The sequence below is a fragment of the Venturia canescens genome, chromosome 3 (assembly GCF_019457755.1).
Source record: "Venturia canescens isolate UGA chromosome 3, ASM1945775v1, whole genome shotgun sequence".
Classification (NCBI taxonomy): domain Eukaryota; kingdom Metazoa; phylum Arthropoda; class Insecta; order Hymenoptera; family Ichneumonidae; genus Venturia; species Venturia canescens.
The window spans coordinates 15,947,529-16,019,617 of record NC_057423.1 but is presented as its reverse complement, the minus strand read 5'-3'; the positions used below and the strand labels follow the sequence as shown (position 1 = coordinate 16,019,617).

Here is a 72,089-nt window from a genome sequence, read left to right as displayed (position 1 = left end):
TTACTCTAAGAGATCTATCGATTAACTGAGCGTTGCAGTGGTCGAAAAAGTGACTCTGACTCTAACGACAAAGGGCCTCGTGTCGACCTCTTTCTTTATCTGTATATTCGTTATATATACAAACTTCTAGGACTGCGAGCACGCTCTCATGTGTATTGTTTAATATCAAGTTTTATTACTATGCTGATGGATTATTTTTGCTCATATTCCAATACTCCCACTCAAAAATAGTCCATCATGATATATATCAAATTTTGCTCTTTTGCTTTTAATCTTATTCAATTTTATTTTACTTAGGGGAATATATAGACATGGTCCAACATTTGTTGCATGGATTGGGAAAAACCCCTCGTTAATAAAAACCCAATCAGACCAGTAATGATTAACATTATTGTATAACATGTATGCTAAGATTAGATTTCTTCCAGGCCTATTTGTTTCCGGATTTTCATGAACTGCACTGCTGGTAGTGGTTTCGTAAATACATCCGCTAGTTGTTGACCTGTTGGAATATATTTCAGAGTTATTACCTTCTGTTCAACCTTTTCTCTTGAAAAGTGATATTTTACATCGATATGCTTTGATCGTTTATGATCCGTGGGGTTGTTGGCTATTGCAATACACCCATTATTGTCTTCATAAATGACGATTGGAGAGGGCATATCTAAATGAATACTATTTAATAAAAAATTTTAACCAGCACGCTTCTTTCACTCCTTCATAGAGAGCCATGTATTCGGCTTCTGTAGAGGATGTAGCAACTGAATTTTGTCTTCTCGTATTCCAAGATATAGTATTTTGATCAAATAATTTAAATAAAAATCCAGATGTACTTTTACGATCAAGTTCATTGCCTGCCCAATCGGAATCGACAAACCCAGTCAGCATATCTTTGTAATCATTTCTTTTATAAATCAATTTCAGTTTCAGCGATCCTTTAACATATCTTAAAACTCTTTTCAAACATTGCCATAATTCCTGATTATTTTTGTTTTGGAATCTTGATAGCAAATTGAGAGCTAAGCTTAAATCAGGTCGCGTACACAACATTGCATACATCAAACATCCTATGAGATTTTTACATGGCGCTTCGTAAGTCACCTCTGAATTCAATGCAGTGTAATCTAACTTTACTGGTAAAGGAGTACTAACTGCATTGCAATCATTCATGTTGAATTTTTTGAGAACTCTTTCGAGATATGCACTTTGATCTAGAGTTATTATATTGTTCTTTCTTTCAATATTTATTCCCAAGAAAAACTTTGCTTCGTTCATGTCTACCATTGAGAATTGATTCATTAAATATCGTTTGAAATTTTTCATTCTGTTTTCTTCGAATGTAATTATCAAAATGTCATCAACGTACAAAATGACATAAATGTTTTTGTTTATATGACCTCTGTCAAGAAAATACAAACAATAGTCTACTGAGGAATTCTTGAATCCTTGTTCTTTGAGAATTTTATCGAAATGTTGAAACCAGCACCGAGCTGATTGCTTCAAACCATATATGGCTTTATTTAGTTTACAAACACAATTTTTATCGGTTTTCATTCCTTCTGGTACTTGCATGTATATTTCCTCTTTTAATAGACCATTCAAAAAGGCTGTTTTTACATCCATCTGATGAATTAATAAATTGTTTTGATTTGCAAAAGCTAAGAGAACTCGAAACGTCGTGATTCGAGCTACAGGTGCAAACGTCTCATTGTAGTCTGATAAATATTGTTGACTAAAACCTTTGGCTACAAGTCTTGCTTTATATTTTGTTAAGTTTCCATAAATATCATTTTTTATTACAAATACCCATTTGCAACCTACAATATTCTTATTAGTCGGACGGGTCACTATATCCCAAGTTTTATTTTTTATAAGGGAAGCAATTTCATCTTTCATTGCTTTCTCCCACTCAAGTCTATCACCCCGATTTTTAATTTCTTCAAATGTTTTGGGAATGTCAGAGACGGTCGACTGTGCACTTATATAGGAACAATGCTCTTCATTATAAGAAATAATAGGCATGTTTTTAAGACGTACACTTCGTCGTAGTTCGTTTCTTTTCGAACTTTCTTGAGAGATAGTTTCGTCTTCGAATGACGCTTTATTAACTTTATCTGTTTGATAATCAGATTTGTTAATTTCACTCTCTTCCCTTTCATTTGTTTCAGAATTTTGGCCAATTTCTAGTTTTTGCCTTTTAATGGCACTAGAATTTTCGTTAAGATCGGATTCTTTGACTTGTTTTTCAATATTGGAATTTTCTTTTTCAATCCCTTTACTTTGTACGAGAGGACGCGAATTTTTGAAATCTATTTCATCAAAAATAACATCGCGAGCAATGATAAATTTATTTGTTTCTGTGTTCAGTACTTTATAGCCATTTGTCTCATAGCCTATAAATATTCCTTTGAATGAACTTTTATCGAATTTACTCTTTCGATTTTTATCATGAACATACACGGTACTACCGAAAATCTTTAAATGATTGACGCTTGGCCTTTTATTGTGCCACAGTTCGTACGGGATCTTGTTTGCTGGAAGAGCTTTCGTCGGGGATAAGTTTAGTAAATAAGCTGCGGTTAAAATCGCTTCTCCCCAAAATTCTTTGCTCAACTCTGCCCCGTGTATCATAGCACGTGCTTTCTCAGTCAATGACTTGTTCATACGTTCTGCTACGGAATTTTGTTGAGGCGTATACGGTACTGTTAAGTGGTATTGTATTCCCTTCTCCGTACAGAAAGATTTAAATTCATTTGAGAGATACTCTTTTCCATTATCACAATACAAGTGAGCTACTTTTAAATTGAAATGTGCTTCACTTTTAGCAACATAGTCTTGAAACCGTTTTAAAACATCGGATTTATGACTCAATAAATAAACAACAGTGTAATGAGTAAATTCATCTATGAAAGTTACAAAGTATCTTCTCTCGTCAATTGTAGGAGGTGTGATTGGTCCACACACATCTGAATGAATGACAAATAATGGTCTTGTTACATGCGATCTGTCCTTTTCTTTTGAAAAACTGAGACGTGCTTGTTTTCCGTAAACACAAGCTTCACAAATGTCATTCGTGGGATTTATAGCTTCTAATTCTTTGCGATCGAAAAGCAAATTATTCCTTTTCATTTCTAGGAATTTTGACTTGCCCATATGACCTAAACGCTCATGCCAAAGTTTATATGTGCTTGAATTTGCATTTGCATTATTACACATTTTCTTGTGAATGATTAAGTCAACACATATCAAATTATAAACTGACTTACCATTTGCGATGATTTTGTCACCTCTTTCAATGGATGTTTTGCCATTTTTATGAAAAATAACTGTCATACCAGAGTTTTGAATTTGTCGTACTGATAATAAGTTATACGGAATTTCCGGAGCGTATAGCACGTTCTCAAGGATTCCTGATACTCCCTGATCTGTTGTCACTTCTATGGTTCCTCTCTTCGTCGCCATGATAACTTCGTTCTTCTTCGCCACTGTTATCTCCACTGGTACTGGCAAATCCCATACCTTTGAAAAGGCATCATCTCGATTAGTCAAATGATGAGTTGCTCCAGAATCAAGAATAAAAGTCAACTTATCTTCTGTGTCAATCGGCTTATTAGATGACACTCGAACTCCAGTCATGAAACCGAAACCTTCAGTATCTTGAAATTGCACTGTCTGGATTGTTCGTTGACGGTCCTCCGAGTTTTGCTTTCTTTGCTTATAATAGCAATCTTTTTCCTCGTGGTTTCTTCGTCCGCAGAAATCACACCTTTTATTATTATCATTTTTTAAGTTGTGATTATTTTTCTTGTATTTCGTGTTTTGCTGATATTGTTGAAAGTTGGATCCCCGGGCAAATTTATTGATTGATTTTTGTTTAAAATTCTGTCGACGGTTGTTGAATTTTTTTCCATTTCTGTTTTGTTTTTGTGATTTATCTTGATGTTGAACTTCTGTTTGCAACACTTTACCACTTGTGTCGTTTCTCTCATTTTGTATTTTTATCTCGTAGTCTAGGAGTCTTGTTTTTACAAACGTAAGATTCACTTTATCATCGGCCATCGTTTGAATTGCTGTTGTCACTGGATCGTAGCTTGTCGGCATAGTTAGAAGGAGTCTAGCAATTTTACTTGTTTCTTGTAGTTTTACTCCGGCGGCTTCAAGTTCGACAATCGTTTCATCAAATAGAATAAAATGTTTTGTCAAGGAAGTATCTTCTTTAAATTTGAGAGTAATCAATTTCTTCTCCATAGTCAGCTGAGATGCCAAACTCTGTCTTGCATATAGAGAATCTAATTTTCTGAATATTTCACGCGCGGTATCATCGTCTTTCGCGAGTCCAAGTGCGGAATCACTCAAATGTTCAATTATGGCACCTTTCGCAAATCTTTCCTTACTTTCCCAATCTTCTGTCATTTTTTCTGGTGGATCACTTTTAAGTACACATGACGCATTTCCTTCCGCGATCAAAGCAAACATTCGCATTTTCCATATACTGTATTTTTCACCGTTAAACGGCGTAATGTTTCTTTTTGTCTTTTTATCAATATCGTCACTCATGATCACTATTTGAACTTCACTATAGTTTCAATTACCACGACCGATATTTCACCATCAATAAATGTAGATTATTTTATCGTAAATCAATATTCATTATTTTCAAGTAAAACTTTTAAATGTATCTTATTATGTGCCTGGGCCCATAACCTATTGGATTATGGAAGCAGGTTTTGAAATAAATGGCACAAAGTTTAAGCAGAGCAATTATATATTTTATTCAATGAACTTTACTCTAAGAGATCTATCGATTAACTGAGCGTTGCAGTGGTCGAAAAAGTGACTCTGACTCTAACGACAAAGGGCCTCGTGTCGACCTCTTTCTTTATCTGTATATTCGTTATATATACAAACTTCTAGGACTGCGAGCACGCTCTCATGTGTATTGTTTAATATCAAGTTTTATTACTATGCTGATGGATTATTTTTGCTCATATTCCAATAATCCCGGTCAAATTGCGTGATTAATTTTGGATTTAAACCTGCATAAATTTTGTCTAATTGATATTTGATCGCTACTTTTTCGTGTAATTTGTTGTACATTTCGCTGACTAATATCACGTAATCGATCGCGGATTCTTTCGGTTTTTGAACGCGTTTTTGAATTTGGAAATTTAATTGTTGATCGTCTTTGATTTCTCCGAAGGTTTTGCGAAATTTTGTGGTAAAATCGTTTCAAGTGACCCAGTCTCTGTGGAAAACTTTGTACCACGCGTATGCGGTACCTGTGAGAATTTCTGGCAGGACGTTTAGCGCATCGGGTGGGCGTATGTTTGACGCGGAAATTTTGCGCTCGACTTCGTCTATGAAGTCATCGGCGTTTAGTTTGCCAGGGAACTTTAGGTCCCACGATCTGAAAATTTTGTTAACATCACGAGGAATGTGATCAGATCTGCGCCTTTCGCTGTTCGAACTATTATTTATCGCGTTGTCGTCGTTTGAATTTGTGCGTTCGCGTGCTTGTATTCTATCGTCGAATTGTAATTGACGCGGTTGACACGAGGCTGATACCGCTGGGGTTGAATGAGTTTGGGTTGTTATTAATCCGGTTGCTCTATTCAATAGCGAAAATGTATTCGTAACTGTGCTCGTTGTTGTCGTCGCGGTTTGAGTGCTGGGCGGCAAGTTGAGCGTTTTTGCGTGTATATTTCCTAACTTTCTACGCGCGCTACGAATCGGATCTTCTTCGTATTCCCATTGTGTATCGTCAACGGACGACGCTGGTATTTTGTTTTCGATCTCTGCTAATTTCGCTTGAAATTCTTCTGCTAGATCTTTTGTTCGTTCTTCGAGTAATCTGACTATATTTGTTTGTGAATTATCTATCGCTCGCGTGATTATATTATTTTTCTCGCGTAATAATTCCAATTCACGGCGATTATTTTCTGCGTTTACGTAAATTGATTCTTTTATTGTTAATTCGAATGCTGCGAACATTTGTTGAACTTGTTCGATAATTTGCGATTCTTTAGTTGGACTTTTTCTCGTTTCTAGTTGTTTCGTACGTTTAACATTTTGTTTTTGGATTGCTCCCGTATTTGTTTTACTAGCCATTTCTTTTGTTAATAACTTCGCGGGTTCTTCGATAACTGTCGTATTTTTTTCGTCTGTTGAGGAAGTCTCTCTTCCTGATGACGGAGGCGAACGTGTTAAAGTTTTTCCCGGTGGAATATTATTATTCGATCTTAAGGAACGGTGTGATTTATTTGAATCAGCTGAATCGCCCATGTTATTCTCGATAACGGTACGAAATACTATTCAAAAATTTTCGTTCTGTTTCGATACGTGAGTCCAGCCTTGGACGCTGTCGTTTGTTTACGTTTACGGTCGCGCGTGCTAAGACTGTGTGCGTAGCGTGATCGCGCTGCGGACCCTCGAGTTTTATGGCTCTCGGCTTTGTTTACGCTTTCTCTCGCTCTGCTCAAGACTTTGTACCGATGATCGAAATGAATAGTATATTACACACCTAGGGAGGGAAAATAGACTACTTCAAACCGCGGGCAGAATTGTCACCCGAGCCGAAGGCGAGGGTGATAAGCACGCGGTTTGAGGTGGTCTAATTTCACTCCCGTGGAGTGTATACGATTTTTCTGTCCGACGCAGGCGGAATGCGGCAACTTCGGCCCGCGCAGCGGGCCGAAAGTTGCCACTTTCCGCCCGGAGGGCTGAAAAAGAATTTTTGGTGGCTTTGTAAGACTGTGTCTCTGTATAAATTTTGTTACGTTACGATATAAATTTTTACTCAATTTGCTGTTACTTATTTTTATTCGTTTTTCAAAAGGACGATACTTGAAAATTCTCACTTTTATTTGATTTTTATTTACTAAATTTGTAAATGTGTGGGTTGTATTTTTGAAAACGTTGGGCGCTATTGTATGCGGCCAATCGAATTTTAATACGTGGGTTTTTTATAAAACGTTGGGCGCCATTGTATGCGACCAATCGATTTTTAATGCGTGGGTTTTTTTTTTTTTTTTTTTTTTTATATACCACGTTGGGCGCCATTGTATGCGACCAATCGATTTTTATAAAACGTTGGGCGCCATTGTAACCAACGTCCACTCGCTGCTTAACCTAGGCTAGCTCGAACGCGAGGGATGGTCAAATTATACGCGGCTTAGAACGCTTTTTCAAAATCTGCGTTTGCGCGCGCTCGAGGGAAAGTCAGTGACCGTGAGTCCCATGTACCACACATGCAGGCACAATCACACTTATTGCTCGAATTTTTAATTGTTTAAAGCTTCCAAACTTACCCCTTTTTTTCGCTGTCGGAACGGCGGGAGCCCCTGCGCTCAGATTCAACTATCAAAATCGCGTCTGGTCGGGACCGGGATTCCAGGTGAAAGAATGGTACTCTGGATGTAAAAACTCTTCTTCGGTTTTACTATGGTGGCGTGTAAAGTACGCTAGACTGTACAACGTAGTAAGCGCTCGCTGCGCTGCTGAATCCTTTGACAATGGTTTAATGGACTATCGTCTAACCGACGTTCTGCGCTAATATACTTCTCGTCTGACCGACGCTCAAAAGAAAAATCTCTTATATACAAAACTGTGCCTAACCGGCATCTCTAAACTTCTGCGTAAAGTAATACAATATGTACGTCTTCCCGACGTCTTTGCAAAATCTCTCCTATCTTAGAAAATAATACGTCTTCCCGACGTCCCTCCGAATTCTATTTTATGCAAGAAAAGTAATGCGTCTACCCGACGTCTCGTCAAAAAATCTTCTGTGTGTCTGTGCTCCGCTTCCGCATAGATCGCGTATCAGGAGAAATATCCCGGATCGATGGGTGGGGTCGAAGTGCGCGAACTCGTGCGCCCTGCGCTTAAAATCAATACGCTCAGTCGCTTCGCCCGGAGCGCTGCATGATCGCTGGCGCGACGTTCGATAGAGGTGCGTTTCTCGAGCGTATATGAAAAATATTGCAAAGAAAAATGATTAGACATTGCCATTCTTTTCGACGATTGTCTAACCATGACCATACTTTTCTAGTGCGCTAGCGGCGCAGCAGCACGTTGTAGCAAAAAGAGTGACGGTTCGTCACATTCCCCCCTCCTAAACTGCTGCTGGGCTGTGCCTTTTTCGCATAAGTTTGAAAGCTTTTCACATATGGCCCTATTTTGTGCCTGCACGTCTCGATATGGTCATGGTGAGACATTGTGTCTGTGAAAGGAGGAATAGACTTCTCCTCAAAGTTTCTTGTCAACAGTTACTCACTTGTCCCTTCACCGATATGGATCCCCGTAACACCATTTCCAACGGTCACAACGTTAGTAAGGATAGTTAGTGTAACAACAAAAAAAGGACTTGGTTAATCGTATCAAAAGTGTTGTGGAAATTCATTTTCTCATGAAAAACATCGCGCGTAGGTCGCGGTAATACAAAAGTGTCTCGTAACACAAAAAAAATCCTTCTTTCTTGCGCGCTTTCGTCGCTAAATAAAATATACTTTTTCTGGTAGAAGATAAACTCAAAAAAAAATTTCAATTGTTCTCAGGCGTTCGTAACGCACTTCTCTTATAATAACTAACTTGGAAAAATAGAATAGTAATCGGCTCGCCTTCCCGACGGCATAAAGTGGAAATGAAATAACTTTCTCGTCAAAAAAATGAAACAATATATGCGCTCAATACAAAAATAATTTGCCGAGTATCGGGATCGCTGTGGCGAAGTCGAAGGTTAACGTCCGCTAACGCGTAAGGAAAATTCGAAATCGCGCGGAGTAAGTCCGCGTCGTTTTTCTTCGAGTTCGTTGCATTCTTTTCGACGATTGTCTAACCATGACCATACTTTTCTAGTGCGCTAGCGGCGCAGCAGCACGTTGTAGCAAAAAGAGTGACGGTTCGTCACAAGGACTTTCATCACGAAAATTATAACTGCTATATTTCTTCATGTTTAAGAAACTGTGATATTTCTTCTCCTAATTACAACGGCTCTGATCTTATCGATTATTTAGTTAACAATATTACAAACGTTTTATCTGATGCGCGTGATTTGTATGCACCTTCATGAGATCATAGCCACTATTTAAAAATCTGCAGAAAAATCTGCTTTTTTTACACAGCATAGAAAAATGTTCGAAAATGACGGTAAAAAAAATTGAGGGGAGGTTACCGAACATTTAAGCAAGAAAATAAGTATTAAAAATTATACATCGTAGTGGCAATAAATGGATCGTGATTTTTCAATTAAATTTAAGGGATCGTAAATGCTGGAAAAAAAAAATTAAATCATATACGTATTCGTTGAACATTTATCTTGTTAATGGCGTTATAAAAATATCAGGTCACCGAAACTTTAAGAATGAAATCATAAATTAACTACGATTATCGCTCACGATGAATCGTTGAATACTAGGTTCGGTACGACATCGGCAACACCGCTCTATCAGCTGTTTATATATATGTATATCGACGTATATCGTGTTTAGTTGTGACGTGTTTACATTAGAGTATCGGTACTGTACAGGCGTGTATACTTTCTCGGTATAATTAATAGAAAAATGTTTTTTGTTCATATTTATACAAATATTGTGATAACAAAAATATTTGTAATCACAAATAATGACGTAACCTCAAATTCAAATAAATTGTTGGTTATGTGTATCAAATCATATGTGAGTGACAAACCATCAGTTTACCGTTGGCAAGGTAGATATATCTCTCCACCAACAACAAAGTTGCCAAATCAAAAAGTTAACTAGTCAAATTTTTACTAATAATGATATTTTTTTTATATAATTGATAATTACAACGGACTAATTGATTAGTTATGTTAATTTTTAAATCTATAAATTTTGAGAGAACATAATAGCACCAATCCCTTATCATGACAAAAAATTCAGTTGTTCAACGCTCGTGTGGTGGGCATGATCTCATTAAATACATTTGTAAGCTCAAAAATATCAATGCCATGGATAACAAATGAACTAAAAGATCTAATTAGACAAAAAAACAGATGATATAATGAAAGCAAAAATAAGAGAATCCGAAATTCGGTTATTTGCAGATGATACACTGATATATGTGATAGGAAATAGTATAGAGGAAATGGAAAAAGGATTGCAAAGAGCGTTATGGAAAGCGGAAAAGTGGCTAAACATAAATAAGTTAAAAATGAATGAGAATAAAACAAAATACACGGTGGTAAGAAGCACGAAAAAAGAGATGGTCAGAGAAATGAGGCTAACAACAAAAGGAGGAAAAAATTAACATGATGAAATATCTGGGCGTGTTAATAGATGATAAGTTAATGTTTAAGCAACACTGTGATTATATGCTTAAGAAAATCGGTAAAAAAACAAGTTACCTAAACCGCATAGGGAACGAAGTATCGGTATATACTAGAAATATTATTTATAAAACCACAATAGCTCCACATTTTGAGTACTGTTCTACACCATTAATTAATATTGCTATGATATGTATAGCTCTCATTGCCAAAACCGTACAATGAGAGCTATACTTCATGTAAATAAATATACCCGCATTCGGGATATGTTAGAGACGCTATGCTTTATGTCAATAAAAGAACGAATGAAATATAATATTAATATTTTTATATATAAAGCTCTCCATAACTTAATGCCAAAAGAAATAAGTGATAGATTTCAAATAAAAGAGGAAAGAAATATAAGAACATGACAAACAGGAGAAATAGCACTAACAATGAGGAAAACAAAAAATGCGCAGAACAGCCTGTTCTATGAAGGAGTTAAAATGTATAATGAACTACCTATAGAATTAAAAAATTGTAAATAATTTAACAGTTTTAAGTCCCTACTAAAAGTATACATACTAAAGGAAAGAACATTAAATGTATTACTTATTGTAACTCAATTGTAACTGAATAGCTGAGAAAGCTAAATATATATGAATCAATCAATCTCTCTCTCTCTCTCTCTCTCTCTCACTCTCTCTCTCTCTCTCTCTCTCTCTCGATTTCGACTGCTGGTTCATCGTTTCCGTCTTCTCTTTTGCGAAAATCGTCGTCTGATTCGGTTTCCGCGCTGGGTCGCCAAATTTTTAACTGACTTGCGTAAGCCGTAATGCTGTAGCGCTTACCTCCTCGATCAGTGCGTAGCTCGATTACACGATACATATCGCATGGGAGGACTTCCGTAATCGCTAAGGCTCCTCGGAAACGAACCTGAAATTTGTTGCTCTCTCCGGTTTTAACAGATGTTGTAGTCATTGCCACGAGGTCTCCGACATGGAATTGGGCGTGAATTGCTCGGTTGCGATGGTACCGTGATTTATATTTTTTCTGCTGATCGGCAATTCTTTCGCGGGCTTGCTCTTGTAGGATCGTTGGGGGAACGTAGTTTGCGAGTCCTTCGTCTAGGAGAGCTCGAATTGGTCCTTCGTCGTATTTTGGGTAAAAAACGTAAAGTTACTTGACAGGGCTTTTACCGGTCGTTTGATTTTCGCAGAAGTTGAGGTCTCGTTGTACGTACTTCAAGCGCATGTCCCAATTACGACCGTTACTTTCACGTATAGAGGCTTGCATCGCGGGCAAAAGAGTTCCGTTTAATCTCTCGACCATTACGTCGGCTTGAGCGTGTCAAGGTGAGTTGAGTACGTGACGGATTCCGTGTTGTTGAGAAATCTCGGCGAACTGTTTCGTCCCTCTGTCCGTAATGACGTGAATCGGTGGTCCAAAGTTTAGGATGAACTCGTTGAGCGTGCGTATAATTCCAGACGTCTTCGTATTTTTCGTAACTCGGAGCATCACAAAGCGTGTTAAGAGGATGGATCACTCACTTGGCCGGTATCGAATTTTCGATCGCGGAATTCGTCCATACCGTTCAACCGATTGTGATAAAAATTGAACTGCACACACAATTATATGGCACAAATCGTCTGACAGAGCGATTTTGAGAAATTCGATAAAAATTTTTTTTTTCCTATTACCGTGGGAGTAATCTTACAATTACTTTGAAAATAATCAACCAATCAAAATTTCGGCTAGTCAGTCGACGCGCTAAAATGAAACAAACAATTTGAGCCTTGTTGCATGTAAATCGGTGACAAATTGACGAGGAATTTCTATTTTGAAATTTTTGCCAAAAAAATGCTATGCACAGATACCGATCTCACGAAACTTTAGTTCCTTGAAATTCCATAGTGCAGCGAGATCATCAATTTCTTTACAATTGATTTTTTGTTCCCATTACAATGTATACGCTCGCTTCGCTTACGCGCGTATGCGAGTGTGAGTAGTCACATACGCGAGTAAGCGTAGCGTGCGTATATCAGTGTAAATCAGAAAGCTTCTCCCGACTCGGTTGCAGGTGTGCTGTATGCAAAGACGAACGGCGGCCGCGGGGAAGGCGCTCAGCACACTTGTATTGCTATATCCCTGCCTTAGGCACGCTACACACGGTCAATAATATTGCACAGAAATATTGCACAATAAGTTTGAATGGTGTGTAGTGCGCCATAAATTTAAGATAGCTCAAACTTCTGTTCAATGATTGCGCAATGTTTTAATACTACATCTACACGTTCAATAATATTGTGCAATCACCTATATTGCGCAATATTATTGACCGTGTGTAGCAGGCCTTAGAGCCACTACACATGGGCAATAATATCATATTGCACAATATTATCAATAATATTGAATACTCTCTTTTGAATCGACAAGTTCAACAATGTTGACTCAATTACATTGACGGCAATTCAAATCAATATTTTTGTCCGAGCAACGGCAACATGTTCGACGACGAAGATTTGAGAGCGGCCACGCCGGTGATTTTGCTCGATTTTGGTGTGTTTTGTTAAAACGATGAAATAGTATGGCAATTCAAAATGTCAGCTGCAAATGGGGTCAAATATTATTATTTTTTAGAAACTGGATACAAATAATTCCTGAAATACTTGCCATTTTCCTGTCATACATAAAAACTCGCAAGTAAAAAATCTGCAAATTTCACACCCAACCCTTATTTTTTACCTCTTTGCCGGTAGCGAGTTTTGTTTTATTTCGATAAAAAAAAGCGATGCTCTAAAAAACGTATAATTTTTACGTAAAATGACATAAAAACTTTCCATTGAAAAATCAAAAATGTTAATCTTGAACCCTTATTTTTCACCTCTTTGAGGGTAGTGAATTTTGTGTTTTTTCGATAAAGAAGTCTAGTCTCTCAGAAAACCTACAGTTATTATAGCATAAAAATTTCCTGTCGAAAAATTTTACAACTTCACCCGGAACTCTCGATTTTTACCTGTTTCGAAGGTAGTAAGATCATATATCAATTTATGTACACATATGATACATTATCAGATTGGTACCGACTTTTTTTTGCTCATATATGATACAATACTAATCAACCGGTTAAAAAAAACGAAAAGAAAATGCTAAGGTCGAGTATAAAGCTAGGCATCAGGGAACCCTCTCGGGTGTTATGGCACTCGCCATTACTGGGAGATTTTTTCCCAAAACTAATGCCCCGTTTTCTGGTTTTTGGTATATATAGCATAGGTATAATATAGGTATAACGTATCGACCTATAAACGATAAACACATATTGTATAACATTGTATAGCCAATGTCAATCAGAGTGCTTCATAGGTGTCCTTTCGGTCGGGCGCGGTATTCGCGCCGACATGGTTTTGTTCATCTATCTTGCTTCAGCATGAAAAACAAATGCAAACGCATAAACAACACCTGATCAGTAGACGTAGCTCGCGTTCGCGGGAACTTAGTGTACAGTGATAACGTGTTTTTTGTGAAAATAGTGTGGTTGCAATAACATGGGCAACAAAACGAATAAGAAGAGGAAGGGATTACGAAGACATCCATATTTATACCGGTAAGTAAAAACATTTGTGTCAATTGAAAATTTGTAGTGTTGAAGATTCGTATCGATGGTCAAAGTACATAACACATATACACAAAAAAGCGGTTCATACCAACACGTCAACCTCTATGTATTTTGACGGGCTGGATAATTCAGCGATGGATTTCCTTATATACCCGCAAAACTTTAGGTGAAATATAAACTCGAAGTACATAACACAGGCACGCAAAAAAGCGGTCTGTATCAACACGTCAACCTCTATGTATTTTGACGGGCTGGATAATTCAGCGATGAATTTCCTCATATACCCTCAAAGTGAAATATAAGTGTTGGAAATGTGGAAAATGGCGGTTATGAATTGGGTGAAAATTTTTTTTGCTAATACCTTGTTTAGCGGTTATAAAATCAGAAAAAAATCGTGGAAGCCATATCTTTATTTTTGTGTATGTATTTTGCGGTACTAAATCGAAATCCCAACTAAGGCTCCCCATTTCAAGCCCACAACTCTCCGTGAGCTTCGAAAAACCGCCAAAAATGCGTAAAAACTACGATAAGAAGCGGTTATAAAATCGAAAAAAAATTGTGGAAGATATCTTAATTTTCGTGTATGTATTTCGAAGTGCTAAATAGAAATCCCGACTAAGGCTCCCTATTTCAAGCTGACACCTCCCAGTGAATTTCAGAAACCGCTCAAAATGCGTAAAAATTTCGGTAAATAGCGGTTGTAAAATCAAAAAAAAATCGTGGAACCCATATCTCAATTTTCTCGCATGTATTTTGAGGTGCTTAATCGGAATCCCGACTCAGGCTCTCTATGACACGCTCATAACTCGTACTTAGTTTCCATAAACAGCCAAAAATGCGTGAAAACGGCAATAAATAGCGGTTATAAAATCGAAAAAAAACCGTGGAACCCATATCTTAATTTTCTCGCATGTATTTTGAGGCGCTGAATCGGAATCTCGATTCAGGTCGCCTGTTTGAAGCTCACAACTCTCAGTGAATTTCGGAAAACCCCCCAAAATCCGTAAAAACTTCGCTAAATAGCAGTTGTAAAATCGGAAAAAAATCGTGGAACCTATATCTTAATTTTCTTGTGTGTAATGTTAGGCGCTTTATCGAAATCTCGACTCAGGCTCCATATTTTAAGCTCACAAGTCTCTGTAAATTTCGGTAAACCCCCAAAAATGCCTAAAAATTGCGCTAATCAGCGGTTATAAAATCGAAAAAAATCGTGGAACCCATATCTCAATTTTCTCGCATGTATTTTGAAGCGCTGAATCGGAATCCCGATTCAGGTCACCTGTTTCAAGCTCACATCTCTCAGTGAATTTCAGAAAACCCCCCAAAATCCGTAAAAACTTCGCTAAATAGCAGTTGTAAAATCGGAAAAAAATCGTGGAACCTATATCTTAATTTTCTTTTGTGTAATGTTAGGCGCTTTATCGAAATCTCGACTCAGGCTCCATATTTCAAGCTCACAAGTCTCTGTAAATTTCGGTAAACCCCCAAAAATGCCTAAAAATTGCGCTAATCAGCGGTTATAAAATCGAAAAAAAATCGTGGAACCCATATCTCAATTATCTCGCATGTATTTTGAAGCGCTGAATCGGAATCCCGATTCAGGTCGCCTGTTTCAAGCTCACAAGTCTCTGTAAATTTCGGTAAACCCCCAAAAATGCCTAAAAATTGCGCTAATCAGCGGTTGTAAAATCGGAAAAAAATCGTGGAACCCATATCTCAATTTTCTCGCATGTATTTTGAAGCACTGAATCGGAATCCCGATTCAGGTCGCCTGTTTCAAGCTCACAACTCTCAGTGAATTTCGGAAAACCCCCCAAAATCCGTAAAAACTTCGCTAAATAGCAGTTGTAAAATCGGAAAAAAATCTTGGAACCTATATCTTAATTTTCTTGTATGTAATTTTAGGCGCTTTATCGAAATCTCGACTCAGGCTCCATATTTCAAGCTCACATGTCTCTGTAAATTTCGGTAATCCCCCAAAAATGCCTAAAAATTGCGCTAATCAGTCGTTATAAAATCGAAAAAAAAATCGTGGAACCTATATCTCAATTTTCTCGCATGTATTTTGAGGCGCTGAATCGGAATCCCGACTCAGGCTCTCTATGACACGCTCATAACTCGTACTTAATTTCCATAAACAGCCAAAAATGCGTGAAAACGGCAATAAATAGCGGTTATAAAATCGAACAAAAATCATGGAACCCATATCTCAATTTTCTCGTATGTATTTTGCGGCGCTGATTCGGAATCCCGACTCAGGTTGCCTGTTTCAAGCTCACAACTCTCAGTGGATTTCAGAAAACCCCCAAAATCCGTAAAAACTGCGCTAATCGGCGGTTGTAAAATCGGAACAAAATCGTGGAACCCATATTTCAATTTTCTCGCATGTATTTTGAGGTGCTGAATCGGAATCCCGAAACGAAATCCTCATATCGTTGTATTCCATAACGTTACAACTTATATCGAGAATGTCCCTTCTGTATTTCCAGACACTTGACGCTTCTCAATTATAGCAAGAACCGAGCACAGTGCAGCACTGTGCACAGTTTCAAGTGTCTCAATAACATGCTGCGTGCCAAGGGCACCAAATATTCGATCTGGAAACTTCGCATACAGTACGTTCTGAGCGCACTATAACTCAGCGATAACCCACTACTATTGGACGGAAATCGCTAACAATCACCGATTTTCAGCGATTTTCTGCCAACATTTTCATCAGTTTACGAGCCAATGAGATGTCAGATTCCGATTCAGCATATCAGATTATATGAATTTAGGTCAATTACTCGATTGAGGTCAATGACGGTTTCCGTGTTGTATAAATGGAATTGTTGACAACTTCCGCAATCTTAATGTTCATTGATTCTCGAGGTTTCTTACAATATAACTCACTTTTGGCGTTATATTGCTTAATTTGACCCTGGATATGGAGCGCGTAAAAATATATAGAGATAGACAACATACAGTTTTTTTTATTATCCTGCAATTTGTGAAGATCTTTAGTTTTTCCAATGGATCTAATATTTTTCTCGACATGTTCCTCGTTATTTTGCATTTATGGCCCACCAATGTCTTTATTTTTTTTTCCTATCTAGCCACTGTTCTGGTCTGAAGAAGATAAGTGCGGAGGACAACGTAGGGAAAGGTAATGTAAGTTTTAATGATGCCGAATCGAACGATTCGCATTTTACCGGCAACGCGCAAGAGTTAGCCGAGACCCCTGGGAATTTATTCATCTGGGAGCACTTGGAAATGAGTGGTGGTTTGAACCACGACCGACTAGATAAAAAACGAGTCGAGAATATTAATAAGTGTGAATCATTGCACTTGATCTATACCGGTGGTACTCAAGTACCGGCCGAGAACCGCGAAAGTTCAAATAATCGCGAACCTTGGGAAACGAGCGATGGCTTTCGCTACGATCCGCTGATCAATGGATTGGTCGAAAGGCGAATGTTATTGGGATTTCCCGAGAACGTGGCAAGATCCACGATGTACGTTAAGTACAGTCGAGAAGATACACGTAATTTGCAGGTTCTCATCGACAAAAATGGAAATCGCCTTGTCCGTGATTTGCTTACGAGACCCGTCTCTCCTACACTTGTTGAGAGATATTCAGAAATATCTGATCCGTGTGAGTATTCTTTTTGCGAACCTCGTGTTTCAGACGAACACCGACCTCCAAATGCAAAACTCCACAAATGCTACGAAAAGTTGAGTCTGTGCGCTGATGAACAAATTTCTGTTGCGCATGGAAAGGGTGTTACGTGCAACCAACAGGTTGAAGAATTTAATCCGGAACCAATGGATGCAATGATTCTTCTACCATCAATAGTAGTCCTATTGAAAATAACGACATGGCTAAAGTTCATGTTGAAGGTCGACGTATTGTCGATATCAATTTTTTTCTGCAGCAATTGTACGAAAAATTTGAGTATCATAGCGATATATTGGAGTGCTCCTTCATGGATTTGAAGTTAATTAAAGTTCGGGACCAAGGGTTGCGCACGCAATTATTTTTTGAGTGCCAAATATGCTGTTACCAGTTTAATATCTGGACTGACCCCGGAACAGACAAAATTATGGGTATTAATGAAAGTGCCGTGTGCGCTACAATAACTGCTGGCATTGGTCACAGCACGTTGCAAGAAGCTCTTGCTGGGATGGCTATTAGGCCAATGACAATTAATACGTACATCAAATATCGGAACAAGCTTTTTGATGACTTTGACAGTGCTTTGGAAGCACAGATGCAGAACGCAGCAGCTGTGGAGAGAAATATTGCTGCTAGAAAAGGCCATGTAATAAATGGTGTTGCTTATATTCGAGTAGTGGCAGACGGGTGCTGGTCGAAGCGATCCTATCCAAATGGAAAGCACGATGCACTATCAGGTGCAGCAATGATTTTTGGTCTTGAGACCAAGGCAGTGTTATTCGTCGGTGTGCGTAACAAGTATTGTGCTACTTGCGATAGAGCAGAAAAGATGGATATAGAGCCCTCCTCTCACAGATGCTTCAAAAATTGGGGCCGAGATCAAAGCTCAACTGCTATGGAAACAGATATTGTTGTAGAAGGTTTTAAAACTAGCATTCAGCATTCCGGACTCATTTTTAAAACGCTGATAGCTGATGGTGACAGTAGTGTGTACCAAGCTATTCGAGATGCTGACCCTTACCGAGAGTACGGAGTTATTGTTGACAAAATTGAATGCAATAATCACTTGATGAGAAATTTTTGCCGAAAAATTCGCACGGCTTCTCAAATGACAGTGACAGTCGATATCGCTAAGAAAAGGGGGAACATCACTGCGTTCCGCCAGTTTGTGAAATCTAGCGGCTTAAAAATGCGTAGAGTTATTGAGCGCGCAAGAGATCTTCGCTTCGCGGAAGAAGTATCCGAAGAAGAAAAAACTAAACTGTTGTGCATAGACATTCTTGCTATTTTCAGTCATGTTTATGGCGAACACGTAAATTGCACAACTCTCCCATTCGATTGCGAAAAACAAACGAATGAAAAAAATTTCATGACTGAACTTCACTCTACCGGAATTTACCCAGCCGTTTACGAAGCAGTGCGGTATTTGAGCAGCCACGCCAAGAGTTTGCTGAAGAAGGTAACGAATAACTTGGCAGAAGAATGCAATTCAATAGTGAACAAATTGAATGCAGGAAAACGAATTAATTTTTGTTTTGCTAACTCTTATCAGATAAGAGTCATAGGTGCGGTGTTACAATACAATACACAAGCGGTATTGTCACTACTGCATGGAGAAAAAGGTTACGAAGTGTCGAATACTGTTCTAAGGTTGGAAGAATGGAGGCGTCGGAAAAACGAATGCAACCGCATTCGTAGATCCAGACGTCCCAGTAAAATTCGAAAATTTCAAGGGACGGATAAAGACTACGGTCCATCAGCTCAAAAACCTGATCTCGAAAAAGATGTTTTCGATGTTCTCACTGAACAACATTTCAAGCAACTGCAACTTTACCAAAAAAATTGGAAGCAGATTGAGCGAGAAACAGTGCTGCAAAGCTCTTCAGAGCTTTGGCATCATTTGCGCACTAGAATTCTTACGGCATCACGATTCGGACCTATATGCCGAATGTTGCCGACCACATCATGCTCTAAAATGGTGTGCAGTATCCTTTTCCCGAAGGTTTTCAATACTGCAGCGATCAAACACGGTCGCGACCACGAGCACGTGGCCAGGGAAGATGTCGAACGACAATTAGGTAAAAAAGTAGTTCCCTGTGGTCTTTTCATTGATCAAGAGTTCTCTTATTTGGGAGCATCTCCAGATGGTTTGATCGACGATGATGGAATCGTCGAAATAAAAGGTCCATTCTTGGCCGAAGGATCAGATTTATCACAGGCCATACAACAAAAGCCGAACTTGAGAAACATTTTTGATAAGAATAATGTGAATCTTCTCAGCAAGACTCATGTTTACTTTTATCAAGTACAAGGGCAGCTACATGTAACTAAGCGCAGTAACTGCGAGTTTGTACTTTGGAGTAAAACAGGCATGAAAATAATCACCGTGCAACGAGATGATGCATTCTGGGATTCTAAAATGAAACCCTTACTCTGCAAATTTTATATGCTCTGTTTGCTTCCTGAGATCATAGACAGTCGACGTCGCAGGTGTATGCCGATTCGAGATCCAGAGTACATTCTAGATGCTCGTCGAACAGCAGAAAAAAAAAATTACTAAACAAAATTCGACAGTTGGATCGGTTTCTAAAACATGCATAAACAATGCTATTGACAAGGTCAAGCCGGTAGCTAGTGAAGATAGCAAGTTACTTTATCCCAATATCGACAACATCCTTCCGGTTGACGGTTGTGTTTTAATCTCGAGTGATGAAGATATGGATGTTCTCAATCAGAACATACAATTGTTGGATGGACTCCGGGGAAACATTTCGACTGACCAAGTAATATCACTGGTTCTTTTCCCTACCAGTTTACTAGACGACACTAGTATAGACTTTTTCCAAAACGTGCTACGGGAGAATAGCGTTTTCCAATGCGATCCCGCGTCGTACACGTTGTATTACAAATATATAAAACCCTGCCCTCCGGGGCAAAGGGACATATAATACATATAATTGGCGGATGCCAAAGCAAGCATTAGACTACGTTCTTTTGAGCCAAGAAGTTAAACGTTACATTTCTAAACGATATCCTCACGTCGATGATAGAAATGTTATATGCCAAATGGTGACGAGGCAACCAGATTCCTTCTCCTGCGGAGTATATGCCGCGGCTTTTTCGACAAGTATAGCGCTAGGAGAAGACCCGATGAGTCGGAATTATTCTCGGGACGCCTTAAAAATGAGGAATCATTTGGCACAAATACTAAGTTCTCGAAATTTGACGGCATTCCCCACGGAATGAATCGTCATACCTCGTAAATATGTAGAGAGCAAATGCCACTTTTGCATTTATTATTGAGTTGGAGGATGCCTGGATCCCTCATTATTACTGCTGAAAAATTGCACATATGGAAGTTCACCAAAATACAATTTGATGATATGTTTATTTACATCGCTGCTTCGAGAGAGAGCGAGAGCCAGTGGTAATAAACTGCTAGGTTTTCTCTTTCTCTTATTTAGCTACTGAAAGATGAAAACCGTTATAAATCTACGAAAGAACGATGGTTCTTCCTTATAAACAATATAAATTGTGTATTTATTTACACCGCTTTTTCAAGCGAGAACCCAGTGGTCTATTACTGCCGGAGAGTTCAATTGCTATTGAATTACCCAACGATAAAATTCGTTGGAGATCTAGAGGAAATCAACTATTTTCCCTTATAAATAATATCAATTGTTTATTTATTCGCACCGATTTTTCGAGCGAGAATCCAGCGGCTTTGTACCGCCCGAGATTTCAATTGTTATTGGATTACCGAAAGATAAAAGTCGTCGGAAATCTAGAGGAGAACGATCGTTTTTCCTTATAAACAATATCGATTTTGTAATCATTCACACCGCTTTTCCAAGCGAGAACCGGATGGTTTCGTCCACTGCAGGATTCAATTTACAGTGGGCTTCCCATAAAATAAAATTGCTAGAGATGTACGAAACACTATCGTTCTATCGTATAAACATTTTGAAATATTTATGAGGAAGTTTTCCACTGGAAAGTTCAATTCACATTGAACTGCCCAGTTAGAAAAATCCGCTGAAGATGTACGAAGAACTAACACTCTTTCATTGTTTTATGCACATATTTATTTTCTCATAAATCACATGAATCTCATAAAAACGTATGTATAAAGAAAAAAAATTGTTTATACGAAATAGCCTCTCATCAAGTTTCTCTTGCACCCAGCACATTGAAATTTGAAGGAAGACGCCCGCCACGACGTAGTCTGGCGGGTGTCAGAGTAATGTTAGTGTGCAGTAGTTTCTAGCGAGCTCTGTAATACCACAAAAGAAAGAAAGGATATCCGATAATTTCATCGATTGATCCATTCTCTAACTTGCGTCTGAGAATTCTAAATTGCACCGGTAATAGAAAAAAAAGAGAATTTCCTGTTGCACAGGTGATTAAATAGACGTACTTATACAAAAGTATAAGTGGGCAAGGGAAGGTGGGCGTCTTAGTCACATTGTTGTGATGCAGAACCGACGTTAGAACGTTTGTTCTTTGTCGACGTTTGAGCAGGGTGCGCTCGAGGTTATCTAGGCACGAACCGTTTATTCGTGGTTTCAAAATCCTCGGCGCAGCTCGGTTTTGAGAATTTCCTGTTGCACAGGTGATTAAATAGACGTACTTATACAACAGTATAAGTGGGCAAGGGAAGGTGGGCGTCTTAGTCACATTGTTGTAATGCAGAACCGACGTTAGAACGTTTCCCGATATCAAATCGTAAATATAAAGTGAAAAATTAGTGCTGAAGAAATTGAGTGGAAGCAAGAATAAACAAAATGACGTCGACGACGAGGACGACGAAGAAGAAGACGATGACGACAACGACAACGACGAGGACGAAATCGACGAAGAGGACGACGAAGAAGAGGACGACGAAGAAGAAGACGACGAAGAAGAGGACGACGAAGAAGAGGACAACGAAGAAGAAGACGACGAAGAAGAGGACGAAGAAGAGGACGACGACGAGGACGACGAAGACGACGACGACGATGATAACGACGACGATGACAAGGACGACGACGAGAACGATGAAGAAGACGACGACGACGACGAAAACGACGATGACGACGACGACGACGAAAACGACGATGACGGGGACGACGATGAAGACGACGAAAACGTCGAAAACGACGACGACAAGGACGACGAAAACGACGAAAAAAACGACGGGGCGACGAAAACGACGGCGAGGACGACGACGACGATGACGACAATGACGACGACGACGACGAAGATAACGAGGACGACGAAGAAGACGACGACGACGAAAACGACGATGACGGGGACGACGAAGAAGACGACGAAAACGACGACGAAGACGACGACCACGACGACGAAGACGACGATGACGGGGACGACAACGACGACGACGACGACGACGATGACAACGACGACGACGAAGAAGACGACGACGACGATGATAACGACGACGATGACAACGACGACGATGACAACGACGACCATGACAACGACGACGAGGACGATGAAGACGACGACGACGAGGACAACGAAGAAGACGACGACCACGTGGACGAAGACGACGATGACGACGAAAACGACGAAAAAGACGACGAGACGACGAAAACGACGCGAGGACGACGACGACGACGAAGATAACGAGGACGACGAAGAAGACGACGACGACGAAAACGACGATGACGGGGACGACGAAGAAGACGACGAAGACGACGACCACGACGACGAAGACGACGACCACGACGACGAAGACGACGATGACGAGGATGACGATTACGAGGACGACGATGACGAGGACGACGATGACGACGACGAAGAAGACGACGACAACGAAGAAGACGACGACCAGGACGACGACGACGACGAAGAAGACGACGACCAGGACGACGATGACGACGACGACGACGACGACGACGACGACCAGGACGATGAAGACGACGAAGAAGACGACAACGACGAGAACGACATTGAGGCCGACGACAACGACGACACGTGAACGTGGATGAGGTTTTAATATTGCTGTTTTAATATATTTTTAATATAATAAAAACGTTTCGTTCAGACACCAACAACAACAAATTAAAGCGGGCGCGTAGCGCCCGCGTTGTTGCTAGTTGAAATAAAAAGAAGGCTGTGACAATGACATTTCATGTAATTTTTAATGTTTATGAATAAACGGAGAAAACAATATGGAATTGAAAGAGAAGTGCTGCGCGAATTAGACTGCATCGTGTTGATTTTTGTCGTCGGCTTTCGTCTAATCATTTTGGTCTTTTTCTATTTTCGCTAATTTTTGCGTTAGGCGCCGTTGATACCCGGTAAGCTGTCGTTTTTTAGATTCCCGTATGAGACCAGAAACGTCTTCCTCCATTTTTTGCCTTTTCAATTTTTCATTGTCGAATGCCTTTTTTAGGGAGGTGACGGTCGCTTCCACTTCTGCCAGCCGGGACCAAATCGTCTGCTCGTTCGTCTGTTGGAGTGCGAGCGTGTGAATGTTAATTGCTAGGTGAAAAGTGTGCGTGTGCATGTGCGCATGTGTGTGTGTTTGCGCGCGTGCGTGTGTGTGTGTGTGCGCGCGTGCGTGTGTGTGTGTGCGTGTGTGAAGAGAAAGAAAGGGTTGGTGGGTAGGGTAATGAGGGAGTGAGTAAATGGGTATATCTGTCAGTGAGTGAGTCAGGAAGTGGGTGGGTAGGGTAATGAAGGAGTGAGTGAATAGGAAAGAAAAATAAGGGACAAAATAAATAGTGGAAGCGAAATGGAAGGCTAAAAACCAAGACAACTTTCAAGTAGATAAAGGAGGAAGATGAAGGAAGAGAGAAGGAGGGAGGGCGGGGGAGGGGGGGGGGGAGAGTTTTACCTGCTTTTGTTGTGATTGCCAACGCTGCAACTGCGTTGCCTCAGTTGCGTTCTGTGCCGGAATTCTTTTTCTCGAAACGTCGATCTGAAAAAAAATGTAAAAGGAAATATTAGGAATCCAGGGAAATGAAATGCCACAGAAGGAAGAACCGAGGGATTTCGTTTATTTAGCAGTAGAGACGTGAAAGATTCTAAGAATGACAACAGGAAAGGAGGGAACAAGAGATGGAAATAGAGAGATATGATATGATAACATTTTATTACGCCGCGGAAACATTCCAGTGGGCAAAAAGTGAAATACAATAGAAAAGTTATACAAAAATTGCCAAGAAGGCTAAAAATGATAGAAATACAATTTGAGACAGATCAAGAGACTCGGTAGAGTCTCGGGACAAGTACATTGACAGCCCTGTCGTCTGCTGGCCCGAGGCTCTCGCCGAGTATACTTTCTCTGAATAAAACGATTCGCCGTGGTGGGGGTAAAATTGGCAAGTGATTTTTTTGAATTACCGAAGTTATGAGTCATCTGAGGCTTTGAAAATTGAACTTTCAGCTAATTAAGAAATTCTCTTTCGATTGCGCCCAAAATCAACACGATCGGTGGCGTAATTGCTGAGAAAAAACTTTGCACGGGCTCAAGATTATGCAAAAGTTACTGACCCATCACGAGTTCGACGTATACGTATACGCGTTTTGACGTAGTTAGTGGTAGTAGAGTTGTTGCCTCTACGCATTCTGATTGGCTCAACGATGTCGGCTCCTCCAGCTGCTAGGCCGACCGCGGGTGAGGCTCAAGTATTAGAAGGCCTAAAATAGCGGACAGGCATTCTGTATATCTATATATGCGTTATACAGAATGCCTGTTCACCATTTTAGGCCTTCTAACTTTTGAGTCGTACCCCGACCGCGCTCAGACTCCATGGATATTATATTATATATATATATATATAAACCACGCGTCAGTTTTCGATCATCGTATAAACAAACGGAGTTTTGACATTATGAAATGCGTGTGGGATAAATAAAAAAAACTTTCGTCATCTAACGAAGTGCATAGTACTAAAACCTGTGGAATGCTAAACTAAACCGGTATAAAAGCAGTCGCGTAAATGTAGTCTGTGATCTGTGTGTGAAAAAGGATAAAATAAAACAATACGCGGGGCATGTTGACGAAACTTTTTAAGATTTCATTAATTCGTTTGATTGAAAATAAGTTTATCATATATGATTTGTAAATAGGTTATATGATATCAATACATCGATACGCACATCCGAAACCACCCGAGACTTGTTTTCGTATTGAACGTCATTTTGACAGGTGAGGTTATGATCCCCAAAGTGCTGTTGTGTGCGGACTCTAATTAATAAATGAAAATGGTTAGTGAAAATTGGTTAATGTATATTTTGTTAAAACTTGTGGTATACTAAACCGGTATAAAAGCGGCCGCGTAAATGTAGACTGTGATCTGTGTGTGCAAATAAAACATATAAAAAACTGCGCGATTCATATATGTCAACGAAACTTTTCAAGATTTCATTATTTCGTTCGATTGGAAATAAGTGTCAACTGAGATAATCTTTCAATTAAACCAGAGTTCGCGGAATATTGTCCAGTGTAAATATATAATCAGTTGCGTGATGACATATCATGTGTAATAATGTAGGTTATATATGCGAATTCTCTTTGATAGCTGTGTCGTGTCGTAACGAATCGGCCGGGGTTTGACGTTACGAAGTGCGGGACAAATGTAACAAATGTTCGCACAGTTAGTGAATAATAATATAAATAAGGCAAATCAGTTTATCAAAAATAGGTCTGGAAGTTGTAAGGACAAATGTTCGTCAATCTATAATGTGTCAAGATTGCTTTTTGCGATCTGAAATATTATGGTTGATAATTAATAAAACAAGAACACACGGAACTGTTAGTATATATAATGTAAGAAACTCCAATCGAATAAATGATTTCTAATTTATTTCTTGTGTCATCGGTATTTTTGAATATTCCCACATTTTGCTTCCTATTGAGTTTGGCTCTGCTCTTTCCGATCCTTGTTTTGACTCCATCGGTTGGCAGCGGATCGATACATAGTATTAATTGGTTGCCTAATATGTGTCCTATAATTTTCTACTATTTCTTCATGCTGATTGTGGTAACATGATTCAAGTGGTTTCCGACTATGATCATCAATCGCACATTTTGTATATCAGATTCTTAAAACAGTTTCTGGTCTTGATATAAGTGTTGTTATACTTTTTCCACCTGTTCTGTCGAGTAATAAATTTTGAAACTTCTTCCAAAAAGTCTTTGGATGCTTATTTTGCTGATGATATGAAAAGTCGTATCTTGGGAATGCTGTATGCAAACACAAATTTTGATAACAAAACTTATGGAATGACATGTATGTTGAGTATTTCCACTTTGCAAACTACAAATATGGAATTATTATAAAAAAAATTCATTCCGATAAGTCTACTGTTGCTCAGTTTTGGATGCGATCAAATATAATGCCTATCAAAATCCCCAGAAACTTACAGAATTGCTGAATGCAATGTGCGCTATGTCATTTTAATGTAACATCATGACTTTTGACAACTTTTCATTATAATGCTGTAAATTCGGATCATTGAAATACTGCAAAAATCTGCAAACTATACAATTTAAATACTGTGCCATTCATTTTACATTTTGACTCTAACTGTAACATATATATGAAGTAAAAAATTGATTATAAAAGTCTTCAGTTGCTCATTTATGGATAGATTTGAAATTGCTGTCTTCGAAGCTCATTGCGGAGATACATTGAACCATAGCAGATACCTGCGAACTCTGAAATTTCTGTGGAAAAATATATATGCGACGGATCACCCCTTATCTTTGATTCCCATGTAGGGTTTTACAAAGGGCCCAAGATCGGCCCAGTACCGGCAGCCACCACTCCGATCTTGGCGCGGTAATGGCAGCCAAGACTGGCGGGATGATGGCTCAAGCACGGATGATAACTTCGGCCCGTTACCGATTGCCGTTCTTGGCCCAAGATCGTCAGCCAATTGCTGATACATTATAATGGCGCATCAATGGCAATAAACTGGGAGCTTTCGATTAAACACTTTTGCAAGAAAACGAAAAACATGACAAAATTTATTTTTTTTTCACTGTGTATTGGATTTTCTAATGTTTGTGATCTCAGACCCTTACCGTTCCGAGATTCTGAAATCAATTATATCGAAGAAAAATGTGTACACATGTGGGATTCGATCTACCTACCTACCTAACACGCTCTAACTTAACGGACGCACGCTACCTACTAGACCAATTCGTCATTGTACCAACTTTGTCATAAAATTCTTGATATGTTGCAAAGGATGTTTCGAGTGATGTATATGGTGATTTCGAATTGTTTGAGTGACCTACTTTGAGTTTTGTTACATAAAAAATTGTAATACTAAATTTTGACGATTTACAATAGAATAAAAAATCTATCTTACACTAAATTTATTGATATAGCAATGGAAGTTTTGATAAATTTCTTTACATCAATGAGTTTTAATGAATTTCTCTCAGTGATAAAAGCTTGGATCATATTTTTTGTAAAAATATCTAGATCAAATTTCTTTTCCGGCAACAATTTTGATGAACACTATTTCTAAGTGATGACTGTGTTGGTCAAATTTGTTTACCGCAACAGTATTCATGAAAATTTCTTACTTGCAGCGATGAAAGTTATGGTTTCATTTTTGGTGTAACGCAGGAAAGTTTTGAAAACATATTCTTTCAGCGATGAAAATTTTGATGAAATTTCAATATTTTATATAATCATAAAAATTTTTATCTCATAGCGGAGAAAGTTATGCCTAAATTTTTGAGTAGCAAGAAAGTTTCCAAATTTTGGTTACTGTAGAGAAAATGTTTCCAAAATTTTCCTGCTACACAAAAAATTAAAATATATAACTTTCACTGCTGCAAGACAAATGTTTATAAATATTGTTGCGGCAAGCAAATTTAACCAGAACTCTCATCACTTGAAAAGGAAGTTCATCAAAGTTGTTGCCGGAAAAGAAATTTGATCTAAATTTTTGTACAAAGAAAGAAATATAATCCAAACTTTCATCACTGGGAGAAATTCATTAAAACTCATTGGTGCGAAATGGGCCCTCTGGTATTGCACTTCTATTGACAAATTTAGTAATACAATAGTATACAGTCATCGGCCCAAAAATGGTCCAAAACTGGTAAAATTCGCTTGGCCAATGATTAGTTACCATTCATGTGCCAAGTATTGCATTTTTACCGGGAAATATATAGTAAAAAATATTCAAGGTTTTCGGTCATCAGCCGATAATGGCCCAAGACTGATAAAGTTCGTTCGGCCGATCATTGGCTACCATTCAAGGGCCGACTGTCGGTTGCATATTGGCAAAAATATTCTTTTTTTTTATACGGCAGCCAATAAACGCCCAAGGACGGGGCCAAGCTTGGTAAAATATACTCGACAAGCCATGCGTGGGCCAAGCATTGGCCCTATTGTCAAGCTTGGCGTTTCCTACATGGGTTATGGTAATATGTAATGGAACTTGGTTCGGCAAGGTTTTAAGTGTTCCTTTTCAAATAGTATTGAAGTTTGTATGACTGATATACAGCGAATACTTTCAAACTTTGATATTTCTGTGTTGCAGCATGTGTGCCAATCATTCAAATCATTTACTCCAACCGTATCATGTAATCTAGAAAATTTATCAAAAAAGTCTTCCGCTTTTCTAAATACTTCAATTTTCCTTTTTCTACTCCATTGTGAGTTTTCGAATTTCTAAATTCATTTCTGAATTGTCCTGAAATGGTTTTCCTCCAAAACCAATGCAGGTACCTTAAACGTTTTTGAATTCTGTTGTTCTGTTGAATTAAGTTCGCTTAGTTTTTTTTGCTGCTTTGAGTTTTGGCATAATAAATTTTATAAGTTTTCGGGTACTTTTTTTCAGCAACTATCAAACTGTGGATAATTGGATCTCAGCGGCCACTTGCAAACTTTGGAAATATATTTCATTGGGGGCACGTTTTGGATGAAATGAAATCTCTAGATTCAGAATGCAAAAGCGACATTCAAAGTGGGCAAATCTGTTGGATTTTTCGTGTCTTCAATTTGATCTAACTTTCATTTGAATTTTGAAGAAAAGGGATAAATAAAATCTGTTCTATTAAGGAAATCTTTACGTCAGTTGTTTCTTGGTATGAAGACTTGGAAAAAATCGCCAAAGGCCAAGGACAGACCGGTGACGAAATATTTCCAGTACAATTTTGACGAAAAATAGATCTTATTTCGTGGAAACCAACGTTATAAGCCGAAAATCATATTACGGCCCACAACACGCATTTCTTCATGCTCTTGGGTTCCCAATAGACAAAACATATTAGAAGACAAGGAGAAAAATCACCAAAGTCCAAGACCAAACCAGTGCCGAAATATTTTCAGTACAATTTTGAAGAAAAATTGGTCTTTTACGTGGAAACTAACATTATAAACCGAAATTCATTTCCCGGCCCTATCATCCCGGATTCCTCCATGCTGTTGAGTTCCTAATAGGCATAACATATTAGAGTATAAGGAAAAAAATCGCCAAAGTTCAAGGGCAGTCTTGTGACGAAATATTTTCACTACAATTTTTACGAAAAATTGGTCTTTTATGGTGGAAACCAACTTTATAAGCCGAGGGAAAATAAGAAAATAAGATTGGGAAAAGTACATTTATGGTCCCTTATTTGCTGATAATTTCATGAAAAAGATTATCCCATAAAAATTGTTCGTATGAGAATGGAATCTATAAAAATGTACTAAGCAAATAATTCATAGAAATTTATACTAAAATCCTATAACCGTCATAACATAAATGAGGAACTTTTGAGAAAAAAGGCGTGATATCAAACCATAAACTTCCCCTAGGGGAAAAAAGGTTGGGACAAGTACATTGATGGTCTCTTGTTTCTGGATGACATAGAAAAAAGATTTAGAACCAGAAAAAAAATTCTATAAAAATAATAAACGAAAAATTGAAAAGTTCAAAAATATTCAACAAAAATAAAAAACAATCGAAAAAATTCTGTAAAGAAAAATAAAAAAATTTCAAAAAAATTCATAAATATTGAAGTCATTGAAAAATGTACTATCCAAGTTACATGTAGTATAAAAATGTATGATATCAATTGGAGGCCAAGTTTTTATTGATAATTTGGAATATTTATCGAGCAAATTGGAAACTTTAATGAAATTCATGATAATTATTTTCAAGAAAAAAGTTAATGAAACAAAAGTCATAACGGAAGTTACGTGCAGTACTAAAATGTATTATATCAATTCGAGGTCAAGTATTTATCAGTTATTCGAAATATAATCTCCGGCGACAAATGAGCCTTGAGAATCCGTGTCGGGCTCACAACGTTTTATCAAAATTACTAAAAAATTAATGGAAATAAAATCATTAAAAATTCACATGAAAATCATTCGTTACTTCAACAAGGTACACACTTTAAAGAATCGATTCCCCTCCGACTTTCAGGATCCCCTGGTATTATTCACAACATTCAACTTCGATTGGATCGGTACAAATTATGTTCAAATACGTCTTAAACGTACTTGTCCGGCCCATCACTTTTCATTGAAATTGTTTATTCAAATAAAAATCAGGGCTTTTCTAGAACTGATGGAGTACAAATATTCATGCAGAGGGAATTAAGAGAGTTATCTTCAAGTAATTTTCCTCTAATTGCACTAATTTAATAAGAATGGAAATGAACTGCCCTATAAAATACACGGAATGTTATTGTTCATCGATAAATAAAAAACATTTTGCACGTTAAATATGTTCAAGCTTCCAAAATTACTCCCCAGTTTGTATTGCAATGACGGCAACTTTTACTTCTCAATTCTTCCAGCGAACGAATTTCATTCGGTATAACTAACCTATACTATTATTAAGAACATTAAACTAATAATAAAACGCATTTCAATAATTTTTTTACCGGATTCTGCCGTACAATTTCGTTTTTTTATGATTGTTTTTCATTTGAATGAATAGTGATGGGCCGGACAAGTACGTTTAAGACGTATTTGAACATAATTTGTACCGATCCAATCGAAGTTGAATGTTGTGAATAATACCAGGGGATCCTGAAAGTCGGAGGGGAATCGATTCTTTAAAGTGTGTACCTTGTTGAAGTAACGAATGATTTTCATGTGAATTTTTAATGATTTTATTTCCATTAATTTTTTAGTAATTTTGATAAAACGTTGTGAGCCCGACACGGATTCTCAAGGCTCATTTGTCGCCGGAGATTATATTTCGAATAAGTGATAAATACTTGACCTCGAATTGATATAATACATTTTAGTACTGCACGTAACTTCCGTTATGACTTTTTTTATTAACTTTTTTCTTGAAAATAATTATCATGAATTTCATTAAAGTTTCCAATTTGCTCGATAAATATTCCAAATTATCAATAAAAACTTGGCCTCCAATTGATATCATACATTTTTATACTACATGTAACTTGGATAGTACATTTTTCAATGACTTCAATATTTATGAATTTTTTTGAAATTTTTTTATTTTTCTTTACAGAATTTTTTCGATTGTTTTTTATTTTTGTTGAATATTTTTGAACTTTTCAATTTTTCGTTTATTATTTTTATAGAATTTTTTTTCTGGTTCTAAATCTTTTTTCTATGTCATCCAGAAACAAGAGACCATCAATGTACTTGTCCCAACCTTTTTTCCCCTAGGTAAAATATAATATAAAATAAAATAAAATAAAATAAAATATAAAGATAAGGTATAAAGAAAGATAGGAGTTGGATTCCATCTCAGGTTGATATACATACAACTAAAATTAGAACTAAAGCTAAAACTAGTGTACAAACTAACGCAAAAAAGAGCTCAGTAGAGAGCAAAAGCTAGCGCTGGGAGGAAAGAACATAGTAAGAAAAAGCTTGAGAGCAAGGAAAAAGTACAATAAAAATAAAAATAAAAATACAAAGAAAAAAAAATAAAGTAAATTAAGATAAAACAAAGTAGTGGGGAAAGATACAGAAAATCCGAATAATAGAAGCAATATGGGGGCTAATATGCACAGTAGAAGGGTATCAGAGACGAGTTCAGGCCGCATGAAAGAACTGTAAAAGTGACAGGAAGAGTAGTAAAAGAGCAGAGGAGCGCGTAAAAGCGCAGGGCAGAAAAATTAGTGAATGCCATCTAAGTCGAAGAGGTAAGAGTAAAGCAAAGATTTGAAAGTGGAGAAGGAAGCTTCAGTGGAGATGTGGGGAGGAAGAGAGTGCCAGAAATAGATTGAGGCAAGAGTAAAGGAATTGCGATAAGTAGAGGTACGATGATGAGGAACAAGGAAGGTTTCGGGAGCACGATTACGGGGGGGACGTGAGGAAGGAAGCGCGAGAGAGAATAGCTCACGAATATAATACGGAGCATTATTATGTAAGATTTTAAAGGTAAAGATACTCAAGAAGAGGAGCCTCCTCGACCTGACAGAAAGCCATCCCAAGCATCGGCGGAAAGGAGTGATGTGCTCATCACGTCGGAGGTTGAAAATGAAGCGAATCGCCGAATTCATGAGTTTCTGGAGTCTATCATTCTGCTCATTGGTCAAGTCATTGTAAACGAGACAGCAGTAATCAAGGATAGGAAAAATCAGGGATTGAACAGCAATGATTTTAACAGGAGGTAGCAAGGCCCTCCTGTGATAACTCAATTTATAGAGAGAGAAGTTTACCTTACGGGATATCTCCTATACATGACCATGCCAGGAAAGGCCAGCGGACATGACGACACCCAGATTTTTAGCTTCTTTGACATAGGGGAGGACTTCGCCATTCACAGCAATGGGAGGAAGAGAGTTATAATCAATCTGATTTATATAAGTGCTACTACCAAGAATGAGCACTTGGGTCTTAGAAAGATTTAATTTGAGGCCATTGGAGTCGGCATATCTGGCAACAACACCCACATCATAAGTGATTTTGGTGAGTGCAGCGGTGAGATCAGAAGGAGAGCATGAGAGGTAAATCTGGGTGTCATCAGCATAAACCATGTGCTGACAATAACACAGATCCCTGGAGATGTCATTTAGGTAAAGGTTAAAAAGGAGTGGACCAAGGACGGAGCCTTGGGGCACTCCAGTGGTGGTTTTGATAAAAGTAGAGCAATTATTGTTATCCTTGATGACAGCTTGTGAGCGGTCAGTCAAGTAGGAGAAGATCCAACATAGGGCGTCGATAGAGAAACCTAGATGACGTAGTTTAAGTAAAAGGTTAAGGTGAGGAACTGTGTCAAAGGCTTTACTAAAATCGAAGAGAACAAGGATGGTCAGTTTACGTTCATCAACCGCCCTGCGGACGTCTGAGGAAATGCGAAGGAGGGCAGTCTGGGTGGAGAAACCTTTACGAAAGCCAGATTGGCGTTCGTCAAGGATGGAGTGAAAATGTAGATATGAAGTGATCTGACGAAGAGCAATTTTCTCGATAATTTTAGAGAGTTCACATAAATTAGCAATGGGGCGACAGTCAGATTCAGAGCGAGGAGGGTTAACCTTCAAGAGAGGACGAATAAACGCACGCTTCCAAGGTGAAGGGAAGTGACGGGAGGAAAATGAACAATTAAAAAGGGAGGCAAGAAGGTTTAAATGTTGAGGAACAGATTTATGTAGGGAGAAAAGAGAAATACCATCCGGTCCCTCAGTAAGGGAGGAACGGGAGGAAGAAATAATTAAGGAAATATCAGAAGGGGACACTGAGGAAAAGGAAAATTCGGGGCGGGTGGGAGTGATAGAAGAGACCGCATTAATAAATGATGGGAAATCACAGGGGCGAGAGGAACTAGAGATCGATGCAAAAAAGGCATTTAATTGATCAGGAGAGAAATAGGAGAAAGGAGAAGAGGGAGAAGGCCTGACTAGACCAAGAGAGGAGAGTTCTCTCCACAGAACCGAGGGATTGGAGGCAATCGACAATCGATGTTGATAATAATTATTTTTAGCAACTTTCAGATCGGCAGTGAGCTCGTCTCTGAACTGGCGATAAATTGCAAGAGCAAGGTTAGAGCCTGATCTCTTAGCACGCTTATAAAGTACGCTGCGTTGTTTGATTCGAGCCTTGAGGATGTCAGAGATCCATGGAACAGATTGTTTGCGAATAGCGAAGGAGCGAAAAGGTGCATGAAGATTAAGCGCCGATATGAGCGAACGCTGAAAAGCGAGCAGAGAGATGTCTAGTTCCAAGGGAGAGGAGGGTTCAGTAGATAGTGCCTGTTCTGATTTAATAAGAGAGGATAAGGTAAGCCGAAAAAGACGATCATCGAAATGTTTAATAAGTCTTCGTGTAATTATTTGAGCAGAGATCGGGGTAACGGGGAACGAGTACGACAAAGTAAGTAGGTCATGCCCTGCAATAAATGGGGAGTCAGATTTGGAGAAGGAGACTACCTTGTTTGTGTCATCAATAATAAAAACGTCAAGCGTAGAATCAGAGGAAGAGGTGTGAAAGGTCGGACCAGAGTCAAGAATAGTCAAGGAAAGAGAACTGACAAAATCACGTAGATAAGACGCCTCAAAGCTCGAGCCAATCAAATTACAATTAAGATCGCCGCATACAATAAAATTTTCGTAGGCAAAAGAAAAGCGAGAGAAGACATTGCCAAAGTTATTAAATAAATGGCCTTTAGGTCGGCGATAGATACAAGAGAAAAGTAAAGTATCTCCCGACGGTGCACGTATATCGAATAGAATAAATTCAGGTGAATTTAGGTCAATGCCATCAGATTTAGCCAAGATTTTTACTCGAAGAGAGTTATGGATGTAGCAAGCAACGTCACCTCCCCGCTTTATGGTTCGATCATTTCGGAAGAGAGAGTAGTTGTCGATTTTCACAAGGTCATCAGAGATCAAGGGATGGAGCCATGATTCAGAGATCGCGATGATGTGATAAGAAGAGTCAGAAAATCGAGAACGAACATCATCGATGTGACCAAGAAGAGAATTCGCATTGAAAGAGGCAACAATGAGTTGAGAGGAGACGTTGCTGCTAGTGACCACTTTAGAATTAGGCTGAGAGCAGGAAGTGAGCGAGGGTAGTCATTCAAGCTGAGAGAGATCAGAGTCTGAAAAAATTTTGAGCACCTGAGAATCATTCGATTTACGAGCATTAACACAGTTTGCAGTGGCCCAAATGGCTTCAAGGTCAAGTTCCTTACGTTTGGATTTAACGAGGCGCAAAAGTTTATAAATATTTGCTGGAAGGCAAGCATTAATGAAAAGTTTAGAAGAAAAATTTAGGCCAAAAATGTCCTTCACATTAAGATCCTTCAACACACGCTTTTTAGATAGAACATGATTTCTGATTAGTTGCGACTTGAAAGTAATTACGAAGGAAACGCGAGAAGATGGAGACGGCGATTTAGACGATGTACGAGCGCCAATAGTATCCAGAGGTTTCTTCAGAAGTTTACGGACTTCAAAAACTTCACTCATTAGTTCAGAAATGGAAAGCGAATCGAAGATTTTACGAACAATGTCTCGCGGTTGGTCGGAGAGTGAAGCAGGAATGCCAGAGATGATAACCTCCAGAAGAGATTTGTCTTCGGCAGGGGCGCGATCAGTTTGCGGAGACAAACGTTGTTGCTGAAGAGAGATATTTTCGGCCCTCAGAGAGGCACATTCAGCCTTCACGGTGGCTAAGTCTGACTCAAGAATCGAGACTTTATTGACGAGGCCATCGTGAGAAGAAGAAAGGGTGCTGAAATTTTGTTTGAGCTCAGAGATATTGTCACTCACGGAGGAAAGAGTGGTTTTGATAGATTCAAGGTGAGAATTTGTGGTAGAACAATACGTTCTAATTTGAGTCAGAGTAGAAGCATTAAGTTGATGGATCTGCTGCAGTAGATCATTTAAAGAGATAAGGGGCACTTGTTGAGACGAAGGAGCAGCAGGAACGTGCAAAGAGGGATCAACAGAATTTTTGGATCCAGAATCTGTGCCTTTTGAGTTTTGTGAGGAACACAGAGAGCAGAGAAATGAGACTCCAGCTAGGAGGTCAGCGGCGGAGATGTTGAATTTCTCAGTGACACAGCGGCCATGAAAGATCAGCTTACAATTACCAGAGCAGCCAAAGGAGTCCGCAGCAGAGAGAAATTTATTGCAGGAACCACAACGATTCGTCATAATGGATAAAAAGAAATGACAGGGATTGTCAAGATGTTTTTGACAGAGACACTGTCAGAAACGTACAGTAGAAGGAGGAAGAATTTGACAAGATGATTAGAAAGAACAGATAAGGCGAAGAAAAACTCTCTCGTCTCAAGAATAAGAGAAGTAGTAGTGGCACACAGTCACTGAATAGTATGTATACAGAACTGAGAGCAGCGAAAGTAACGACGAATATACATAAGTATATATACACACACGTACAGGTATTTGTATAGATACACAAATATGAAGATATAGCGCTGTATAGCAGGTACGAAGGTAGAAAAGAAAAATGGCTGGTACGTCACCCGGTCCGCGAGTGAAGGTGAGAGGCTCAGTAATGTTGATGGTGATGAAGATCAACAGTAGCAGTAGAAAGCGATGCGTATGATGCCAGTATGCGTGAGGTGTTTACAAGACGAGCCAAACAGCAAATAGCAGTAGAAGAAGTCCCGCATCAGCCGAATCACGCAGAACACCAGAGTGGGCAAGACGGAGAAAGCAGATAGAAGATAAACACACGACCAGAGACCGTGACGGCGATGATTTAGACAGAGCGATCGATGAGGCCCGAGTGGTAGTAGAGTGTATCACGATGGTGGTGTGCGTTGGTGTGAGCGAGATACGCGTGCGTAGCGAAGGAGACAGTTTGCTGAGCGTCCGGAGTGACAGTTTGGAAGTCAGATGAAAAGAAAAAACTGCGAAAAACTGCAACATGCACCGGGGAACGAAAAATTCGATAAGCCCAAACGATGCAAAGCAGTAGGGAGCGTGCTTCGTACCTGCAACAAAGTGCCCGGAGGCAGAATACAGCAGAATCGAGCCGAAAAAGAAGGAGCCGAAGTGAAACACGTCCAGTTCTACTTACAGAGAGAGAGAGAGAGAGAGAGAATCGAAATACTCGAGGAATGAAATATTTCTGAACAAATAAGAGAAGGGCAGGAGGAGAGCACAATTTAGATAAATGAAAAAATTGAAGGAATGATAAAAATGAAATGAAAAAACAATAAAAACCGCTAACAAAAGAAACTTTAGAGTAGAAAAAGAAAAAACTACGGGGAGAGAGAAAGATAAATATATATATATAGAGTGAGAGAGAGAAAGAGAAATTTACCTGGCTTTGTTGTTGTTGCCAGGGCTGAAACATGTCGTTATCTGATTCATGCATTCTCAAGGTCTTGCTTCCAACAGCTGCGATCTGAAAAAACATTTTAAAGACGAGTGATTAGAAAAGTGTAACCGATGGAAAAAGAGAAAGAGAGACAGAGAGCGAGAATCGACAAACTCGAGGAATCAGATATTCGTGAAAGAGAGAGGAGGGAGGAAAAAAAAAAGTACACTTCGATGAACCAAAAAAAGTAAAGGAATAAAAACAAAGGAAAACTGAAACGTGAAAGCGAAATGGAAGGGTGAAAACCAGGAAAAGTTTCTAGTTAAATAAAGGGGAAGAGAGGAAGAAACAGATAACGAAACAGAGAGAGAGAGCGAGAAAGTAATCCTTACCTGATTTTGTTGTGGTTGCCAATACTGGATCGGCGGCGCCTCAGTTTCGTGCTGTACTGCAATTCTTTTTGTAACAACGTCGATCTGGAAAAAAAAAGTGAAAGAGGAGATATTAGGAATCCACGGAGAATGCTATGGGAGAAAGAATCGAGGGATTTGTTTTACTCAGTAGTAGCAACTTGAACAATTCTAAAAATGAAAAGAGGAAAGGAGGGAAAAAGAGATAGAAAGAGAGAGAGAATGAACATACTCGAGGAATGGAATATTTTCGAATAAATAATAGAGGATCAGGAGGAGAGCACAATTTAGACAAATGAAAAAATTTAAAGGATGAAAAAAAGTAAATGAAAAAGCAACAATAAAAACCGAAAACTAGGGAGACTCTCGAGTACATAAAGAAGGAAGAATGAGAAGAGATGAAAATAAAGTAGGGAGAGAAAGTTTTACCTGGCCTCGCTGTTGTTGCCAGGGCTGGGACACCTCGGTTTCAGTTTTGTGCATTCCCAGGGTTTTGCCGCAAGCTGCGATCTGAAAAACATTTTAAAGACGAGTTATTAAAATGGAGTTAAAGAGGGAAAAAGAAAATGAGAGAGAAAGAGAGAATTAACAAATTCGAGGGATTCAATTTTCAAGAAAAACAGAGAAAGGAGGGCAAGACGAAGCAATATTCGATAAACTTAAAAAAGTGAAGGAATAAAAAAAGTAGGGAAAAATTAAATGTAAAAGCGAAATGGAAGGCTGAAGACGAAGAGAACTTAGAAAAATGGAGAAGAGAGGAAGACAAAGATACCGAGAGAAAGAGAAAGGAATTCTTACCTGATTTTGTTGTCGTTGCCATCGCTGGAACAGCACCTCCTCAGTTTCGTGCTTTGCCGGAATTGTTTTTCTCACAACGTTGATCTGAAAAAAAAGTGGAAGATGAGATACTAGGGAATAACGGAAGTAAATTGCTACGGGAGAAAATTTCTAAGAATGAAAAGTAGAAAGGAGGGAAAAAGAGATAGAAAGAAAGAGAGAATCGAAATACCCGAAAAATGAAATATTTCCGAACAAAAAAGAGGAGGGCAGAAGGAGAGCACGATTTAGATAAATAAAAGAAAACGAAAAGAAAAAGCAACAATGAATACCAAAAACTAGGGAAATTCTCAAGTAGAACAATGACGAACAATGGGTAACGAGGAAGATGATAAAGTTTCACCTGGCCTTGCTGTTGTTGCCAGGGCTGGGACACCTCATTTACAGCTTCGTGTATTCTCAGGGTTTTGGCGCCAGCTGCGATCTGAAAAACATTTCAAAGACGAGTTATTAGAAAAGAGTAAAAGAGGGAAAAAGAAAATGAGAGAGAGAGAGAGAGAGCGAGAATCAACAAATTCGAAAGATACAATATTCGTAAGAGAGGAGGAACGGAAAAAAGAAGCACAAAGTCAATAAACCAAAAAAGTAAAAGAATAAAAAAAACAGGAAAAAACTAAATGTAAGAGCAAAATGGAAGGCTGAAGACAAGTAAAACTTAGAAAAAGGGAGAAGAGAAGAACACAAAGATACCGAGAGAAAGAGAAAGGAATTCTTACCTGATTTTGTTGTCGTTGCCATCGCTGGAACAGCGACGCCTCGATTTCATACTCTGCCGGGACTCTTGTTCTTACCACGCCGATCTGAAAAAAAAGTTGAAAATAAGATATCAGGATTAACGGAAATGAAATACTACGGGGGAAAGAACCAAGGGATTTTGTTTGCTTAGTAGTAGCGACTTGAATGATTCTAAAAATGAAAAGAAGAAAGGAGGGAAAAAGAGATAGAAAGAGAGAGAGAGAGAATCGAAACATTTCAAACATTTCAGAACAAATAAGAGGGGGGCAGGAGGAGAGCACAATTTAGAGAAATGAAAAAATTTAAGGGATAAAAAAAATAAATGAGGAAGCAACAATAAAAACCGAAAACAAGGGAAACTTTCGTGTAGAAAAAAGACGAACGGGAAGAAAGAAAGATAAAGACAGAGAGGGAGTTTTACCTGGCTTCGTTGTTGTTGCCAGGGCTGAGTCTTCTCATTTTGAGCCTCGTGTATTTCGAGGGTTTCGCCTCCGACAGCTGCGATCTGAAAACATTTAAAAAACGAGTGATTAGAAACGAGTAAAAGAAGGGAAAAGAAAAAGAGAAAGAGAGAGTGAGAATAGACAAACTCGAGGAACGAAATTTTCATGCAAAACAGAAAAAGGAGGGCAAGAAGAAGCACAATTTAATAAATCAAAGAATCCAAACCAATAAGAAAAACAGGAAAAAATGAAATATGAAACGAAGTGGAAGACTGACAGCGAGGAAAACTTTCAAGTAGAAAAAGGGGAAATAGAGGAAGAAATGATACCGAGAGAGAGAGAGAGACAGAGAGAGTGATTGATTGAGTTTTACCTGGTCTTGCTGTTGTTGCCAGGGCTGGGTCTTCTCGTTTTGAGTTTCGTGCATTTCGACAGTTTTGCTTCCGACAGCTGCGATCTGAAAATATTTAAAAAACGAGTGATTAGCAACGAGTAAAAGAAGGGAAAAGAAAAAGAGAAAGAGAGAGAGAGAGAGAGAGAGAGAGAGAGAAAGCGAGAGAGAGAGAGAATCGACAAACTTAAGGGATAAAATATTCTTGAAAGAAAGAAGAGGGAGGGAAAGAAGAAGCACATTTCGATACAGCGATGTCTATTGAAAAAGGAAAGCAGGAGGGAGAAAAAAGGAAAACGTTTCAGTTGAATAAAAGAAGGTGAAGAAAAGAAGAAGAATAAAAGGAATAGAAGTAAAAAATATAAATCAAAAATAAAAAACTAGAATTAAGTTTGACTAAAGAGAGGAGGAAGGAAAGAGGAAGGTTTCTTTTCAGAAGAGCGATACAAAAGAAAGATAAAGAGCAAGAGCAGTCTCACCTGTATTTGTCGCTGTTGCAATTTTTCAATCGGCACTGCTTCAGTTTCGTCTTTCATTGTGGTGTTTTCTCCGACAGCGACAACCTGAAAATACATGTAATAAATAAGTAATTAGAAAATATCAAAATTCATAATAAGGACAATACAGGAAAAGGACAGAAATAGAAGAGAGATGGGAAAAGAAAGAGAGAAGAGAAACGAAAAGAATCTACCTGTCAAAAATCAAGGAAGAAGTATAAGGAAAAAACGCATGGTTCAGTAAATGAAAATCAGGTTGTCAGCTCGAGTTGCCCCATGTCGAGCGGACACCTTGTGATAAAAAAAAAGTAAAAGAATAAGAGAAAGGAGTAAGAAAAAAAAAAATGTTAAAGTGAGAAAACTAACATCTAGACAACGTTTCGAGTGGAGAGAGAAGAGGAAGGGAAGAGAGAGAGAGAGAGAGAGAGAGAGAGAGAGAGAGAGAGAGAGAGAGAGAGAGAGAGAAAGTGAATTGGAAACAATCAAAATATCGAAAACTGAGAGGGAGAGAGAGAATGATTAGCCCAATAAATTAAATCAAGAATAAAAGAAGTTGGCATAAGACAGGAGAATAAGATAGAGAGTAAGAGAGAAAGATTATGAAATGAGATACCCTAGGGAAAAAAAGGTTAGGACAAGTACATTGATGGTCTCTTGTTTCTGGATGACATAGAAAAAAAATTTAGAACCAGGAAAAAAATTCTATAAAAATAATAAACGAAAAATTGAAAAGTTCAAAAAAATTCAACAAAAATAAAAAACAATCGAAAAAATTCTGTAAAGAAAAATAAAAATTTTCAAAAAAATTCATAAATATTGAACAAATTGAAAAATGTACTATCCAAGTTACATGCAGTATAAAAATGTATGAGATTAATTAGAGGCCAAGTTTTTATTGATAATTTGGAATATTTATTGAACAAATCGGAAACTTTAATTGAAGCTCATGATAATTATTTTCAAGAAAAAAGTTAATAAAAAAAAAGTCATAACGGAAGTTTCTTGCAGTACTAAAATGTATTATATCAATTCGAGATCAAGTATTTATCAGTTATTCGAAATATAATCTCCGGCGACAAATGAGCGTTGAGAATCCTTGTCGGGCTCACAACGTTTTATCAAAATTACTAAAAAATTAATGGAAATAAAATCATTAAAAATTCACATGAAAGTCATTCGTTACTTCAACAAGGTACACACTTTAAAGAATCGATTCCCCTCCGACTTTCAGGATCCCCTGGTATTATTCACAACATTCAACTTCGATTGGATCGGTACAAATTATGTTCAAATACGTCTTAAACGTACTTGTCCGGCCCATCACTTTTTATTCAAATTGCTCATTCGAAAACAAATCAGGGCTGTTCTATAATGACAAATATAATAAAATGGATAAAAATAAAAATAATATCTCCAAGTAATTTGAACTTGATTGTTCGCAAGTTCGTATAGCAATATCCACTTCTCATTTTCTTCAGTGAACACATACCATTCGGTAAGAACCAATGAAAATGAGAAATAATCAGGCGCATTACTAGAAATTTTCGAACCTACTCAGCCATGCAATGTTTTTTTATCTATAGTCACGTACACATTTTGATAAATATCACTAGTCGAGTACGACACGTGGATTCCTAGAATTTGTAGAAAAATGATTTTGTTGTGAATTATGACTCCATATAATATAAATAGATTAATCAACTTCATCTTTCATTTTCGTTTCATTTTGACAAGAGCGATTCGAAGGAAAATTATTTTCTCGGGAATTACTGTTCCTTAATATTAACACATGCATTAACTTCGTTTTTGATTTGTTTTCGAATGAGCAATTTGAATAAAAAGTGATGGGCCGGACAAGTACGTTTAAGACGTATTTGAACATAATTTGTACCGATCCAATCGAAGTTGAATGTTGTGAATAATACCAGGGGATCCTGAAAGTCGGAGGGGAATCGATTCTTTAAAGTGTGTACCTTGTTGAAGTAACGAATGACTTTCATGTGAATTTTTAATGATTTTATTTCCATTAATTTTTTAGTAATTTTGATAAAACGTTGTGAGCCCGACAAGGATTCTCAACGCTCATTTGTCGCCGGAGATTATATTTCGAATAACTGATAAATACTTGACCTCGAATTGATATAATACATTTTAGTACTGCACGTAACTTCCGTTATGACTATTTTTTCATTAACTTTTTTCGTGAAAATAATTATCATGAATTTCATTAAAGTTTCCAATTTGTTCGATAAATATTCCAAATTATCAATAAAAACTTGGCCTCCAATTGATATCATACATTTTTATACTACATGTAACTTGGATAGTACATTTTTCAATGTCTTCAATATTTATGAATTTTTTTGAAATTTTTTTATTTTTCTTTACAAAATTTTTTTCGATTGTTTTTTATTTTTGTTTAATTTTTTTTAATTTTTCGTTTATTATTTCTATAGAATTTTTTTCCTGGTTCTAAATCTGTTTTCTATGTCATCCAGAAACAAGAGACCATCAATGTACTTGTCCCAACCTTTTTTTCCCTAGGGGAAGTTTATGGTTTGATATTTTGCCTTTTTTCTCAAAAGTTCCTCATTTATGTTATGACGGTTATAGGATTTTAGTATAAATTTCTATGAATTATTTGCTTAGTACATTTTGATAGATTCCATTCTCATACGAACATTTTTTATGGGATAATCTTTTTCTATATTTATACACAGAAATTTCAGAGTTCGCAGGTATCTGCTGCGGTTCAATGTATCTGCGCAATGAGCTTCGAAGACAGCAATTTCAAATCTATCCATAAATGAGCAACTGAAGATTTTATAATCAATTTTTTACTTCATATAGATGTTACAGTTAGAGTCAAAATGTAAAATGAATGGCACAGTATTTAATTTGTATAGTTTACAGATTTTTGCAGTATTTTAATGATCCGAATCTACAGCATTATAATGAAAAGTTGTCAAAAGTCATGATGTTACATTAAAATGACATAGCGCACATTGCATTCAGCAATTCTGTAAGTTTCTGGGGATGTTGGTAGGCATCATATTCGATCGCATCCAAAACTGAGCAACAGTAGACCTATCGGAATGAATTTTTTGTATAATAATTCCATATTTGTAGTTTGCAAAGTGGAAATACTCAACATACATGTCATTCTATAAGTTTTGTTATCAAAATTTGTGTTTGCATACCGCATTCCTAAGATACGACTTTTCATATCATTAGCAAAAAAAGCAACCAAAGGCTTTCTGGAAAAGTTTCCAAATTTATCACTCGACAGACCTAATGGGAAAAGAATAACTACACACTATACCAAGACCAGATTTTTTTTTTTAAATCTGATTTACAAAATGTGCAATTCAAGATCATGGTTAGAAGCCTCTCGAATCATGTTACCACAATCATCATGAAGGAGTAGAAAATCATAGAACACATATTAGAGAACGAATTAATAATATGAATCGATCCGCTGCAAACTGAGCGGGTGAAAACAAGGATCGGAGAGGGCAGAGTCAAACTGAATATCAAGCAAAATATGGGGATGTTTAAAAATAATGACGACACAAGAAATAAATTAGAAAACATTTATTCAATTAAAGTTTCTAATATCATTCTAACAGTTGCGTGTATTTTTGTTCTATTTATTCGTATATATAACCTATGTACACATGATATATAACCACGCCACTGACAATATATTCGCACTGGACAATATTTCTCGTACTCTGTTGTAATTGAAGCATTATTTCAGTTAACACTTATTTCCAATCGAACGAAATAATGAAATCTTGAAAAGTTTCGTTGACATACATGCATCGCGCATTTTTTATATTCTTTTTCACACACACATCACAGACTACATTTACGCGGCCGCTTTGATACCGGTTTAATATATCACAAATAACAAAATAAATAGTAGTGTGCACTTCTTTAGATGATGAAAATTATTTTTTTATTGATCCCGCACGCACTTCGTAATGTCGAAACTCTGTTCATGCGATCAAAAACTGACACATAGTTTGTACATATATATATGTATATCGGTCGAATTTATGACTGCTGTTACCAGCTGTGCTGCGCCGTGTGCTACGTTCTGAAGTTGACGTCAGATTTCCAATCATCAATAACTAATTTCAACAACCAATCACAACGTCTAAAAATGGATGTCGTCAGATCCAACGAATCAGAAACTCGAGAGCATCAAAGTGCCTTTGATGGTGTTTATAAATACAGACGCATAAATTCTTGAATGTGTTGGTAACTTTTGCATAATCTTGAGCCCGTGCAAAGTTTTTTCTCAGCAATTACAACACCGATCATGCTGATTTAGGGCGGAATCGAAAGAGAATTACTCAATTGGCTTAAACTTCAATTTTCAAGTTGCTAAATGGCTCCTGAGCTTCGTAATTCAATAAAATCACATGCCAATTGTACCCCCACCACCGCGAATCGTTTTATTCAGAGAAAGTATAAACTCGGCGAGAGCCTCGGGCCAGCAAACGACAGGGCTGTCAATGTACTTGTCCCGAGACTCTACCGAGTCTCTTGATAAAAAATAAATACACGACTTTCCTTACCTGTGCAAATGTTGGTCGCTCTTCTCCGTTTTTCATGACTTTTTTATCACTCGTAACCTGTAACAGAAAACAAACAGATAAATTGAAAAATATGTAATTCACAAGAGCGATAATATTTCTATGCGCATTTTGGACGAACATGGGTATAAGTGTGCCCATAAACACAATAATTTACCCACTGCTCGTCCTTCGCGCTCGATACATTGTATCGAAGCGCGTCTATTGCGCGAGTACGAGTGAGATAACCGGTAAACATATACACGTGTTGTAATATTTTGGGAGAGTAAACACACACACACAGTGCATAGGCAAAATATCTTTATTATAATTAAAATAATTAAAGGAAAAATAGCTCTCGGCCCGTGTTACAATCCAGTCAACACGCACGCTCTCGTCTCACTACCCGTCGTGCCGCGCTTCCCCCTCGCTCCCTACCAGCGCCATCTATTTTGTAATTTTATCATTCTTGACGCCATCTACTTCCTTCTGTTTGAAATAGTTTACAACAGTTCGGCCATCCTGCAATGTGACGTCCTCGTCACGTTCTTCTTGTCTTAAAACTAAGTACGGTTACTGACAATAATTCTTACATACTAAATCTTTCTTTTGGACAACAGCCAAATAGTGTTTAATTACCAAGGTCCACAGCCTTCAATCGATCGGCAGCAAGAATGCCCTTATAAATTCGAGACGATTGTTGCTCTCCTTCGATATCTTGCACCAAATATCTATCATTATCTAAAGCCTTTACGATTTCGTACGGTCCACGATATTTAGGCTCCAATTTCCTACTTTTCCCAGTGGCTGGAGCTTCGCTTCGGACTACGACTAAATCTCCCGCTTTAAATTCCTTAGCCTCTTTTCGTCCTTTATCAAATTGTGTTTTCTGAATTTCGCGGTTCTTTGCCAACAACGTTTCTACCGGTTCTTTCTCCTCATCTACATTAAACTCTTCATTCAGTTTCATTATTTCGACGGTAAGCGGATTGTTTGTTACACCTCTGCTTCGATGATGGTATACAATTTCAAACGGTGTACGCTTCGTAACACGATGCTCAGAGTTATTAATCGCCCATTGGAGATCTAATAGTTTTTCGTCCCAATCATCTCCCTCTCTATTCGTCGTCGTGGCGAGACCACTCCTAATGATTCTATTGAGCTGCTCAATTTGACCGTTTGCACGTGGTGTGCCTGATGCTACTTTCACATGTTAAATCGCCAATTCATCGCACAGTTTTTCAAAATCGCCCGAAGTGAACGCAACTCCTCTATCAGTAATCACTCGTACAGGTCTATCGTAATTATTTACGAATTCTTTGATAAACTCTATTGCTTCTCGCGTACCTGCGCTTTTCGTCGCTCTCAATACACAATATTTACTGAATCCGTCTATCGCAGCAATTACATAATTGTTCCCCCTCGCAGTACTCATGAACGGTCCTACATGATCGACATGTACAACCTCGAACGTTCGACTCCCTTTGTCGTACGGATGCAAATAACCTTGTGGTTTTCCCGTCGGAGTTTTGTAATAAATGCAATTGATGCAACGCCCCACATACTGCGATACAAATTCACGCATTTTCGGAAAATAGTATGTTTCTTTTAGGGCAGCCAACGTTTTGTCGATCCCCATGTGACAAAGTGTTTTATGAGTCTCTGAAACAATGTCGTATCGCAATTCGTCGGGAAGATACAATCGCCATCGACCCTTAGTAATGCGATACACTCGCGCCTTATACATCGTAAACTTTCTATGCGTCTCGGAATCTCCTGCTTCTAATTTTTCGCGAACTCGTAAGATCTCTTGACTCGCTCGTTGCATTGCGGCTACCCAATACGTATTGATAGTAATTCCGAGTACTGGTAATCCCACAACTTCTGTTTCGACCGCGTCTTCAACTGGACTACGACTCAACGCATCAGCAACTGAATTACATTCTCCCTTTTGGTAATCGATTACATAGTCGAATTCGGATAATCGTACAAACCAACGATCCACTCGCGGTTTAAGATCTCGTTTTGACGCTAAAAGTTTTAGACTGTTGCAATCAGTTTTTATGACAAACCTGATCCCGATGAGATACACACGAAATCGTTCCAAAGTACAGACAATCGCTAACGCTTCCAATTCGTATGAATGATACTTGGACTCTTCTCGCGTTGTTTTACGACTACAGTATGACACTGGATGAAGCTTATTATCAGTTTGTCTTTGCAGCAAAACTCCACCTATCCCGAACGAACAAGCGTCAGTGTGAACTTCGGTCTCGGCAGTCGGATTGTATACGCTCAGTATCGGATTCTCAGTCAGTTTTTTTTTATCTCGCTAAACGCCTTAGCCTGATCGGATCCCCACTCAAATTTACGTTCATTCTTGAGCAAATCACTAATCGGACGAGCTAGTACGGCAAAGACTTTTACAAATCTCTGAAAGTAACTTGCAAGCCCTATAAAACTTCGAACTTGCTTTGTGTTTTCAGGCGTCGGAAACCCTCGAATGGCTTCTGTCTTGGGTTTACCGGGTGATATCCCCTGAATTGTTATTTCAAACCCAAGATACTCTATTTTTTCCTTCAAGAAACAACATTTTGCAAGATTTAAAGGTAAATCCGCATCTCTCAACGCATCGAATACCAACTTTAATTTATGCAACCCTTCTTCGATTGTTTGCGACGGAATTATTATATCATCCAAGTACGCCATTGCCGTGGTATATCTAAGATTACCAAGAACAGTGTATATTAATCGTTGGAAAACGGCTGGCGCATTACAAAGCCCAAACGGCATACGTTTAAATTGGTAATGCCCATCGGTTGTACAAAACGCCGTAATATGTTTCGAATCTTTCGCCATTGGAATCTGATAATATCCACTACTCAAATCCAACGATGTAAAATAACGCATACCTTGTAATCTGTCTATCTGATCTTCAATTCTCGGCATTGGAAACGGTTGCTTGACAGTTTGACGATTTACTGCGCGATAATCTGTACACATACGTACGTCCCCTGTTTTCTTGCGTACAAGTAGCACTGGACTCGAAAATGGTGAATTACTTTCTTCAATGATATCCGCATCCTTCAAGTCGTCGATCATCCGTTGAACTTGTTGTCGCTCCGCTTCTGATACTCGATATGGCCTATAATGAACAGGCGTTGTCTTCTCGAGTTCAATCTTCATCTCAGTCTTGTTAGTACACCCTATCTGCTTCATGTTTTGCGCAATCAAGTCCTTGTATTGTCCTATCGTGTCGAGTAATTTCGGAACCTCGTCTTCTGGAAGATCGGTATCAATCTCATCCCGAGTAATCTCCTTCTCGTTGACTTCTAGTCCTACTCTTTTTCCCTTTTCATACAAATTAGACACATCAGCTCTTGTGATAGTTGAGCCTTCCTTGACCTCGTAATCTCCACCAGAGATATTCAATACGGGCATAATCGTTCTTCCTTTATCATCGGTGCTAACCAAACATCGCAGAATTAGATGTCCATTCTCTCGAATGCCTCCTTCGACGCAAACGTCGCACCCTCGAAGTTCACCGGCCACAGCAATGTGTCCCAGAAAATTATTAGGAATCACCGTAGCTTCCGTTGCCCAAAGAACAGTTTTCTCCTCGCCCGTTGGCTCGATTTGCAGCATCTCGTTTGCATTTGTACCGATTTGCAACTCACCTTGTTTGCTAATAATTATCACATGGCTCGCTTCGGTATATGGATGACCAACTATAAGAGGGATACTCTGGCATTCCCTCGGTACAATGTGAATCTTGACCTTCGCTGTAACACCATCAATCGTTAAATTAGCAGTCATTAATCCCTTTGGTTTTACCTCTCCATTTCCGTAACCAATCAGTGGATCAAAATCTCCTTCCAGGAACGTCAATCCTTCGCTTTCAGCTATGTCCTCCCGTAATGTGACGCAACTGCTTCCCAAATCGACGTAACACTTAACGTAACGATCATTGATATATGCATCCTTGAAATATTTTTTGTGCGTTTGTTGAGCCGTGATCTGTAACACAGTTTTCTGGTTTGTCGTCATTCCAGAACTTGACGACGCTCCAGTATCCTTGGTTTTGTTTGCACGTTGACCATCTCTTAATTTGCAATGTTTTGCATAATGTCCTTTCTCTGAACATTTAAAACAAACATTTGATAAAGTTTTCGGACGTTTATTGGCAATATGCCCTTCCTCTCTGCATCTGAAACATCGCTTCGATTGTTTTTGATCGGGCTTTCCTCGCTTCGATTGTTCAGGCTCTTGTATGTATTGTTCTGCACTTTTTAAATCCGGTAATAATTTACTTGGCTTATCATACCTGCTTAATGGACCGATGTACTCACGTATCCTTGTGTTTTCGATACCGAGAATAATCCACTCGATGCTTTCTTTGTCCGACATTTTAGCTCGATTGCAACGGGACAATTTCTCGTAGAAATATTCCACCATATTCTGTCCGCTTTTCCGTTTATAGTTTTGCGCTTCTAAACGTTTCTTCGAAGTGCTGTCGTCTGACGGAGGCGATTCCAACAATAAATCCTTCCATCCTTGCCACGTCAAGTTTTGCACGGGTAGGCTATCCCGCCATTTTCTAGCAACACCGGTTAACTTAACCAAACCATAATGACGAATCGCTACATCGTCCCAATTGTACAATATTCCAAACTCTTCGATTTTCTCTATCCAGTCTTCCACTGTTATGTCACCTTCGACAGGGTCAAATTTCGGCAAAGCGTCTTGCACGTCACGAAAATATCGCGGTCCTTCGCCCATCGCGAACTCGTCGACATTATCATTCGAACCCATTTTTTCGCCACGCGTCTCTCCGCCGTTACTCTCCCCAGATATTAGCGTTCCGTTCAACGAACTATCGTCACTTGCTGACACCTGTTCCTCGCAAACCTTTTCGGCCTTAGTTTCGCCCGTTTGCACCTCGTGATCCAGTCGTACGCGTCCCGACCGTAACATCACCACTTTACGTCGATTCTCGGTAACGGTTTCTCCGGTCGTATTGTCTTTCACCACCTTGGCAACAATACCCAGAAATCGTCACCTTAATCCCACTTCTGATTAACTGTTGTAATATTTTGGGAGAGTAAACACACACACACAGTGCATAGGCAAAATATCTTTATTATAATTAAAATAATTAAAGGAAAAATAGCTCTCGGCCCGTGTTACAATCCAGTCAACACGCACGCTCTCGTCTCACTACCCGTCGTGCCGCGCTTCCCCCTCGCTCCCTACCAGCGCCATCTATTTTGTAATTTTATCATTCTTGACGCCATCTACTTCCTTCTGTTTGAAATAGTTTACAACACACGGTTTACCCCGAAATTCCTCGTATTCCAAAAAAAATATAAGTTACACGCTCTTCTCTGATAACAATAGAATAGCGTGCAACTCACATTAGTGCGCATATACGAGTAAAAATGTACTTACCAAATTTTTTTTTCCGCCCCGCTTTGTTGCTACTCCTTTGGCGTTCGGAGTTGCTCCTTTTGTCTTCGCTGCTGAAATGTAAAAGAATGGATTATTCGTCACGAGAATGAACAAAACGAATTTTAAGAATTTTATAAAAATTACTTACAGCCTCGACGCATTGTTTCGCTGGTCGTAGCGATACTGGAGAATGATGAATTGTGATTTGCCGCTCTCACAACACGCAGGGTTGACAACCTCGAAAAACCAAATCTTTGTACCGGCGCCAAAAAAAGCAATGCGCGTAGCTATGAAACTTTTTTCACTTTTATTTCTCATTTCAATCAATCAACAATAATCGGCTTTATATTTTTTTGCATTTTTTCCAGAGTTGTTTCATAATATAAATAATATTTGGTACCCACGTTAATTTTTTCGCAGTTTTCGACTCCGAAACTTAATTGTCACGGGACACGGCCGATGACGCTACCGACGAGATACAAGCATTACCGATTCGTGATATACGGAGTTCAACACAAAAATCGTGAAATAAATAAAAAGTGCGTGAATAGAAAAGTGCGTGAAAACAATCGGTATCGTGTTGTGTCAAGTGTTGAGAAAGTTTAATTTTGTGTTGTCATCGGAAAAACAGTTTTCGAAATGAAGATTTTTGACATTTGTATAACCTATGTATCTCCGTATATAGGTTATACGAAAGTCATTTCTTCAATTTTTAGCGAAAACTAATAGTAGAATCAAATTATTACAGGTATGAACGGCGGAGTGTCAAATAAAATTAAAAAAGATGACGTGGGAACGAGCCGTTGAACCGATAATAGCTCAATGTTTGGATGATATAAAAGCAGCGAACGAAATAAACGAGGAGAAAGACACATCAATGGCGATTGAGCGTTACAAAAACGGTTTCACACCTCCCGGTAATTTTCCTTTCAAGGAATTGTCCATCACGAAATCTTGTGACAGCAATAGTCAACTATCACAACCGGCCATGCAACCAATTCACAATCATTGAACGGTCAGGGGCACAATTTCGGGTGGAAAAATGAAAAGACACGCTGGCATATTTGGCATTTTCAGTAGCAACAAGGTATCGTATGAATTCATTAATTTGCTCGATAAACATTTATAGTATTATGTGAATCAGATATATTAGTGCCCTCGTCAAGAGACTCGGTAGAGTCTCGGGCCAAGTACATTAACAGCCCTGTCGTCTGCTGGCCCGAGGCTCTCGCCGAGACAATACTTTCTCTGAATAAAACGATTCGCGGTGGTGGGGGTAAAATTGGCATGTGATTTTCTTTAATTGCGAAGCCTATGAGTTATGTACGACTTTGAAAATTGAACTTTCAGCTAATTGAGAAATTCTCTATCGAATGAGCCCAAAATCAGCATTATTGGTGATGTAATTGCTGAGAAAAAACTTTGCACGGGCTCAAGATTATGCAAAAGTTACCAACACATTCAAAATTTTATGTGTCTGTATATTATATTATAACACCATCAAAGGCACTTTAATGCTATCGAGTTTCTGATTGGTTTGATCTGACGACATCCATTTTTAGAGGTTGTGATTGGTTGTTGAAATTAGTTGTTGATGATTGGAAATCTGACGTCAACTTCATAACGTAGCACACGGCGCAGCACAGCTGGTAATAGCAGTCATAAATTCGATCGATATACATATATATATGTACAAACCATGTGTCAGTTTTTGATCGCATGAACAGAGTTTCGACATTACGAAGTGCGTGCGGGATAAATAAAAAAATAATTTTCGTCATCTAAAGAAGTGCTGTAAAGTGAATATTCGAATTTGCCCGCCGTAGGGCCGAAAATTAAATTGTACTTGAGCTCGGTAGTCAATATCTGACGAGGAGATTTTTTCTCCCACCTGGTTGAAGAGATTTGCGTGAGGCTTGCCTCGCTCTCTTTCGCTCCGGGACCGTCATCGGAATAACACGTACAATACTGGATTGTCTGACGAAGGACGAAATCTCCACGAATCAAGACGTTGGGTGTGGCCAGCCCAAGAAATTAACCGACATCGAGCCTTCCGAGATCCTGCGTATTTTTACAACCATCGAGGTTTTTCCGAGTCCCGGAGTGGAAGGAGCCAACGATTCACCGAGAGATAAAATCAGCTAAGTTTCTCTCCGAATTATAAATTGTCTCCCAAAATCGAGCTTTCTGACCAGTATGTATGTATGAGTGTGTGCGAGGAGTGAGGCTGTGATTTCAACGGTTGTTTTCTGTCATATCGCCTGTAACTCGTTAATTGAAGATTACCCGAAAATATAATTGAGTCAAAATTGTTAAAAAGAATAGTTAATTGAGAGTGCTAAATAAATCTAAGTGAATCAGAATTGTTATTCGCCATCCTTCGTTTATTTGTTAAAGGTTATATTGCATCAATTTTGAAAACTAAATAAAAAAGTTTACAATGGCGCCCAACAATGGGGCCCGGTACAATTAAAAGGACAAATAAGTAATAATAATAATCAAAAATAGAAAAGTCCGAAAATTGATATTGGGAACCACGAGTTAAAAAACAAAATTGTAATACAAATATTATTTTCTATAAAGTTGGCGTACAGCGTATGGCCGAAGAACAAGTGTATGTCACACGATCTGGCCGAAACTCAAAACAATTATTTCCTAACTATAGATTGGCTGAGAAAAGGAGTAAAACTAGCACAGTAAAGATGCCTGTTCTACCTGACGACAGTGCGAAAAATAACGACAGACATCGTCGAACGGATTTGGAAGAGGAGAGGGCGGAATTAGACAGGCAGCGTCGCGAAATCGAACAACTCCGGAGCGAGTTGGAAAGAGAGAGAACGCAACAACAACAGCAGCCAGGAAATCAAGACCAGCGATCGACGAGTAGTGATGAGCTATCAACGATTATAAGTAATGTAAACAATTTTCATATAGATATCAAGATTCCCAAATTTAACGATGAAATTGAAAAAAATCCGGTAGAGTTTTTGGGGGAGATGGAGAAATTTTTCAAAATTAAAAACGTAAAAAATGAAAGAAAGTTGATATTTGTGGAACAGGCGTTGGAAGGAAGAGCTAGTCTATGGCTAGAAACGAGAACAGAATTACAAACATATGAACAGTTCAAGACTAAGTTTTTAGAAGAATTTTACTCCATTCCTCGTAGAGTGCAATTTAAAAACTCGTGGAACGATAGACGCTATACCCAACAGCAAGGCTCGCTTCAAACGTATTACTATGAGCAAAAAAAAGAAGGCTCGATTTTTTATCCCTGAAATTACGGAGTATGAGATCAATTACAATATAATCCAGCAATATCCATTGTGGGTTCGGGAAAATCTATCCTCGATCAATTTCAACGATAGCTCGGTAATCGGACAGACGCTGGCGAATCTAGACGCGATAAACAGGGAAAGAGCGAGAATACGCGAAAATAAACCTAGGAAAAAAAAGGTTGGGACAAGTACATTGATGGTCCCTCGTTTGTTGATAATTCCATCCATGAAAAAAACTTTAAAACAAAATTTTTATAAAAAATGGGCAAAAAAATTATTTTATAAAAAAAATACAGAACAATTCGAAAAAAATTTCACAAATCTTGAAAAAGCATCATCTTTAAAAAAAACTAAACTTTATCTCTTTTTTAAAGTGTTAAAAGAATCAAATAACAAGTAAAAAATAAAAACCGAAAAATCGCGCTTGAAATCATTTTGGAAACCGATGCCTCATTCTTCTTATTTGATTCGAAGGGCTAAATCAACTAAAAAAAATTCCATCTAATTTACGTGCAGCATTAAAATTTATTATATCAATTCGAGGCCAAGTATTTTCTAATAAATTGAAAAAAGTTACCATTTGAGTTACGTGCAGCACTAAAATTTATGATATCAATCGGTGGACAAGTATTTTATTAGTAACTCCAAATTTTGACATTATTAAATTTTTCTAAGATGCTTTTAAATCCAGAAAAATCACATGAAAGCTAGTCATATGTTACTCTATGGTGGCAGAGACTTATAAGAAAATCAATTCTTCTCAGACTTTCAGGATCCTCTGGTATTATTCACAAAATTCGACGTCGATTGGATCGATACAAATTATGTTTAAATATGTGTTAAAAGTACTTGTCCGGCCCATCACTTTCCGTTTAAATTGTTCATCCCAATAATAATCAGTGCTTATCTAGAACTGATGGATCACAAGTATCCATGCAGAGGGAATTGAGAGAATTATCTTCACGTAATTTTTACATAATTGCACTAATTTAATAAAAAAAGCAAAGAAATTGTTGCGCAATATACAAGGCATATTATTATGAAAATAATTGTACATAATATATATGTTCAAGTTTAAAAAATAATTCTCCAGTTTGTATTCAATGACGGCAATTTTTGCTTCTCACTTATTCTTCCAGCAAACGAATTCCACTCGGAATAAGAACTAACCTATACTATTATTAAGAACATTAAACTAATAATGAATCGCATTTCAATAAATGTTTAATCGGATTCTGCCATACAATTCCATTTTTTCATGATTGATTTTTATTTAAATGAATAGTGATGGGCCGGACAAGTACTTTTAACACATATTTAAACATAATTTGTATCGATCCAATCGACGTCGAATTTTGTGAATAATACCAGAGGATCCTGAAAGTCTGAGAAGAATTGATTTTCTTATAAGTCTCTGCCACCATAGAGTAACACCTAGGAAAAAAAAGGTTGGGACAAGTACATTGATGGTCCCTCGTTTGTTGATAATTCCATCCATGAAAAAAACTTTAAAACAAAATTTTTATAAAAAATGGGCAAAAAAATTATTTTATAAAAAAAATACAGAACAATTCGAAAAAAATTTCACAAATCTTGAAAAAGCATTATCTTTAAAAAAAACTAAACTTTATCTCTTTTTTAAAGTGTTAAAAGAATCAAATAACAAGTAAAAAATAAAAACCGAAAAATCGCGCTTGAAATCATTTTGGAAACCGATGCCTCATTCTTCTGATTTGATTCGAAGGGCTAAATCAACTAAAAAAAATTCCATCTAATTTACGTGCAGCATTAAAATTTATTATATCAATTCGAGGCCAAGTATTTTCTAATAAATTGAAAAAAGTTACCATTTGAGTTACGTGCAGCACTAAAATTTATGATATCAATCGAAGGACAAGTAATTTATGAGTAACTCCAAATTTCAACATTATGGAACTGTTTTAAGAAGCTTTTAAATCCAAAAAAATCACATGCAAGCTAGTCATTTCTTACTCTATGATGGCAGAGACAATCGATTTTTTTCAGACTTTCAGGAGCTACTGATATTATTCACAATATTCGACGTCGATTGGATCGATAGAAATTATGTTTAAATATGAGTTAAAAGTACTTGTCCGGCCCATCACTTTCCATTAAACTTATTATATTTAAATAAAAATCAGGGCTTTTTTAGAACTGTTGGAGCACAAATACTCATGCAGAGGGAATTTAGAGAGTTATCTTCAAGTAATTTTCTCTTAATTGCACTAATTTAATAAGAATGGAAACAAATTGTCCTGTAATATACAAAAGATGTTATTGTGCATCGATAAATAAAAAACATTTTGCACATTAAATATGTTGAAGCTTCCAAAATAACTCCCCAGTTTGTATTGCTATGACGGCAGTGTTTACTTCTCACTTCTTCCAGCGAACGAATTTCATTCGGCATAACTAACCTAAATCGCATTTCAATAAATTTTTAACCGGATTCTCCCGTACAGTTTCGTTTTTTTATTATTGATTTTTATTTAATTTAAATGAAAAGTGATGGGCCGGACAAGTACTTTTAACTCATATTTAAACATAATTTCTATCGATCCAATCGACGTCGAATATTGTGAATAATATCAGTAGCTCCTGAAAGTCTGAAAAAAATCGATTGTCTCTGCCATCATAGAGTAAGAAATGACTAGCTTGCATGTGATTTTTTTGGATTTAAAAGCTTCTTAAAACAGTTCCATAATGTTGAAATTTGGAGTTACTCATAAATTACTTGTCCTTCGATTGATATCATAAATTTTAGTGCTGCACGTAACTCAAATGGTAACTTTTTTCAATTTATTAGAAAATACTTGGCCTCGAATTGATATAATAAATTTTAATGCTGCACGTAAATTAGATGGAATTTTTTTTAGTTGATTTAGCCCTTCGAATCAAATCAGAAGAATGAGGCATCGGTTTCCAAAATGATTTCAAGCGCGATTTTTCGGTTTTTATTTTTTACTTGTTATTTGATTCTTTTAACACTTTAAAAAAGAGATAAAGTTTAGTTTTTTTTAAAGATAATGCTTTTTCAAGATTTGTGAAATTTTTTTCGAATTGTTCTGTATTTTTTTTATAAAATAATTTTTTTGCCCATTTTTTATAAAAATTTTGTTTTAAAGTTTTTTTCATGGATGGAATTATCAACAAACGAGGGACCATCAATGTACTTGTCCCAACCTTTTTTTTCCTAGGGGAAGTTTATGGTTTGATATCACGTCTTTTTTCTCAAAAGTTCCTTATTTATGTTCAGTTGACTATAGGATATTAGTTTAAATTTCTATGAATTATTTATGATTTTCGTCTTATAACGTTGGTTTTCACGAAAAAAGACCTATTTTTCGTCAAAATTGTACTGGACATATTTCGTCACAGGTCTGTCCTCGGACTTCGGCGATTTTTTCCCTTGTACTCTAATATATTTTGTCAATTAGGAACCCAAGAGCACGGCCGCAAGCGGGTTGGAGGCCGGGATATGATTTTCGGCTTATAGCGTAGGTTTCCACGAAAAAAGACCTATTTTTGGTAAAAATTGAACTGAAATTATTTCGTCACAGGTCTCTCCTTGGACTTTGGCGATTTTTTTCCTTGTACTCTATTATGTTTTGTCAATTAGGAACCAAAGAGCAGGGTGAAAAGCAGGTTGTAGGTCGTGATATGATTTTCGGCTTATAACGTTGGTTTCCACGAAAAAAGATCTAAATTTCGTCAAATTTGAACTGGAAATATTTCGATAGAGGTTTGTTCTTGGACTTTGGTGATTTTTCTCCTTGTCTTCTAATATGTTTTGTCCATTGGAAACTCAAGAGCATGTAGCAATGCGTGTTGCGGGCTAAGATATGATTTCCGGCTTATAACGTTAGTGAAAAGAAAGGAAAAGAGAAAAGATAGATCAAATTCAAGACACAACGAATACAACAGAATTGGCCATTTTTAAATGTCGTTTTGGCATTCTGAATCTCGACATTTTCGTGTCATCCAAAACATGCCCCCGATGAAATATATTTCCAAAGTTTGCAAGTGGCCGCGAAGATCTAATTATCTACAGTTTGATAGTTGCAGAAAAAAGGCACCCGGAAACATTTATTATGTCAGAATTCAAAGAAGTAAAAAAAATTGAGCGTACTTGATTCAACAGAGCAACGGAATTCAAAGACATTTAAGGTACCTGCATTGCTTGTGGAGGAAAACAATTTCATTTCAGGATAATTTAGAAATAAATTAGGAAATTCAGAAATTTAGCATAGAATTTAGAAAAAGGAAAATTAAGATAATTAGTAAAGCTGAAAACTTTTGTGATGAATTTTTGAAATTACATGTTACGGTTGGAGTAAAAAATTTAAATGATTGGCACACATGCTGCGACACAAAAATATCAAAGTTTAAAGGTATTCGCTCCATACTGCAGTAATACAAACTTCAATACTATTTGAAAGGAAACACTTTAAAACTTGCTGAACAAAGTTCCATTACATATTACCATAATCAAAGATAGGGGGTGATACTTAGCACATATACTTATCCACAGAAATTTCCAAATTCGCAGGTATCGGCTGCAATTCAATGTATCTGTGCAATGAGTTTGGAAGACAGCAGTTTCAAATCCATCCATAAATGAGCAACTGAAGACTTTTGTAATGAATTTTTCACTTCATATTTATGTTACGGTGGGAGTCAAAAAATAAAATGAATGGCACAGAATATAAATTTTATAGTTTGCAGATTTTTGCTGTATTTCAATGATCCAAATCTATAGTATTAGAGTGGAAAGTTGTTAGAAGTCATGATGTTACATTAAAATCACATAGCGCACATAACATTCAGAAATTCTGTAGGTTTCCATGATGTTGGCAGGTATTATACTTAGTCGCATCGAAAACTGAGCAACTGTACAATTATCGTAATGAATGTTTTAACCAATAATTCCACATTTGCAGTTTGCAGAATAGGAATACTCAACATACACGTCATTTCATAAGTATTGTTGTCAATATTTGTGTTTGCCTACCGCATTCCGACGATTCAAATTTTCATATTATCAGCAAAAAAAGCATCCCAAGACTTTTTGGAACAAGTTTCAAAATTTATTACTCTACAGACCAGGTGGAAAAAGAATAACTACACTTATATCAAGACCAGAAACTGTTTTGAGAATCTGTTGTACAAAATGTGCGATTGATGATCATAATTGGAAACCTTTTGAATCACGTTACCACAATCAGCATGAAGAAATAGTAGAAAATCATAGGACACATATTAGGCAACCAATTAATAATATGCATAGATCCGCTGCAAACCGATGGAGTCAAAACAAGGATCGGAAAGAGCAGAGCCATAGTTAAAAAGAAAAAAGACAGCGCAATTGAAAGAGAACAGAAATCAAAATTGTTTCATGTATCTGTGCATTAGTTTCTGAAGACAGTAATTTCAGATCTATTCAGAAATAAGTAGGTGAAGACTTTAGTAATGAATATCTTCGTTAATATATTCCAGTCGGAACCAAAAAGCTAAAAGATTGGCATACCTGCTATTTCACAGAAATATCAAAGTTCATAGGTACTTGCTACGTATCAGTTATACAGACTTTGGTGCTATAGGGAAAAACACTTCAAAATTACCTGAACCACATTTTTGAAACGTATTATGACACATTCAAGAAAACAGTGACAGATACGATGCATGTTGAAGCAAGCAAAATGCTGTAATTTTGTATGTCTCCATGGTTATCCGCAGACAAAATATTTGATCACGTCCAAAAATGATCAGGTGTAGACTTACAGACATGAATTTTTCAACCCACAAGGTTAGAGGTGTTCATTGCATTTCGAAGATACAAATTTTGATAACATGAAAATTAAGCACCCAATGACTTATTGAAATAAATTTCCAAATTTATCATGTAACAACTCAAATGAATATATCTATACATTATTACATGGCTCAAAGATTTTTCAAAACTTGGGTGTATGAACAAGCAATTATGAAGGCTTTTTGTTATAAATATTTCAAATTATGTTATTGAAATCAATATAAAGAAATAGAAATACGAATATCTCTCGTATTGTCTGGAGAACAAATAGAAATTGGTATGACAATACACTGTAAGCTAAGCAGGTGGAAAAAGGGACAGGTGAACACAGCCAAACTAAATGAAAGAAATTATGACAACAATACATTGAATTACTTGACCAAAGTTTTTTTTAATTTATTTGAATTCGTTTACACACAACCATCCACCTCTTTCTTTAATGTAATTACACAACATAGAATTTCTGTTTGGAAAGAACGTTTTAGAGGTTATAATGAACGAACTTTTTTTTTCTCATTGTTATTATTATTATTATTATTCAACACTAATTAGTCACGTCATTAATAATATCGATTCCTTCCACTTTTCAATAACCACTTTTATTTTTCTACACTCTGCACGCTACAGCACTCCGGCGGTCATAACCTCAAACGTCAACATGACGCGAAATCTCGCAAATTTGCTATCTATGTATATATTACGATGTCGAAGTAGAACAGATAATTCTTAATTTTCACGACACACATTATTCACGTTTTCACTTCTCAACATTTTACTCACTCTCAGTACACTGTATGAGATCAATTAATCCACTTTTGAGTTTTTATTTATTATAGATATTACTGTCGTGAATTGGGCTCGAAACTTATTGAAACTTCTTTTATGAAAAAAATAAAATTGATTATATCCACTGCTATTTCCAATAATGTTTTATTTATTTAAACGAAATTTGCAAATCTTGCACCGTTGATCCACGGGGCTACGATCGCAATCACTTTATAATAACATAACAGACGATAACAGACGGTATACAAGAAAACATTGAGGACTATCAGAAACTTTCTCATCGGCGATTGGTCGAGACGGATAGATTCTCACCGGTGATTGGTTATGATGGGCATCAAGAAGCCCTTGTATGTATCGGTCTGAACCCATATACGGATACGTCAGCTGCGTAAATGTGTTGGTACTTTTTGCATAATCTTGAGCCCGTGCAAAGTTTTTTCTCGGCAAATACGCCACCGAGAATGCTGATTTTGGGCTCGTTCGACAGAGAACTTCTTAATTAGCTTAAAGTTCAATTTTCAAAGCCGTACATAACTCATGAGCTTCGCTATTAAAGAAAATCACATGCCAATTTTACCCCCACCACCGCGAATCGTTTTATTCAGAGAAAGTATAGTCTCGGCGAGAGCCTCGGGCCAGCAGACGACAGGGCTGTCAATGTACTTGTCCCGAGACTCTACCGAGTCTCTTGATATGACTAGCTTTCATGTGATTTTTCTGGATTTAAAAGCATCTTAGAAAAATTTAATAATGTCAAAATTTGGAGTTACTAATAAAATACTTGTCCACCGATTGATATCATAAATTTTAGTGCTGCACGTAACTCAAATGGTAACTTTTTTCAATTTATTAGAAAATACTTGGCCTCGAATTGATATAATAAATTTTAATGCTGCACGTAAATTAGATGGAATTTTTTTTAGTTGATTTAGCCCTTCGAATCAAATAAGAAGAATGAGGCATCGGTTTCCAAAATGATTTCAAGCGCGATTTTTCGGTTTTTATTTTTTACTTGTTATTTGATTCTTTTAACACTTTAAAAAAGAGATAAAGTTTCGTTTTTTTTAAAGATGATGCTTTTTCAAGATTTGTGAAATTTTTTTCGAATTGTTCTGTATTTTTTTTATAAAATAATTTTTTTGCCCATTTTTTATAAAAATTTTGTTTTAAAGTCTTTTTCATGGATGGAATTATCAACAAACGAGGGACCATCAATGTACTTGTCCCAACCTTTTTTTTCCTAGGGGAAGTTTATGGTTTGATATCACGTCTTTTTTCTCAAAAGTTCCTTATTTATGTTCAGTTGACTATAGGATATTAGTTTAAATTTCTATGAATTATTTATGATTTTCGTCTTATAACGTTGGTTTTCACGAAAAAAGACCTAGTTTTCGTCAAAATTGTACTGGACATATTTCGTCACAGGTCTGTCCTCGGACTTCGGCGATTTTTTCCCTTGTACTCTAATATGTTTTGTCAATTAGGAACCCAAGAGCACGGCCGCAAGCGGGTTGGAGGCCGGGATATGATTTTCGGCTTATAGCGTAGGTTTCCACGAAAAAAGACCTATTTTTCGTAAAAATTGAACTGAAAATATTTCGTCACAGGTCTCTCCTTGGACTTTGGCGATTTTTTTCCTTGTACTCTAATATGTTTTGTCAATTAGGAACCAAAGAGTACGGTGAAAAGCAGGTTGTAGGTCGTGATATGATTTTCGGCTTATAACGTTGGTTTCCACGAAAAAAGACCTAAATTTCGTCAAAATTGTACTGGAAATATTTCGATAGAGGTTTGTTCTTGGACTTTGGTGATTTTTCTCCTTGTCTTCTAATATGTTTTGTCCATTGGAAACTCAAGAGCATGTAGCAATGCGTGTTACGGGCTGAGATATGATTTCCGGCTTATAACGTTAGTGAAAAGAAAGGAAAAGAGAAAAGATAGATCAAATTCAAGACACAACGAATACAACAGAATTGGCCATTTTTAAATGTCGTTTTGGCATTCTGAATCTAGCCATTTTCGTGTCATCCAAAACATGCCCCCGATGAAATATATTTCCAAAGTTTGCAAGTGGTCGCGGAGATCCAGTTATCTACAGTTTGATAGTTGCAGAAAAAAGGCACCCGGAAACATTTATTATGTCAGAATTCAAAGAAGTAAAAAAAACTGAGCGTACTTGATTCAACAGAGCAACGGAATTCAAAGACGTTTAAGGTACCTGCATTGCTTGTGGAGGAAAACAATTTCATTTCAGGATAATTTAGAAATAAATTAGGAAATTCAGAAATTTAGCATAGAATTTAGAAAAAGGAAAATTAAGATAATTAGTAAAGCTGAAAACTTTTGTGATGAATTTTTGAAATTACATGTTACGGTTGGAGTAAAAAATTTAAATGATTGGCACACATGCTGCGACACAAAAATATCAAAGTTTGAAGGTATTCGCTCCATACTGCAGTAATACAAACTTCAACACTATTTGAAAGGAAACACTTTAAAACTTGCTGAACAAAGTTCCATTACATATTACCATAATCAAAGATAGGGGGTGATACTTAGCACATATACTTATCCACAGAAATTTCCAAATTCGCAGGTATCGGCTGCAATTCAATGTATCTGCGCAATGAGTTTGGAAGACAGCAGTTTCAAATCCATCCATAAATGAGCAACTGAAGACTTTTGTAATGAATTTTTCACTTCATATTTATGTTACGGTGGGAGTCAAAAAATAAAATGAATGGCACAGTATATAAATTTTATAGTTTGCAGATTTTCGCTGTATTTCAATGATCCAAATCTATAGTTTTAGAGTGGAAAGTTGTTAGAAGTCATGATGTTACATTAAAATCACATAGCGCACATAACATTCAGAAATTCTGTAGGTTTCCATGATGTTGGCAGGTATTATACTTAGTCGCATCGAAAACTGAGCAACTGTACACTTATCGTAATGAATGTTTTCACCAATATTCCACATTTGCAGTTTGCAGAATAGGAATACTCAACATACACGTCATTTCATAAGTATTGTTGTCAATATTTGTGTTTGCCTACCGCATTCCGACGATTCAAATTTTCATATTATCAGCCAAAAAAGCATCCCAAGACTTTTTGGAACAAGTTTCAAAATTTATTACTCGACAGACCAGGTGGAAAAAGAATAGCTACACTTATATCAAGACCAGAAACTGTTTGAGAATCTGTTGTACAAAATGTGCGATTGATGATCATAATTGGAAACCTTTTGAATCACGTTACCACAATCAGCATGAAGAAATAGTAGAAAATCATAGGACACATATTAGGCAACCAATTAATAATATGCATAGATCCGCTGCAAACCGATGGAGTCAAAACAAGGATCGGAAAGAGCAGAGCCATAGTTAAAAAGAAAAAAGACAGCGCAATTGAAAGAGAACAGAAATCAAAATTGTTTCATGTATCTGTGCATTATTTTCTGAAGACAGTAATTTCAGATCTATTCAGAAATAAGTAGGTGAAGACTTTAGTAATGAATATCTTCGTTAATATATTCCAGTCGGAACCAAAAAGCTAAAAGATTGGCATACCTGCTATTTCACAGAAATATCAAAGTTCATAGGTACTTGCTACGTACCAGTTATACAGACTTTGGTGCTATAGGGAAAAACACTTCAAAATTACATGAACCACATTTTTGAAACTTATTATGACACATTCAAAAAAAAAGTGACAGATACGATGCATGTTGAAGCAAGCAAAATGCTGTAATTTTGTATGTCTCCATGGTTATCCGCAGACAAAATATTTGATCACATCCAAAAATGATCAGGTGTAGACTTACAGACATGAATTTTTCAACCCACAATGCCAATCGCAAACATGGTCTGGAAATATCAAGAGACGCGGTAGCGGCTCGACGCCAAGTATTAAAAAAAAACGAGAGTGTAAAAGAAAAATAAGCGCGAGCCCTGCCGCACTCTTATATACGCGAATATGTCGATTTATGATGTCATAACGTTTTTCAAACTGTTCTCACGTATAAACCATTGCAGTTAAAAATCTGAAAATTGATGATGATTTTTTTACGATTTTTCTCTTTCAATTGATCTATGTTGTAAGTAAATCCGTTCATTCAATCCCGAGATATGATGATTTAGACGATTAAAATCGAGTGTTTCGGTACGCGCTAGTCGCTTGGAGTCAGAAAGACTTAAGTAGCGTTTGATTACCTTTGGACATACGTCCTTTGCACGAAACGTGACTTTTGTCCCGTTTCGTTTCGCCCAGTCCACTGAACGCGATATCCCCTCTATTCGCGCCCGATCGAGCGCGAGAGACAGCGCGCGAACACTCGTTCCCTCTCTCTCCCACTCGTCGTAACGTGGCGAGAGATCTATACGTATATCCAAAAATGTTCTTACGTTCTTTTTAATGCTACTGCACCGCTGGTTTAGATATTTGGATCCAACAAGGCGCATTTTGAAGGGAAGGCATTTAGCTTTACTTTGATGTATTCGAAAAGTCTCTACGACTTTCATTACGGGTACTATATCGTTTCAACAAACATTGATATTTTGGTTCGTTTGATTTCTTTTTCAACTGGGCCGCAAGTTCAGATAAAACATTTTGTCTCCTCAATTTTTCGATATATTTTTTTTTAATTTATTTTTCAGCGGAACCTCGAGTACATTGATTGTGGTAACTGCAAGTAAAATAATGGGGTTTTTTAGAAAATTTGGAGAGAAAAAATTTTACTTCTTCAATTCCAACACATTCAAATTTTATCAGATTTTTTTGCTAATTTTTGTCAACCAAAAATTTCTACATTGTACGTTAATAAATTGATCTGGAATTTTCGAGAACTATGGAGCCGTATTAGAATATACAGAGTGGAAAAAATTTCATCTTTACATTTGATTTTTCATTATTAACCGGTTGACTGGTAAGCTTTTTTTTTCTGGTTTCCGTGCCAAAACTGGTACGAGCTAATAAATTACCGAAATACCTGAAAATTTGTTTCTGGGGACCTTAGTTTTGAATGATCTACAAATATTATCATTGTTAATTTGAAATTTTCTTCCTCATTATTTGTTTCATGATAGGGAAAAAAATATAAGACCAGTCTAATATAGACAAGATTTACATCATTTGAAATTGACTAAACAATTTTTGTCCGTCAACGTAGAAAAAATAACTATTTAATACCGTTGATTGCTTTCGCCACCTGAAGGTACTTACTCAACTTTAAACAAATCATTTGTAAAAAATTTTTTGGAGATAAGAAAAAATGTATAATTTTCCAAAATATTTAGTAATTGTTACTCTTCTAAAAAAGAAAGCGAAATCACTATAAAAATACTTCAAAAAAGTAAAAAAAGAACGCCAAGTATTAAAAAACCGCCCCTTTAGTTTCGAATATATTTTCAGTAAATGAAAAATTTCCTTTCCCATTATTTATTGCTAAAATGACATAGTAGGAAAATCAAGATAGGAAAAAAACATGAGATCATTTTAGCATAGCCAAGAATTTTCAATAAATTTCGATTTCTGCAGAGAATCATGTTACACCTCCAACTGTACCGGCTAAAGAGTTTTGTGACTTCAAGCGTTCCCAGAATGATTTTGCGATTAAGATATTGTTATTCTAATTTAATGCCCAAATTCACTGTCAAAATTACACACAAACTTGGCGTGGATGGTTTTCAAATCGAAGCTCGGCGAAGGAATGCTAATGCTCCATCCGTCTGCATCTAGAGCGAATTTCAATGCCCACTAATTCATTTGTTTTTTATTTCGTTATCCTTCATCCAGCCACGTATGAATTTTTTACTTGTCTACCTATCCATATACTGGTTCATCACAAGTATTCTGTATCCCATTCGTTGATTCATTCACCAGATTGTCCATTTTTATATTCCTAAAACCATACTTTCTCAACATCCTATTCGTTTGTTGATTCAATAATTTAATCCATTCGCCTATGTATTGTGTAATTATTCATTAAATCATTCATATTTGCTAATCATTTTATTTTCTTCATTAATCTCTTTCATCTATATACTATCTCAGGAATCTATTTTATTCATCAAACCATTAATTTTGAATAGTATATTTGATCAATCGTGTCTTCCCGAGCTTCGATTTGAAAACCATCCACGCCAAGTTTGTGTGTAATTTTGACAGTGAATTTGGGCATTAAATTAGAATAACAATATCTTAATCGCAAAATCATTCTGGGAACGCTTGAAGTCACAAAACTCTTTAGCCGGTACAGTTGGAGGTGTAACATGATTCTCTGCAGAAATCGAAATTTATTCAAAATTCTTGGCTATGCTAAAATGATCTCATGTTTTTTTCCTATCTTGATTTTCCTACTATGTCATTTTAGCAATAAATAATGGGAAAGGAAATTTTTCATTTTTCAATATACATGTCGCTTCATCACTTTTTGTCGAACTTTAGAGGTGTTCATTGCATTTCGAAGATACAAATTTTGATAACATGAAAATTAAGCACCCAATGACTTATTGAAATAAATTTCCAAATTTATCATGTAACAACTCAAGTGAATATATCTATACATTATTACATGGCTCAAAGATTTTTCAAAACTTGGGTGTATGAACAAGCAATTATGAAGGCTTTTTGTTATAAATATTTCAAATTATCTTGTTGAAATTAATATAAAAAAAATAGAAATATGAATATCTCTCGTATTGTCTGGAGAACAAATAGAAATTGGTATGACAATACACTGTAAGCTAAGGAGGTGGAAAAAAGGGGCCAGTGAACACAGCCAAACTAAATGAAAGAAATTATGACAACAATACATTGAATTACTTGACCAAAGTTTTTTAAAATTTATTTGAATTCGTTTACACACAACCATCCACCTCTTTCTTTAATGTAATTTCACATCATAGAATTTCTGTTTGGAAAGAACGCTTTAGATGTTATAATGAACGAACGTTTTTTTTCTCATTGTTATTATTATTATTATTCAACACTAATTAGTCACGTCATTAATAATATCGATTCCTTCCACTTTTCAATAAACACTTTTATTTTTCTACACTCTGCACGCTACAGCACTCCGGCGGTCATAACCTCAAACGTCAACATGACGCGAAATCTCGCAAATTTGCTATCTATGTATATATTACGATATCGAAGTAGAACAGATAATTCTTAATTTTCACGACACACATTATTCACCTTTTCACTTCTCAATATTTTACTCACTCTCAGTACACTGTATGAGATCAATTAATCCACTTTTGAGGTTTTATTTATTATAGATATTATTGTCGTGAATTGGGCTCGAAACTTATTGAAACTTCTTTTATGAAAAAAATAAAATTGATTATATCCACTGCTATTTCCAATAATGTTTTATTTATTTAAACGAAATTTGCAAATCTTGCACCGTTGATCCACGGGGCTACGATCGCAATCACTTTATAATAACATAACAGACGATAACAGACGGTATACAAGAAAACATTGAGGACTATCAGAAACTTTCTCATCGGCGATTGGTCGAGACGGATAGATTCTCACCGGTGATTGGTTATGATGGGCATCAAGAAGCCCTTGTATGTATCGGTCTGAACCCATATACGGATACATCAGCTGCGTAAATGTGTTGGTACTTTTTGCATAATCTTGAGCCCGTGCAAAGTTTTTTCTCAGCAAATACGCCACCGAGAATGCTGATTTTGCGCTCGTTCGACAGAGAACTTCTTAATTAGCTTAAAGTTCAATTTTCAAAGCCGTACATAACTCATGAGCTTCGCTATTAAAGAAAATCACATGCCAATTTTACCCCCACCACCGCGAATCGTTTTATTCAGAGAAAGTATAGTCTCGGCGAGAGCCTCGGGCCAGCAGACGACAGGGCTGTCAATGTACTTGTCCCGAGACTCTACCGAGTCTCTTGATCGAGTCATAATAACGAGAACGCTCGCGTATCGCTCAAACAAATAAGTACCCAGGGGCAAGCGCGTAAGAATAGGCAACATGAGAGGCGAGGATACGAATGTAAACAAAATGAATATAATAATTATCACGGGTATGGTCTAGCTCAATCGAATCAATATCAACACGCAGGTAACTTCGGATCCTTTCAAATGCCGGACATAAGAATACCGCCGCCTGGTATACAGAATAATATGAGTTTTGCAAATGTCAATACCCATCAGCCACGATCGAATAATAAAAATAATACTAATCAAAATACTTTAAACTGATCAGCGACGCGTTGTTCAGTGGTCCGTCGACGCGTCGGCAAGATTTCGATTTTCTAGATGATATTTCAAAAGAGATCGAAGGAAAGTGGGACCGTGATGTTGAACCGGGACAGAGCGTATCTCGCTGCCCTCATTTGAAAATCAAAATTTTAGGCGAATGCAAAACAATATTATTGGATTCGGGTAGTCAAATATCCGCGATATCGGAGGATTTTTACAAATTATTAGCGGAGAAAGTGAAGTTAAGTACATTACCTGTGTCAAATTTATTCGTTACGACGGCAGTAGGAAAGAAAACTACTACAATCAAACAGCAAGTGTATTTGACATTAGATATAGAAGAAATGAAAATATCGTATCCATTTTTAATTATTCCTGGACTAACCTCATGTTTTATTGTGGGGAATGATTGGTTGCGTGATAATGAAGTGATTTTGAATTACAAAAATTGTTCGGTGGAACTCAGGGGGAAAACGTTATCCGATTCGGCGGTGATATTCGAGCGAGGAGCTTCTGAAACTCTATTGTGCTCGCAGAAAAATGGAAATACGTATGTTTATATCATAAAAGTGGACAATGTCGTAGAAGATGTGCCTTTTAAAGAAGAAATTATCCAGGAAAGAGGAGAGGTAGGCAAATTACCAAAAATCGAGAATAACAATCGTGCTGCGGAATCTCGGGGGGATACAACCGGAAGAAATAATGAAAGTATAAAAGTATCGAAAGTAGCTGAGACGGGGTTACATAGTTCGAGACCGAGCGATGCAGGCGTTGATAAGGTAGAAACCACCCAGGCAGAATTTACAAAGGAGGTCGAAAAAGAATTAATCCCAACGAATAATGAGACTGTGAGCACAAATGGTGTTTCAGAGGAATTTCGATCGACCGCTTTTTCCATATCATTGTCGGAGTTGGATAGAAAATTATTTGAAAAGGTTTTGCAAAAGTTTGAAAGATTATTCTCGAATAAACCGGGGTGTGCGATAGGTTACGAACATCGTCTGAAGTTGAAGTGTCCATATCCGAATATAAGGCATAATTATCCTGTACCAATGAAGCTGAGAGAGCCCACGAGAGAGGCGATTGCGAAAATGCTTGAGTCTGGTGTGATAGAGAGAGCGATTAGTCAATTCTGTAATCCGTTAAGGATAGTAAAAAAAGATGATGGGACAGTGAGGATTTGTCTCGACGCTCGATTTATAAATAATGTAATAGAAGACGATCACGAGTCTCCGCCATTAATCAGTGATCTGTTGCAAAATTTCATGGTGCAAAATATTTTTCGAAATTAGATTTGACTCAGGGATATTGGTAGATCCCTTTACACCAGGATTCGCGTCCCTACACTGCGTTTTTATTTGATTCGAAGCTTTACCAATTTCGTAGGATCCCTTTCGGTCTGAAAACGGCGGGGAGCGGATTTATTCGAGCCTTGAACATGGCGTTAAAGAATGATTATGATGAATATATTTCATGTTATATCGATGATATTTTGATTGGTACGAAATCGTTTGAAGAACATATTCGAGTGATAACTGAGATTTTTCAACGGTTAACGGATAGTCACTTTACGATAAAATTCTCAAAGTGTTTATTTCTACAACTCCAGGTTCCTTTTTTGGGTTTCATAATTTCCGATCAGGGAATATCGCCTGAGCCAAGTAAACTGGAAGCGATAGTAAAATTTCAACCTCCAGAGAATAAAAAGCAGTTACAGGGTTTTTTGGGAGTTTGTAACTATTATCGCCAGTTTAATGTTCAGCATAGTGTGGCTGTAGATAAATTAAGGGAATTATTACAAAAGGATTCTAAATGGTTATGGTTAACAGAACACTCCGAGGCTTTTGAAAAATTGAAAAGAGACTTCAAACGATGTGTCATGTTGAAGCACGTGATTCCGGAGGCTCCGTTTCGTCTTCAGACCGATGCGAGCGATCGGGGTATTGCAGGAATCCTATACCAGATAGATAAGGAAGGACTTCATAATATAGTCGCGATCGTGAGCCGGTGTTTGAACAAAGCTGAATGTAACTATACGACAACCGAGAAGGAATTGCTCGCGGTTATGTATTCTGTTGATAAATTTCGAGTATATTTGATAGGAGTCAGATTTACGATCGTGACGGACCACCAATGTTTAACTTTTTTGAAATCAGCGAACTTTCAAAACGCGCGGATTACCCGTTGGTCTCTACTGTTACAGCAATATTTATTTGATATCGATTATTGTCGAGGAATAGATAATGTCGTAGCGGATTTTTTTAGCCGCAATCCAGATGGTCGGTTTAACGAGGAGACGTCGAGGGGATTGGTGATATCGGCGTTGCACAAATGTTTTTTACCAATGATCAGGTCGGAAGAATCCGCCTTATTGTCAATTGCGCTCATGAACTCGAATAAGGAATTAGAACGTTCCTTTCGGTGCATGGCACAATTACAAAGAGACGATTTGATCATTCAGAAAAGCATCGCGAAAGATGAATCCTCGGGAACGGGTGCCACGATTCAAATGCATAATGATATTGCGTTCATCAAAGGAAAAAATGACGATGAGTGGAAGCTTATGATACCACAACAATTGTCTAAATCTTTGATGGAGGCCATACACGTCAAGTTGGGCCATCCAGGAGTTTTTAAAACGCTAGCGCACTTAAAAAAATTTTATCATTGGAGGAATATGGCGAAGCATGTCAAAAACTTGGTCTTGCACTGCGATCTCTGCCAAAGAGTTAAGTATTTGAATATACCAATGGAAGGCGAGTATAGCTGGGTTCCATCGTCTGGGCCGAATGATTTAGTAACGGTGGATTTTTATGGGCCCCTGCCTAGAGCAAGGGGAGGTGTGCAATACATCTTCGTAATGCTAGATGCATTTACCAAGCATGTG

General features: G+C 37.4%; 1 protein-coding gene across 3 annotated transcripts; it reads right to left on the bottom strand.

Moving 5' to 3' along the window:
* Nucleotides 1-23,662: 23,662 nt before the first annotated feature.
* Nucleotides 23,663-52,229, bottom strand: LOC122407878 (UPF0746 protein DDB_G0281095-like). 3 transcript variants are annotated; one of them, XM_043414347.1, is made up of 14 exons: nt 51,223-52,229; nt 51,075-51,145; nt 45,630-45,686; nt 41,026-41,109; nt 40,529-40,612; nt 40,134-40,217; nt 39,694-39,777; nt 39,321-39,401; nt 38,939-39,022; nt 38,570-38,650; nt 38,123-38,206; nt 37,734-37,817; nt 24,380-24,463; nt 23,663-23,992 (listed from the first exon to the last, which is right to left on the bottom strand). In XM_043414347.1, exons 1-14 carry the CDS (start codon nt 51,233-51,235, stop codon nt 23,780-23,782), a joined length of 1,188 nt encoding a protein of 395 aa, XP_043270282.1. In that variant the 5' UTR covers nt 51,236-52,229; the 3' UTR covers nt 23,663-23,779. The 3 variants fall into 3 exon arrangements, with proteins under 3 accessions (XP_043270282.1, XP_043270283.1, XP_043270284.1); XM_043414348.1 differs by lacking the exons at nt 51,075-51,145; nt 51,223-52,229 and adding an exon at nt 45,805-45,935; XM_043414349.1 differs by lacking the exons at nt 38,939-39,022; nt 39,321-39,401.
* Between the last annotated feature and the right edge of the window lie 19,860 nt (nt 52,230-72,089).

What these genes read in the sequence shown, in the direction of transcription:
- LOC122407878 (XM_043414347.1), bottom strand. An exon ending in AGCGACCAACATTTGCACAG is followed by an intron (nt 41,110 to 45,629) that starts GTAAGGAAAGTC and finishes ATGTATTTTCAG; the next exon opens with GTTGTCGCTGTCGGAGAAAA. An exon ending in GGCAACAACAGCAAGGCCAG is followed by an intron (nt 39,023 to 39,320) that starts GTGAAACTTTAT and finishes CTTTTTTTTCAG; the next exon opens with ATCAACGTTGTGAGAAAAAC.